At 43.2% G+C, this 71,010-nt stretch overlaps 5 protein-coding genes across 7 annotated transcripts; all 5 read right to left on the bottom strand.

Moving 5' to 3' along the window:
* Positions 1–2,638: 2,638 nt before the first annotated feature.
* LOC146175672 (sulfotransferase ssu-1-like) lies at positions 2,639–8,151 on the bottom strand. The gene is made up of 3 exons (XM_084580839.1): positions 8,088–8,151; positions 7,171–7,377; positions 2,639–3,452 (listed from the first exon to the last, which is right to left on the bottom strand). Exons 2-3 carry the CDS (start codon positions 7,363–7,365, stop codon positions 2,709–2,711), a joined length of 939 nt encoding a protein of 312 aa, XP_084436965.1. The 5' UTR covers positions 7,366–7,377; positions 8,088–8,151; the 3' UTR covers positions 2,639–2,708.
* A 4,626-nt stretch (positions 8,152–12,777) lies between these two features.
* Positions 12,778–21,458, bottom strand: LOC146175673 (sulfotransferase ssu-1-like). Its single transcript, XM_084582060.1, has 3 exons — positions 19,848–21,458; positions 17,512–17,718; positions 12,778–14,152 (listed from the first exon to the last, which is right to left on the bottom strand). Exons 2-3 carry the CDS (start codon positions 17,704–17,706, stop codon positions 13,409–13,411), a joined length of 939 nt encoding a protein of 312 aa, XP_084438186.1. The 5' UTR covers positions 17,707–17,718; positions 19,848–21,458; the 3' UTR covers positions 12,778–13,408.
* Positions 21,459–22,856: 1,398 nt separating this feature from the next.
* LOC146175674 (sulfotransferase ssu-1-like) lies at positions 22,857–40,000 on the bottom strand. 3 transcript variants are annotated; one of them, XM_084582063.1, is made up of 4 exons: positions 39,842–39,972; positions 39,480–39,534; positions 26,787–26,993; positions 22,857–24,394 (listed from the first exon to the last, which is right to left on the bottom strand). In XM_084582063.1, the coding sequence occupies exons 3-4, from the start codon at positions 26,979–26,981 to the stop codon at positions 23,651–23,653; spliced, it is 939 nt and encodes a 312-aa protein (XP_084438189.1). In that variant the 5' UTR covers positions 26,982–26,993; positions 39,480–39,534; positions 39,842–39,972; the 3' UTR covers positions 22,857–23,650. The 3 variants fall into 3 exon arrangements, with proteins under 3 accessions (XP_084438189.1, XP_084438188.1, XP_084438187.1); XM_084582062.1 differs by having other exon boundaries at positions 39,425–39,534; XM_084582061.1 differs by lacking the exon at positions 39,480–39,534 and having other exon boundaries at positions 39,842–40,000.
* Positions 40,001–44,021: 4,021 nt separating this feature from the next.
* LOC146175675 (lysosomal aspartic protease-like) lies at positions 44,022–59,823 on the bottom strand. Its single transcript, XM_084582064.1, has 8 exons — positions 59,118–59,823; positions 58,123–58,216; positions 54,984–55,101; positions 53,510–53,691; positions 51,795–52,051; positions 48,866–49,007; positions 47,900–47,998; positions 44,022–44,230 (listed from the first exon to the last, which is right to left on the bottom strand). The coding sequence occupies exons 1-8, from the start codon at positions 59,174–59,176 to the stop codon at positions 44,060–44,062; spliced, it is 1,122 nt and encodes a 373-aa protein (XP_084438190.1). The 5' UTR covers positions 59,177–59,823; the 3' UTR covers positions 44,022–44,059.
* A 7,757-nt stretch (positions 59,824–67,580) lies between these two features.
* LOC146175676 (sulfotransferase ssu-1-like) lies at positions 67,581–68,593 on the bottom strand. The gene has a single exon (XM_084580840.1). It carries the CDS (start codon positions 68,537–68,539, stop codon positions 67,589–67,591), a length of 951 nt encoding a protein of 316 aa, XP_084436966.1. The 5' UTR covers positions 68,540–68,593; the 3' UTR covers positions 67,581–67,588.
* Between the last annotated feature and the right edge of the window lie 2,417 nt (positions 68,594–71,010).

Below are 71,010 nucleotides of genomic sequence, written 5' to 3' on the forward strand. Positions count from 1 at the left end.
GAGTTAGTTTGGGACGGGTGCATTTGACAAGTACTCGCAAACCATTTCGTAGCGCCTTCTTGGCATCCCCCAAGGGGAAATTACATAACGGTTCCATCTTACTGGTAAGGGGTGTAAGGGGAACAAACATGTAAGGTGATTTTGATGGTCTAATAGTTATTTATGATACATTCAAGGCACATGGTACTTTATAGTACGGAGGGGCAAATGACAAAAGGAAAATGCATAACTAGACTGCAGATATAATTCCCCAAGAAACACAAGATAACTTAAAACAACAAAAAGGCAATACAAAACAGAATGTAAAACGAACACGTTTATTACACACAAAAATTCAATTGTTCTTCTTAAATTGGGAGGACAACGCAGAGAGCTATGGAAAGGAAAACTTTAGGTATAAGAGATAGGAAACGTGCAAAGTGGATGATGGAACAAACTCTAGTTAATCGCATTCAAACCGAAATCAAGAACAAGAAGCGGACATCTTCAGGACATGTAGTGCGAAAAGGTGGTAACCAATTCCTCTCCAGCGTGTCCTCAGACTCAGGCACTGAAGCCTCGTTTCATGAAAAAAAAAGCTAGGTTTTATATGTAGTATGTAATGATTGTAGGCATCACAGGTTCAAACATTCTTCTTTCTAGGATAACGCGGGCTTCAGAACACAATCTTAGTATCCCGACGAGAGTTTGATCACTAAAAGGGGTGCCACAGGTATTTTAAATAAGTGGTTTTTGCTCCGCACATAAATTTGGATTAACAGAACCAGCTTTTTAACCCTGCAATTATTTGGAGCCCTTTTGCGCATCTTTCCGATTGGTTTGTAGAAATGCCTGGCGTAAACATCAATCTAGAAACATCTGGGTTAAATACACTTGCAGGCCAATCAGAGAACATTATACGAGGGGCTAAATTTATTCCTAATGATAATTTTAGAAGAACTGTCGAGTTCGCAGCCTACTGAGATTCTTCTTTGAATGCCATCAGTCTTTTTCAGCATGGAACTTCGCGGAACTCGTATAAACGAAATGTGGTAATACTTTCATCCTGCAGTTTTTTTTTTTTTTTTTTTTTTTTAGACACGAGCGAAAATGAAAAAGCTAGAGAAACTATAAAGCCGTTCAGACTATACACAATGAAATGTAATTTGTATGTGTCTCTTATATACCGGCTTGACCAAAGCATCACTTTAGCCGTTCCACTAGCTACACGCAATCCCATATTGCTTGCTTAATCCGTGTCGGTTGATATGAGCGCTTTCCAGAACACTTTCTTTGACATTATCTGCTCTCTGCCCTGTATGGTGCTCGGTATCATTTATAAACAGAACATTTATAAGCGCCTATAGACCTAAGTGTAAACATTTTATTCGGCTTTTCTCTTCTTCCAGCTTAGTACGCTGCTGGCAAGTCGTCTGCGTTGTGCTGCGGCCGCTTATCTGGCCACCGTCTCCTCACGTAACTGTTCCACGTTAATCTGGACAGTTTGCTATTCTTGGTGACCGATTAACCGATTGCGGCTTTTTTTTTTTTCTTTACACGTCATGTTTTGCAATTTCTCCGCCTCTTTGATGCCTTTTTTGGCGCGATGTAGGTGCACTGGAAAATGAATGTTGAACCTTATTGTACTTTACTTTCGTGGTTTGTCAGACTTGATTGCTGTTAGTTTTATGCGATTTCCAGTGACCGGTCTTGTCACACTTCTGCGTATCAGAGTATTTTTTGCTCTTGTAAATAGAGCACATGTTTTCTCGACTTTTCTTTAAAAAGTATTTCATATCGTTGGAATGAGTTCTTTACATTCAAATTCTGGCCTTTTATCACTCGATTCGGACACTGCGTTGCTGAGAAAATCTGTACATTGTTAATGCTTACCTTGCTTTCACAGTGAAGAAATTCTAAGACATGAGTAATTCCACGCCATTTGTATTGAAACCCATTCTCTTATATATGCTACGAGCGAACATTGGAATCTAATATTAAAAAAAAAACGCTTTGAAAGCCCCCTTTTGATGCAGCAAGAAGGCCAAAACGTTTTGCTTTGTGTAAATCTCTGGTGTTATCTTGTGGAGGAAAACTATTATCAGTTACTTTATATATACGGAGCTTATTTTTTATCAAACGACGGTGCAATGATCCCAGCTTATAGCGCTACTTTGAGCACCAGTGTGTCCGCCCATTGTTCTGTATTCGTCTCTTACGCAGGAAGACAGCCAAGTGTTTCACTCCCTCAGGCTGCATACTATCCAGACTCAGACTTAACCTCGGAAGTTTGCTGTTGCCCTTTTGTCTGAAGCCCTTATGTGTAGAACATTTCGCTTTGTGCAACTTTTCAATACTAGGTATTTTAAAGCATAACACTAGAAATATAACCACTAAATTCTACCTGTAATCGAAGAGCCATTTCTCTCCAGGCATTTACGTTGCGGATATTGAGGTTCACTGCATTCTTTAGGTACTCATGGATTTGCAGTTTAAGTGTTGAAGGCACATTTTAGTGAACAACTTATTTCCTGAAAAAGGAAAAAGGGAACCGAAAGTCGCTAAGTGTTTTAAATGCACTTTTGTCAACGACAAACAGCCAATCGCAAATACGAGCACAAGCATTTTATCAATTTATTTTAAGTATTTTATTTTCCAGTTATATTTCAGTGATGCACGGCCAGAAAGCCCGCATTCTATTCCTTATTTGGAGGTGTTCACACGAATTATTACGGCAGCTCGACATCCTTCCAGAGACTCATTAGTGTGCTGCCCTTGGTTTTCAGCTCTATTCTTTGCTTCATGCGCTTAACCTGTTCCGAATTGAAGTAGTTTTTCCAGTCACCCACGATGCCTTTCCTCACGAAATCTCCTGTCATGGGTTTCTTCAAAACCTCCAGTGTTTCCTTTGGGGTATCGTTGTAATCCTCCGATTTTGAAGCAATCTCCACCGCTTTCTCCGTCCATCTCTTGAATTCCTGATTGAGCCCCTTCATGGTGTTTACACTGATTGTGTCCAAGACCCTGTCTAACACCTCCGTTTGCTCTAGCAGTTTCCTGCCATAATTTTTTCCGATAAAATCGGCGACCTTCAGAACCCCTGCACGAGGGTGCATCTTCAATTCTTCGTAGGATATGATCAGAACATTGTCGTCGTCAATGTGCTCGTACCACGACAGCTGGTGATCGAAGTAATCGCCGCAGTCAACTTTTCCTTCAATGAACATATCAAAGAACTTATCGAAAGGCTCATGTTGAAAGCAGTAGGCTGGAAAGTTCTTTGTGTGGTGATAGAAAGACACGCAGCAATCATACGGGTTTCGAGTGACGTAGATATACTTGGCTTCCGGAGAGTAAGGCTGATGCTTGAATGGAAGATGGGTCTTTATTGCTCCAGGGCGGGGCATGTTCTCCACGGCTTCTGCACCAAGCATTTCTAAGAAGGGAGCCCTTTGCAAGAAGTCCCCTATATCCTGAAAAATTTGAAGGTAATATTATAGCTGAAACGTTTAATTGAATAGTATAGCTGAAAACGCAAACATTTGAAGAGGTATCTGTCCTAATTCAAAGATTTGTTGAAAAAGTAACAGATATCCGCTGATTGACATAGCACCTATATTTCGACCGGTAAAATATCCAAACTTTAATGTGGCTGATGTGGCTCATTGTCATCGGTTCACCGCACGCCTCACATGTAGGTTTTTTCTGCCCGATAAGTACGAAGTTGTGTGTGTGTGTGTGTGTGTGTGTGTGTGTGTGTGTGTGTGTGTGTGTGTGTGTGTGTGTGTGTGTGTGTGTGTGTGTGTGTGTGTGTGTGTGTGTGTGTGTGTGTGTGTGTGTGTGTGTGTGTGTGTGTGTGTGTGTGTGTGTGTGTGTGTGTGTGTGTGTGTGTGTGTGTGTGTGTGTGTGTGTGTGTGTGTGCGTGTGTGTGTGTGTGTGTGTGTGTGTGTGTGTGTGTGTGTGTGTGTGTGTGTGTGTGTGTGTGTGTGTGTGTGTGTGTGTGTGTGTGTGTGTGTGTGTGTGTGTGTGTGTGTGTGTGTGTGTGTGTGTGTGTGTGTGTGCGTGTGCGTGTGTACTTTCATCCTTAAATGATAGGGTGGACCAGGGTAGTTTTTCGTTTGCTTTATCACATAATGAGGCCTGCCATTTAGCTCTAATTTTACTCTATATGAATTTCATACCGTGTTTACCTGGCATGTTGACTTGTTTTCTTGCAGTATTATGAGCGCACGCAGCACAGTCCGCTTTCTGATTCCACTGATTTTGAGATGGCTAGAGACTCAGAATTTTATAGCCTGTCATTTTTATTTGCTTTTATGGTATTGCGACTGACATCCCCAATTAAGGGTTCTGTTGCATTTTGGCGGTGCAGTGCTGCAATTAAGCTTAGAGGGTTAGAGTAAATAATGCTGTTTTAAGTGTGTTCGTTTATTTTTTTTTTACAGCTACTGATACGGCATAACATTCAGCAGTGAAAGTTGAAGAGCATTCAAGTAGTCGCTCTGTTTTCGGCCACTTGCCCTCAGTTATTGCACTTGCAACATATTTTGCTGCTTTCGAAACGTCTGTATAAAATGATGTATATGTCTTGTATGCTTCATCTAATTGCGCAAAAAAGCTTGTAATATGTGCTCACGTGAAGTTTGCTTTTTATGAAAGCGCGCGTTAGCATGATGTCGTACGCATCGGGAAAAGCTGTGCCATGGTTGTAGCGGGTTCTGTGCCTGTTCAACATTGAGAAGAGGCTCCAGTGTGTCTAATTTTCTGCACATTTCTTCAAAGCAAAGGCGTATTGGTCTGACACCTTGAGGACTGTTCAATGGTGTTCTGGAGGGTGGTGGTGTCACGACAGTGTAACGGAGTTGTTTTACGAGGGACCGTATCTTCAGTACATATGAACATCTCAGCATGATTCTTCTGTCTGCGAGGGATGGTTCATGTGTTTAAACATAAATACTACTTATTGGGGATGTTCTGTATGCAATGGCTGACAGTCGAAGGCCTACGTTATATACTAGGTCCAGGTTTTATTTTAATGTAATTACCTAGCGAAACCATATACTTTGAACCCATAATCTATACAGGAGCGCGAGATACAGCGATAAATATGCAAATGGCAAGTCCTATTAGAGCCCCATAGTTTTCATAAGAGTGCTTTTAGGACATTAAGTGCTTGACATGATTTTTTTAGATGGTTTAGGTGTTGCAATAATGTGACCATTTCATCAAAAGTCGCACCTAGAAATTAGTGTTCTTGTTTTACTGCAGTTAGGCCTCATTTAGATAGAAGGTTAGATCAATCTCTGCGCCCGTCTTGAGCGAAATAAGAGATGTAATAATTTGAATCAATTCTTGTCTGTACAAATAAATAACTTATTCAATTTTATTGCATTTGCCGCTCACACGATAATATGCTGGAAGATATGAAAGTTATTTGCAGGTCACCAGCCTAAACTGAATACATAACGAACCTTGTGATTATTTAACTTATGGAATCCATTTTCACGACACAAAGTGTACTACTTTAAGCATATCCCTGTGGTACCTCATACTCATGACTAAATATTTAGATATGATTGTACCTAACGGGCATGATATTGGCGCTTATAGACGAAGTAACTCAAAACTTAGAGCATCTTTCCATGGATTCCCAAGTCGGCAAGGTAATGCCAGATTCTGAGCCTCTAAGTTGTTTCATAGAGCCTTTTTGAGGTGCTGCCTGTGTAATAACGCTTCTTTGACCGTGTGTTCTAGAGGAACAAGATGGCGAGTTGTACATGGCATGTTTTTTTAAAGCTGCATTGATGAATGTCAAGAAGCTTCCGGAATCAAGGATGAACATTTATCAAATATTAAGAACGCTATCAAATCATTTATTTTAACAGTTAGCTAATGTTATTGCCCTATAATGACTGTGCGAAGTTGGAGGCTTTCCAGGTTTCAAGAATTTCCATGCTTGGGATATTGCGCCTAATGCCCCCATTTGGTTGAAAACCTTTAGAAGCGCTTCTATAGATAGTTCAGAGATGTGCGGCAGCAATTCGTAATGTATTTAGTCATAGTCTGATGCGTTCTTTTGCCAGTATACTCTGCTGTATGAATTTGCTGCCTTGTAATTAAACTGTCGAAATGTTCATTGTGCTACCACTAGTTGGAAGTATATTTTTCAGCTGTGTTTTATATATTGAGAATGTTTTTGTGTTATGAGTACAGCTACAAACTCTGCAGAAATATTCAGCGAGTATATCAACCTGCTCCTTCAAACTATTTTGCATTTCTGGTGGTGTTTTCAGAGGAACTGTGAATGGGAGTAAGTACCATCCAATTTGAGAAACTGCTCCAAAACTTCTCTTAATGTGATTGAACTATTGATAGATGAAAACTGTTTTTATAATATGCCTTTTCTGTACTGCGACAGATATATCTTGATTTTCTATTGCTTTAATTAAGTTTGTATGTCTCTGGTGGGTTGCGTATCTTCATTGACACCCCAGACATTATTTTTTTTCTGCATTGAGTTCCTCTGTGTACTACAGTTTGTGATTCAGTTTCATGAAAAAAATTATGTACGCTCGCCTAAAAGAATTCTCTTTACTTCCAGAGAAAGCGAATTCGATATATATATCTAGCATACAGATAGCGTTGGATTTAGTAAAATTGAAGAACATTATTGATTTGTGCCCAAGCATGGCTATATGAGCCAGATATCTGGCTATGTTATTCTAGTACGCAACAACATTGCCGTAAATAAATATTTATAAAAAACCTGAGAGAAGCCTAAATGTCGCCTTAGTAAAACCATAAAACACAATTGTGCTTCGGGTCTCAATTGCATCACACGCATTAAATATATTCAACCTCAACTTTTTTCAAGATGAACCACTGAGCCTTAGTGGTTTGTGGGTAGCGTTACCGGAAGCCAAAGGTCCTGTGTTCAGTTACCACCCCAACAAGAAAACAATTTGTCTCATTTTCAACACAAAGGCTTTCCTGCGGTAACAGGAACGCTTCAAAATGCTTGGCGCCAATTAAGATAGTTTTGGCCTGTTCTTAATTTTTGTTTTTGCATAGCAGCGTTTTTAGCCAGGCCAACTATGCTAACGACGACAATGCATTGTCTTTTCTGACAGAGGACGTTTAAAGCTGTTGCGTGAAAACTGCAGTGTGTTCAAGTAAGCCGGTGAGCCAAACCTTTGGTAAGATTCCGTCGTTGTAAATGGCATACACGATACTCTGCATCCATGTAGTGCCACACTTGGGGTAAGAAACGATGAATACGTCTCCGGGCTTTGGTTTGTACTGAAGCGCCTTCTTTATAACGGGCTCCCGGAATACGGAGCTTAGGTAAAGACCACACACGTCCCGATAAACGTCTTTTGAGCTCATGGTGAAAGCTTCCTGTCGAGAAAAGAATTTTTTTTTTTTAAACACGTGCCTTGTCTAGAGAATAACATTGCGAAAACGTACAAGAAAAATAAACTAATTTACATTTACCAATACGCACTAAGTTAGGCAAATATAAGCTTCCCTCAGCATGCGCTGCAGCTTCACAGTCAGATCTCGGTGAGCATTTAAAGTGCAAAGAGTTTCCATTTAGCTGCTGAAACATTACAGCATGAATAAAGTATGTTCATTGATTACGCGAAGCAAAGTGAGCTGAGGTGCCTGATTTCTTCCTATTCAAGACCAGCAAATTTTATGAGGTGAAATTGTAAATTTTAGGGTATATAGATTACCGCCGAATGAAAATAGTACAATAGCCGGCGACAAACTGACATATTCTCTTGCAGGTACCAGGAAGTGCCTAGGCGTAATCTTAATACTGTAACTTCGTAGTTTCACGGAACTTTCTTGAATATTAATGTTTCTATGAAAGAAATTGTAAACGTGGAATATAACTTTGGAAGACATGAACTATATCTGGGTACGTTCTACAATGTACGCTGTGTTTTGCAAACCAAACAGGGCATTAAGCTGTGGAAAGTAGTGCAAACTCTTGGCGATAAGACATCGCTCAGGGTGAAAACTGGTGGCAGGTATTGAATAATCATGCAATGGCACAACCTCAAGACGCGAATAGGTATGGAACACACGTAGTTTCGGCTCACCTGCTCTTCACTCAGAGGTTCTTCTTTCAAGCGATTGTAGTGATTTTACCAGGAACGCTCTTCTGCTCTTCTGAACATGTAAGCTGCTCTGAAAAGTGCACGGTTGCTGCACGGCAGCTGCACCAGCCTTTTTTCTGCGTGAATGTTTTCCGCCTTAGGTCATCCGCGCAAATTGCGTGGCCCCCCACCGTACATATTCTGCCTATACTCACTAGTATTTACGCGTTTTCCATGGCAGATGCACACGCTGTCAAATGTTTGCTTAGTCTTGTTAGTTGGCAGCTGTGCGCTCCACCACGGCGTCGACAGTACACCGCTTGTTTTACCAGCCGCTTTCCCGTCGCTTAAACTTTACATCTACCTGCACTCTTTTACCAACCACATTTCATTCGTGGCTACGAAATCATACAACACTGAACAATATACACTATTTTGAAAATGTTCGATGAAATTAGAATTATTTTAGAAATACACCACCATTCTTTAATTTACGTACATATTTTTGTGACATAATTGCCTTAATTCTTCTTCGAAATCTTTAAGCCAGATTTTTCTCAGTTTATATCATTTTTTGTCACCTTTGCCCTACAATATGGGCTATCAAATACATTCATCTGCCGCCTATTCTAAATGCTTACTAACTTGCTGTCACTTTTTAGTGATACGTTCTGCGGGTACTTCTACCAACGTAAATTTTTATCATTAATGAATTAGTCACTGCGACTGCGGCCACAACAACAGATAAAACATCATCAGCTTTCCGTGCTTTTTGAGAGTAACGCAGTCAGAGGATTTGCAAGCACTGATGGTATAAAAGCTTAGGAGATTTACTTTTTATCTTCTCGATAAGAGGCCAGATCGAAAAAGTTTCACACAAAGTAGCCGGTCCAGTTGGTACATGTTTCTTAACAAAACAGCATGCAGGGAAACGGGAGACGCACAAGCAGACACAGACACATCTTGTCTGTGTCCCGTTACACTGCGCGTGGTTCTGTTTTATTAATAATCGACAAAGTTGCTGGAAAAGCCCGAACAGGTGCCAGCCGATACAACTCATGACTCTCTGTTATCGACATTAAGGAGTATTGTTTCTCAATTGTAAGAGTCTAAAGTAATTTTGTGAACTGTTAAATGCAAATTTAGATGTGCTGAGCAACACGAAAGAAACGCAGCACAATACCTCGACACCTGCAAACGAAATCGGGATTCCAGAATGAGGAAGGAAAATTAACCCCTGATGCGGAGAGGTGGTGTAAAAAAAGGGTTTTATAAGACAGCAGCGTTCAAGAATCAGACCGAAGGCTATGTCTGGTATCCATAAAATATATTGCCTCGTCTTACTCTATCGAGAACGGTGCAGTGAACTGCTGGTCTTCGCTTCAGCAGCCGCAGTATCCTTTGTCTCGCGCTCCACTCACGCACGTTGAAGTGTGCCCTCATCTTCAGCACGACTACCACAACGCGTAGAAGCGCGTAAAGGTGTTCGTAGATCCCATTAAGTCTGCCATGGCGTTTCGCAGCCCATGTACAGTCTCTGGATGCGATATTGCGCAAACAAACACAAGAACACTATTTTTCACAACTGTAGTGTGTAGTATTCACGCAGTTTATCATTTATGCTCTTTTTATTTCCCGATATCCCGACAGGCAGTAGGCGACAAATGGCAGCTGTCTCCCTGAACACAATGCGTAGGTGAGCACAGCTGTTCTAGAACCGGTGAGGAAATTTAGGCGCAGGTAATTGAGCCCCAGCGTAGTTAGTTGCCAGTGGAGCGGGGCCTGCCACGCGAGGCCACACGTGCGTGCGACTGCGCTTTGAAGAGTGCCGCAACGAATCAGGCAAAAAATACCAGGGTAGCGTGCGTTGCATGCAAGAGTCCATGCCGGTGAGCGTAGAAACAGAGAGGATGTTGCATGAATTATCTAAACTTTGCTCTTTCCAGAGATGGGAAAGTGCAAACTATTTTAAGTTGCAAAGAAGAACCAATATTTATGTCGTGTCGTCGCTCTGGTTTCGACAGGATGATAAATAAATCTCTATCTCGAAGCTTATAGAACTATAGCAGATAATTAAAAAAACAAATGGTTTGCCATTTTGCATGGTTCTGCAAGGAAGCCAGAAATGTATACACATGGTGCTGCTAAAAGCAAAAGTCTCCATGATACGCGAAGAGAGATCTTGCGCGCATAGGTGTCGTGATGTTCAGCAATCACTGATTTACCTGTGGTACTTTATAGCACGCTAATCCTAACTTCGCTCCAATAAGCCTGCTCTGGAGCCACTCGAATAGTTGCGCCATAGGCTTGATATCGAGCTTGCGCTTGTGGAAAATGTCCTCGATAATACATGACAAGGTAACGCAACCAGCATCGGTGTCTTTTTCCTCTACCAAAAAAATCGAGCTGCAGTTTTAAGGGCCACTCAAAATTCTGTCTTAAACAATGTAACAAAAATCACAGAAACGCTTCAATTTATAAAGGCATGTGGTCTCAATCCATATCACGTGAATAACGCAGGGGTAGTGTTCACAGCACCGCACTGTTCAGCTTCAGAATTTGCACTCGAGACCATGATACCCTTTTTAGGAAGTCGACTCGTAAACCACTAACGACACTGACGGCCACAGCGCGAAGACATTTCGAATTTGGGATTTTATTTTTGCAGGCAACTCGAGCCTTCTAGCTATGCTCGAATGCACAGACAATAACAGCATTAAATATGCCTTTCGGGAGAAAATGCGTGTCGACGTCGAAGCGAATAAAAATGGCCGACAAGAGTGAAGTCATTCCCGGAGCTCTACCGATCAGAATAAAAGAAAACTAGCACAGTATAATTAGTAATGTGTCTCAAGCCCATAAAACGCAAAATACTGTGAAGCAGATGGACTGGGATTTAAAGAAATTTATGTAATAAAGAGAAGAAATGGAACCCGCGACCCTTGGATCCTTAGTCAGGCCCGGTGCCAATAAGCCATGGAGCACGTTCGTTCCACTTGGACAAAGGAAAGTCTTGTGAAACAGTTCTTTACGCATGTGGCAAAAATGAAAAAAGAAAAAAGAACCTATAGACGAACGAAAAGTAAAGAAATTTAAAGAGAAAAAGTTAATGTGAGGTTCTTCTGGCAAGTGTAGATTGGTTCTGTCAATGATCCGCCAAGGATCCCCAACCCGGCATGGGCACTCTTCGACGCTATCGCGCTACAGTCGATCTAAGCTTCAGCGTCTCCCAAAGGTATTTTAAAGCTTCACGGGAAAATGCACAAACAGTACAAGCACCAAGGTATGCTGTCTGCAAACGCCGTTAAGTAACACGCTTGATAAATAAAAATGTGCACATCGGCTTGATTTCATATGTCTGTAGGAATTACCTCGTAGTCAGACTTGAAAACATGAGGCTGATGACATTTTACACCATTTTGGTTCGAACTTTCGTATTGCCCGCCAACCAAGTTTTGAAATCTTTCAGGACGCGGGCTCCCTGGCTGTGCCACTCTACACGTCGCGAACACGCTTACCTTTGCGCGTGCTGGCTCTCGCCCTAATGTTCACCTCTGCTCTCCTATTAACCTTGATGGTTGGCGCGACCGTGTCACCACGCAAAGATGGTGATATGCATTTCTGTCCCCTGCACCCCGAAATTCGGCAACACCCCCAAAACCCCCGCCGACAACCGGAAAGTCGGACCAACATCAGCAACCCAATTTTCACCGACATCCTGCATCACGTCTCTTATGAAACAGCGAATACTTATCTCGTCTTGTTCAGAATGCATGTGAGCAACTTATTGCATTCGCGAACACTATACCCGGAAATTTTTCCTTACGATACAAACTCCTGCATAAGGAAACAAAGCGTTATATGTGTAATGAGCAATTTCAAAGTGTCAAAAAAAATTGTAAAGAATCATTTTGCCTTGCAAAGGCTGGCAAAGACTGACAAAAACATAGCCAGGTTAGAAAAAGTCCAAAGGACAACGGCTAGATTCATTTGTCACAAATATAGAAGAACTGACAGCCGGACAGAATTGATCAGGTATCTCGGCCTTCGCACATTTAAAGCCAGACGTAGTGAATGTCGAGTAAAGTAGGTACCTATATCTCATGCACAATAACCAAATCCTAATCAGCAATCATAATTTCATTACCGCTGACAGCTCGCACAAGCAATCGTTTTGGTAATGGTAAATTTGTTCATGAGTATGCCGCTCTGGATAACATGTTTAAAAGTTCAATGTTTCCTAGAACAATAAGCGAGTGGCATAAATTACCGAAACATACTGTCGATAGTTTCCGTGTTGACAAATTTATTGCAAATAAGAAAACGCGTACGATAGTGTCTTTGTACTCCTGTGTACAATTTCATTTGCTTCGGTTCATGGCATGACCTGATGCAGTTGATGCTTATTTCGTGGTGTAACTTTTACTGTATAGTTTGTTTGTGCTCACTCCTGCTTAGAGCATGCCAAAGTTCTGCAGTATTTTTACTAAATGAATAAATTAATAAGCCAGCAACAAACTTATAGCAACCTTTCGCTTTGATGATCTAATGAATGCTTGCTGTTTTTTTTTTTTCTAATCGCGAAGCCTTGTCAAATTACTAAAACAGACGCTTGGGCAAGTTAGTAATCCATTGAGGGTAAACAGCTCAAAAAAGACGAGGACGAACGAAGTACACAAACGAGCGCTGACTTTCAACTCGCTTTATTGCTTGTCCCGCGAAAATATATACATGGGACAAACAACAAAAGAAAACGTGAAGACACTGATAACCAAAGATACGTAATATCTCCAGCTGCGGATGACAACAGCGGCGTCATTGCTTTGCATTCAGAAACCTCATTTCCTTCGCTGTTAGAGCCACCGAAGCACTACTAACACAATCATCCTCTATCTTCGCGATTTCAACGGCTTCCAGAATTTCACGGGTTAGCTGATTGCGGTGTTTCTTTATCCCTCTCGTTTGTTCAAATTGTGGCGTGCAATTATCACAATCCCTGATTTGCAAGAAGGTTTACAACACCGCGTTCGTTGCACAACGTTGCTCAGTTAGACACAAAAAACAATTTGTGCCCTGTCAGGAAAGTGTTGTTTATACTATTCCGCTTTCTTGCGGTAAACAATATATCGGGCAGACGGGACGTTGCCTCAATGAACGCCTCAAAGAACATCATTACAATGTGCACGAAGCAGTGAAAGGGCACCTTGGCATTCACTGCAGGGATTGTGATAATTGCACGCCACAATTTGAACAAACGAGAGTGATAAAGAAACGCATTAACAAAATCTAAGAAAAATATGTGACGTTGCTCTCGAACAGATTTCTTATGGCAGTTCAATGTCCTTCCATAGACTCATAAATGTGGTTCCCTTTGTTTTCGACTCTATTTTTTCCTTCATACGCCTGATCTGTTCAGTTGCGAAGTGGTTGTTCCAGTCGCCCACGATGCCTTTCCTCACGAAGTCTCCCGTCATCGGTTTCCTCAAGGTCTTCGGTATTTCGGCAGCTATCGCTTGGTGCTTCGCATTTTTTGCCGCTAACTCGGCCGCTTTCTGGGTCCATTTCTTGAATTCTTCATTGAAACCTTTCATGGCGCTCACGCTGGTCATATCCAGGATCTTGACCAAAAGTTCAGGTTTCTCCCGTAGTTTCCTGCCATGGCTTTCTCCGAGAAAGTCGGCGATCTTCAGCACGCCCGCACGGGGGTTCTTCTTCAGGTCTTCGTATGTTATGGTGAGCACGTTCGCATCGTTGATATGTTCATACAAAGAAAGCTGGTGGTCAAAGTAGTCGCCAAAATCGACTCTTCCTTCCAAAAACATATCCAAGGACTTGTCGAAAGGCTCATTTTCGAAGCGGTAATGGGGAAAGCTTTTCGTGTGGTGGTAAAAGGATACGCAGCAGTCATAGGGGTTCCGAGGGACGTAGATGTACTTGGCATCTGGAGAGTATGGCTGGTACTTGAATGGAAGATGGCTCTTGATAGCTCCGAGACATGGCATATTCTGCACGCCTTCAGGTCCCGTCATTTCTAGGAAGGGAGATCTTCGCATGAAGTCATCTATATCCTAAAGAACATTGAAATGTAAGTAAATTGGCAATATACACAATAAAAAGGAAACAACACAAAAGCACAGCCAATAAGAATGCAGTGTGTTTAGACAAACAGCTTTCAAAAGACAAAAAGCGCTCATAATTGCTTTCCATCTTGAACACGTATTATAACAAATTAAAATTCAGTGGGCACATTACTACTGCAATTATACATGTTTTAAGTAAACTGCAGTTTTCATATCCCGTCAATGGGCAGAAGCTCTTTGATAGTGAATATGTTTCAAATGTAAATTCAATATTTTGACTCTTGATATCTCAAAAATGCATTCCTTTGTGCCCGTTAAAAATTTTTTATCCAGCTGATTTTCAGGAAGAACTGCTGTGTTTTACACATTCCGTATATAATGAATTGTCAAAAAATCTCGATAACCTATTGTTATTGAGTTAAGACTCATTGGGGAAAACAATAAAGCTTTGAGGCTCAAAACAAAAACAAAACTCTTGTCTCGTGAATATGTATTGATTAGTATCAAATAATAAACCTCTTGGAATAGCGAGAAAAACACCACTTATTGAACAGTATGATACCACTTGCTATAAACATGCGTTATAACAATGAACAGTAGGAATTTTCATATTGAACGCATTGTAACAGGTAGCCTATGATAAAAGTACTACGGTATGAAAAAAAAAATTTTATAACGTAATAATTCACTATTCTGCCCATATTGCTTTTAAATTCCTTATAGAAATTGGTAAGAAAACGAAAATTCTAGAAATACTGAGCTGTACTTATTCAAATAGCGGTAAAGAAATGAGAGCCTTGTTATTAATAAAAAGGAGCCAACCGGTCACATAAACCTATAAAAGGCAATGGCAACAGCAAGCATTTCTGTTTGTCTTTAAGATTTCACGTCAATGAGCAATCTTAAAACATGAATGGGCTTCGTCGAAATTCATGTTTACAGCTTAAGGCTTCTCACATGTCTGCATCGCCCACTCTTAAAGAATTTCATGAATAGTATAATGGATGCTTAGAGCTGAGATGCAGAATATTACAATACCGAGCTGGAACCAGTCGTAATGCATCTTCAACGAGTATGTAGAGTGGAATATAACCTGACGCTTCTATCTGGGGCAGATATCACCTTTGCAGCAAGCAAGAAATTTCCTCTCACCTAGCGTCCTACGCAGCGCAGAAATCAATTTGCTCAGAAAAAAGGGAAATTAATTGATTCATGCACCACTGAAAAACAATTGACATATTGTGCTGCATGCTTCATTAGATTTTAGGTAGCTACACGTGCCGAACGAGCCGTGGTATACTGTCGTGGTGTTCCTGTCTGGGCGTATTCTTGCTGCTCACAATAGACAATTAAGGAGAAGGATGATGGCAGAAAATAAACGAAATATTAAGTTCACGGGGTTGTTTATTCATTATGTTCGTTTGTTCCCGTTCTTACACAGCCTCAGCACTGCCTTTCCCTTGCTAGGTCCATGATATGTCGCTTTCCGCAATAGCAGAACTGTCGTTTCCGGGCGCTTTTTGAAAAGTGAAGCTATTTTTCGCAGAAACAGCGTGAGTAATATACATGGCAGCTATTCAAAAAAAGGCAACCACTGTTAAGCAGCATTAAAATCAATGCAGCTATCAAAAGAGGACACATCATACAGCGAAGCTTCTACGCATCCAACCATAGTCTTGATGCAGACATCAGCTCAGAGTCATCTTAATAAGAATTTAAAATTCTAAGTGGGAATCGAAAATCTACCCAAATATACGTGTAACAAATGGCTAAACCCCGGTTTAAGTTACGCCCTAGTTCCCGCTGTTGTTTCCTCTTTCTTGCTTTCTCATCTCAATATTTGTTCAATAACATAGAAGCCGGTGAAAAAAGTGATACCGGAAGAAGTACTTGTGTCTCAGAAAACGTTATTTGTTTTTTTTTTAATTTTGCTGAACCGATAGCATAAAAGGTAATATTTCGGTGCCAACCGACGCCTGACGAGAGCTTCTCGAACGGTGCAGGGATGGCGAAATTAGGTTCGGATATCATTGTTCGTCTTGTCATAGGAGCCAACAAAGATATCTGAAACCAAGGCTAAAATCTCAGCTCCATTTAAAGAGCTTTTTGCGGCTCTATAAAAGACAACTCCCTCACCTAACCAGGTTGATGCAAAATATTTTATTGTTTTCCTTCCAGTTTTGCCCCCGGGATGATAGCGTATTCCTACAATAGGAATAAACCATAAAGTGTACACCATGCTGATTTACACTGGTTACATATACCGTTCTACTTCTAAAAAAGGGCCAGAGTCGTTATCAGCATGCGTTGGATGATGTGCTGTTGAGAGGGCAGCTTAGGAAGCACGTAACTGATGCTCATGTTCGGCGGCTGGTTCGTGCAAGTGGGATTCGGCGGCGAGAAGAGCACATCCGCCACGGTCACGAAAGGCAGCATAGTGTGGGTAGCAAAGTTCAAAAGCGTGTATTTTTGTCGCTATAGTATGATCTAAAACAAAGCACTCTGGACGAGCAAATCATGCGTGATAAGTATCGTCTCTGTGCTCTTTTGCCTCGGAGTTGTTCTTCCGATAGGCCCTAAAAGCCGCGCGTTATCCGATAGCCATTCTTTAGCTCTTAACGTATATACACGCAGCTACCAATACGTCAGAGCTTTATAGAAGGTCACTGGCCTCTATCCTTGCGCTACGAATGACGTTACCGCAAATGCTTTCCGTACCTGCACCAGCTTTGGCGTAGCCTTTCAAGGTGCGAAGTTGCGTGGCAGATTTCAGTACAAGTGTGTGGTTTTATCCAAACTGTCTCTTCGCCATGTTACCTCCACGGGCATGTGTCACAGATGCCCGGACATGCTCTTCAAAGAGAGCGTTTACTGTGATCGAGATTTTTAAAACTGCGAGGCTGTCTTACGGTTTCTCGTTTATTATAATTGAGTTAAGCCACCACTCTTAATCCTTGTATATTGGGCGCTGTTGAATTGCCCAAATCTACAATTTTGAGTGCACCAGCCTTCTCGTTCATAATACAATTATAAGTCGACTCCATCGTGCGGCGTAGTCATTGTTACAGTTGTCGAAATGTTATTGGGAGACCTAAGTGCTTATTTAAGCGTGTTCCTCTCGGTTTTATTTGGTAAGACTCTAAGGATAAAGCAGTCCTGACGAAAATATTGAGGGTTATAAATTTATTGCATGCAGTTCTCACATATCCGTCACGTTCGGAAGGGTGATTCACAAATCATAGCGCAACTGAGAAAAAAGAATTATATTTCTGTATGACGTTTTATGACACTTCCCATGCCTTGGTCATCAAAGACGCCTTGCCATGTTTTATGAAAGTGAGCCTTACCTTTGGTGGAACCCCGTCGTTGTAAATGGCGTACACAATGTACTGCATCCACGTAGTGCCGCATTTCGGGTACGACACGATTAACACATCTCCAGGCTTTGGCCTATAAGCCTTAGCCTCCTTTATGATTCGCTCTTGGAAAAAACAGCTAACGTAAACCCCGTCCATATTCCGGTAGATGTTGTCAGAGCTCATGATCCAAGGTTCCTGCAGAGAAACCTGATACCAGTTTAATAGTATTGAAACATAAAAAAAAAAAACTGGAAAACAAAATAAGGCGAGGTAAACAATTGAGTTTACCCAAGCCTCTTCAAAACCCGATGCCTTAGTACAACAGCATTAAAAAGAAAGGAGCGAGTGCAGGTTGGCGTCAAGGTTTTGGCCAAACCACTTAGAAGTGTCTGCCCCATATGCACCGCGTTGCTGAAAATCCTGCGTTGTAGGCATAGTGGGGAAAAAAATTACCATCCTTCCTTTGATAGCAGGTAGTTGGCAGGTGAGATAGCGAATAACCATTTAAATACCATAAATTTTGTGTGTATATTTTATAGGCACATGAGAAAATGATTGTGGCTCCCGGTTTCGATAAGGGGGAAATAACAGCTGATAAGAAAAAACGGTTCAAGTGATAATGAACATTGCTAAGTATGGCTATTTGTGAGTACTCACGCTTGCCATACAACACTGCATTATAAGCAAGCCTGTGTACACATCTATTATTGTGACCGGCGAATTAGCCAGTGTTCCAGACCCGACTCCTGCGCAATTTCTAATCCAAGCCTGCTAATAAGAGGGATGGAGGCACTAAATTTTCTCAGGCTTCGCAGGGCCATTAAAATGCCTTTTTAATGCCCGAGGAAGTGGCACAAAAACTTTTTACAATGAGATGAGAGGCACAGAGGAGAGAAAAAACGCCAGCTAGATTAGGCCCACATCGCAATTCTGAACAGAATATTTTTTTAACAGACAAAGGTCGCATTTGAAAAAGAAGCAATAAACACCAGATGTGAACAATAGGGAAGCGAAGAACAGCGCTCTGGCTGCAGTCACCTGTTAGGTTGCGTTTATTGCAGCGGGTCAAAGGAGGGATATATATGGCGTCGATTTTGGTGCCGAGCTGGTCCAGCAGTAGTCTTAATTTAGAGCAAAGATACAAGAGTGCTCCGCAAGAACCTCTCCCTCCTCCAAATTATAAAGCAAGGTGATTTGCTTTTGCTTACTCAAGGGCCGATCGAACCGTGGAACGCACTCAGAAATGGGAGAATGTATAAGGTGGAAATGCGGTAGTTTTCAAGGAACAAACTACCACATTCACTGCGTTTTAGGCACCCCTATTTTTTTACTCTGATTCCAATCATGGGCCTGCAAACAGCTGACTCCAAGCCAACTAACGTGGTCCTACAATGCCGGCGAAACCTAGATTTCTCCGCCGAATTGCTTCATTTCAGATCCACGTGACAACGCGTTGATAGAGTTATCATGGCTCGCTTTCGGTTGGTGTTTGCCGTTCTGCACCGCCAGCTGTCGTGCAGTCTTATAGCGCTGCAACACAAGAAGCTGCAGATCCGGCTCCACCGACGCGACGTCAACGGCTCCGGCTCAATCTCTGAGTGAGCAAGAGCCCTGAAAGCCTTGTCCCTGAAAGTCATAATCTGCGAGTGCTTGCCAAATGCGCTTCATCCCAATCTTATTCTCCTTGTTATTTCTGTTTCATGGTCCGGATCTGCGGTTCCTACCTCTCCTAAGTAGACATATTCGGACGTTAAACCCCACAAACCAACCAAACCAACCAACCTACTACTTCCAGTGCTTCTCTACCTAACGTAAACTCTTGTTCCTTCCCTGGGATACGCAGTGTTATTTTTTTCTCCAAAATTTTTCTCGCCTGATTTGCGAGTAGAACTGTTGTGATGCGCTGCCACGTTTCACCCTTTTTTGCTTGCCCATAGTTTCAGCAATTTTTTTATTCCCAAACAGACGAAAATTGTTACAGGCAATGTTTCAGCCGTTTCTGCGACAATGAAGACATTTAAAATCTTGAGTTATAGGTGCAGAATTACCTATAACAACAACAGCATTTCCAATTTTAAGAACACGTACTAAGGCGCACAAGGGGCAGACAAAAACTGCATGCTACACGAAGTAACGTCTGCTGCATACTCCCTGCAGCGGTGTAATTGTGTGGCGACAAATTCTCTAGAAATGTCCCTCTTGCTTAGTGGCGCAATAATTATTGGCGGCCAAATTCTCCCTCCAGCCAGAAGGTAACCAGAACCAAAGGATGCATCCAAAAACTAATCGCTTGGAACAGTGAACCAAGATAAATCACTACATACCTGGCTCTTGACTGGAGTTGTGAAAATTACAGCAGATGCGTAGTCGTTCACCAAAAGAATGCTCGCAGCTCATCTCGCCCCTTCGTCTTGTTCGCCAGTTCAGTCTCCACACTTTTACGAGGGCGACAGATGCTTCGTACTCCCAGCGTTTAGGTGCTCGCTATAGTTGCGTTCAAAGGCCTCAAAACCAGTTCCACGACGCGCTATCGGCAAGCCAGAAAGATTATCCAATGAAGTGTGGCCCTGCTGCAGCTATACTTTGCTGCAGCGCCATTATCTTTGCGCATGTTATCACAAGATTCATAAGATATGTTGCAAACAAGAGTACTTCGCATTCGGATCTAGGCTTTCAAAGGGAACGTTCTGCGTGGCTTGTGGAGTGCGCAACTACTTTTCACAGGGTAGAAGTAGCCGGCGGCAGTAATTTCTTTTATGAGTTGCGCAGCACTGCGTTCGGAGCGGTCGAGAATTGTAGGCGGTCAGTGACACTACTGAGAGCAAAGGCGATGCGTAGCTGACAATCCCGTCTAATCGTGGATATGATGCTTAAGAGAAGGAAAACCACGTCTTCGGATAGTGGCAGATTTGTTTTGCTTGCGTGTACAGTACTTTGCTTTTCGTGGCGCATTTAGCCGAAGGCAGCGTCTTGCTGAAGAAAACCAGCACAACGCATATATAGCCATCACACACTTTCTGATCACATTCACTGCTTTATTCGGCTCTTTCATGCCCAAACACATCAATTTCCGGTATTATGATGCCGGGCACTGACCTCACATCCGACGTCGGCGCACCTACGTCAGTATTCCGATGTCTTCATCCGTCACGTGGCCGCAAGTGATGTACCACGTGACCACTTTGGACGTCGACATTACACCGCTTGGCGATTTGGACGCCTAATTGACTTAATTGGCTTCAATTAAAGACCTAATAATTCCACATGCACCAAATTTCTTACCTGGTGACATGTTTTCTATCCTTTATCCAATATAGGATTCCCCTTTTCCTATTTCTGCTCAACCCCGCCGGGGCAGCGCAGTTATTACAGCGCCCGACACTGTTCCCAAGAATGCGAGTCGAATCCCGGCCTCGGCGGCCGTTTTTTTATGGAGGCAACAAGCAAGGCACCCGTGTGCTGTGCGATGTCAGTGCACGTAAAGAACCCCAGGTGGTCGAAATTTCCGGAGTTCTTCACTACGGCGTCTCTCATAGCCCGAGTTGTTTTGTGACGTTAAACCGCACAAACCAAACCAACCAAACCTATCTGTGCTCACTTCGCGTAATCTCGCCGACAAGTTCTGCAGGTGAAACTTCTAAAACACAGCCACTTAAGGCTGGCGCTTTAATAATAATAATTGATTTACGGGAAAGGAAAGTATCTGCCACACTTATACTGTGAAAAGCTCATTCGCGCCGTTAGAAAAGAGAGGAGAAACCTGGTTTTTCGCACAGTACGTTGGCACAGTGCCAACAAGACATAAAAGGGCCTGGACGTCTCCGATATCCAAAGGACTGACGCAGTAGAGACGGTCAGCGTTTCCATTACAGTTGCTACAGCTCGAATAAAAACCAAACTTGCAGGCAATAGCTTCTACGCATCGTTACCATATGTAAATTATTATCAAATGCTTTTTCAAGCCATCCGCCACAGAAAAACACTGCTGGCATTTCCCGTCATGGAAGTAATAATGCACCTGCCTTAAGATAGGGCTGCTTTACTGCATAGTCAGTTGGAAAAGTGGGAAGTACACAAATGAAGTCAGCCCATACCTGAGGCCTGGATGTACCTTGGAGTCCAAAGAATTCAGCCACATATATATTACGAGATCACATTGAACAAACTGAGTGTTAAACTTTGGGAAGCGGAAGCAGTCATGCAGGTCATTTTTGTCTTCCGTAGAAATGTCAATACATATTAATTGAATCAAGGAAAGGAAGAGCGCAGTATCTGTCAAGCCTGCTCTGTGGACACCTATACCGCGTCGTTATGAAAGGAAGGAGGGTGGGAGTCAAGTAAGAAAGAGAGAAAGAGGTGTCGTAGTGGAGGGCACAACCTGTGGATGGCATCGTACAGCACGCTGACGCCTCTCCGTTTTGCCTCCATCGAAACGCAGCCGTCAACGATCGTGTTCGAACGGTTCGAACCCGGGTGTCCGGGACAGTAGCCGGGCATCTTATCACTGCATAACCACACCGGGCCCATAGAAATACCTTGGTTTGGTTTTGGGTTTAACGTCCCAAAGTAATTCAGGCTCTGAGAGACACCGTATATAGTGGAGAGCCTCGGACATTTCGAGCACGTTAACCCCGCCGGGGTGGCGCAGTGGTTAAGGCGCTCGACTACTGCTCCCAAGGACGCGGGATCGAATCCCGGCCTCGGCGGCCGCTTTTCGATGGAGGCGAAAAGCAAGGTGTCCGTGTGCTGTGCGATGTCAGTGCACGTTAAAGAACCCCAGGTGGTCGAAATTTCCGGAGTCCTCCCCTACGGCGTCTCTCATAGCCTGAGTTGCTTTGGAACGTTAAACTACAAAAACCAAACCAAACCATTTCGAGCACGTTAGGTTCTTTAAGGTGCGGTGGCATAGCACGGAACGCGGACGCCTTGCTTTTTGCCTATATCGAAAAGCAGGTGGCGCTGCAGAGATTTGATCACGCGTCCTCTGGGTGTCGAACGCCGTATTTACTGAGCCGCCGCGACAGGACTCTAATAAAATGCTATATGCTACTCTTTCTCAACCAACTCTTAGCAGATAATTAAACTGTGTTTATAAAAATGTCGCCCACTTAGGAAAAAAACAAATGCCCTAACGAAACACAGAGTATCCTCACAAATGATGTATTTACCGTCGAACGAAGACTTCCATATGACGATACTATTAGCTAATTTTCATGGAGCGATGCTGAAGCAGTGCTTTCGGATATGCCAAAGCCTATTCTACCTCTTGCGAAACGTTTGGCTGGAGGAGGTTGTAATTTCTGTGTTTACCTTGAAAAGAATGGCAATAAAAATAAATTTGTATTTATTATTTATTTATTGAAATACCTGACGGGCTCTGATTGGAGTATTACGTGAGGGAGTTACATAACTGGGGTGCGGAAGAGAAGCAAGTAGAAGATGCTTATTTTTGACATTGTTATTTTCAAAACGTTATACAATGGTTAACACAAGAAAAGAGAACAAAATTTGAAAAGCACACTATAGAACACACTTCAGTAACAGCACACCTCAGAACAAAATGCTATGTTTTCTTTGAAAATAACGTATTTTGAATTGTGAACAATGTTGTAAGGAAGACTATTCCAATAACTGATTGCACGGGGCAGGGCTGGTGAGTTGAATGCAGTGGTTCTTCCCGAAAAGCGTTTAAAACTGAGGTGATGATGCAATCGGTGAGATGTGCGGCCGATTTTGTGAGAGGCAGTGTAAAGGAATGATTGCTATAAACAATTTTATGGAAGATGCAGATAAGTGCTATTGTTCTACGAGATTCTAAGAATGAAAGGGATAACGACGCCTTAATGTTAGTTATGCTGGAATGTCGGCAATAGTGGCAAGAAATGAAACGAGCGGCACGATTTTGTACGCGCTCTAGGGAATGAATTAAGTAATGTTGGTGGGGTGACCAAATAGACGATGCGTATTTATGTTAGATGCGTATTCAAACTTATATACAGAAGCACTGCCACCAATAATTTTACTTGCAGCATGTTTCCACGAAATGTATACAAAATTTATTCAATTGATTCTCAAGCAAACGCTGATATTTTATATGCTTTTGATAAAATTGCTCAAATGTGATTCATTAGGGCAGCTCGACGTTCTTCCAAAGACTCATCAGCGTACTTCCCTTCGTCTTTGACTCAATCCTTTCCTTCATTCGCTTGACCTGCTCTGGAGTGAAGTGGTTTTTCCAGTCGCCCACTACGCCTTTCCTAACGAAGTCTCCGGTCATGGGTTTCTTCAAGTCATCAGGTATGTCCGCTGACGCTGCCGGGCACTTGGAGGCTTTCATCGCAAACTCTGCCGCTTTCGCCGTCCACTTCTTGAATTCCTCGTTGAAACCTTTCATTGTGTTCAAGCTTGTTGTGGCCAAGATTCTCTCCAGTACTTCCGGTTGCTCTCGTAGTTTCTTCCCATAGCTTTCTCCGAGAAAGTCGGCGATCTTCAGTATGCCGTCACGAGGGTCCATCTTGAGATCTTCGTAGGTTACGATCAGCACGTTGTCATCATTGATATGCTCATACCAGGAAAGCTGATGGTCGAAGTAGTCGCCGAAGTCAACTTTTCCTTCGATAAACATATCAAAGAACTTGTCAAAGGGCTCCTTTTCGAAGCGATATGCCGGGAAGCTTTTCGTGTGGTGGTAGAATGATACGCAGCAGTCGTACGGGTTCCGAGTGACGTAGATATACTTGGCCTCTGGAGAGTAAGGCTGGTGCTTGAATGGGAGGTGGGTCTTTATTGCGCCTGGGCGCGGCATGGTCGCCACGGCTTCGGATCCCAACATCTCTAGGAACGGAGCCCTTCCCATGAAGTCATCCATATCCTGAAAGATATAAATGTAGGTAACATCAAAAGTAACAGAGAAAAGAATCCAAGAGTTACCAGACCTGAGCAGCTGCTAAATTTCCGAACAACCATTCTACGTAAGTGCCTTTATTTTTTTATCATGTGCGCATCAGCCTAGTTATCATGCCCCCAAAGTGTAAAAGTTTTATTGTAAGCCTTATTTGAGACCTCGGTCACACTGTCCTAATTTTCTCCTTTGTATTGGTATTCTGCTGTCGGCTACCTCCGAAACAGCAGAAACCTTTCACTAGCCGTAAGAATCTAAAAGAAGCAAGACATACATAGCTGCCTAACCCCCTTCTCAATGCAATAATTGGAACCTGTTGGAAAAAGTATAGTCAAGAGCATTTCGAACTTACAATCTAATTTTTTCCGGAGAGATTAGCAGATAAAGATTTCATGTTGACCATTATTACTACATGTTTGTTTTAATTTGGTAATTATTTTACATATAAGAGCACGAGCACAAATAGGTAGAATCGCCAGGGTAGTGAGACGTAGTTTCAACAGTATATGAAAAAGAATTAGCTTTAGCTTCGGCACAGTTTATACATTTTATGAGGCGTATTAAGTAGAGAAAAAAAGCAAGTTAGAACTGTTTAAACACCTTCCTCTTTTTACTCTTCTCTTCATCTCTCAGTAATCGAAGAGTCTTATCTCCATTGGAAAGATAGGTGTTGTAAATTTTAGGCTGCTGCGAGATAAATTGACTGTGTCAGCAAAACTTTACTGGACAGTAACTGCTGTCTGCTCGCAATGTACATTGAAAGCAGACTCTTTCATGCTCTCAGCCTCAATTGTGTGTTTTATTTTACCATTTTCCAAGTTAAAAGACGTGCTGAGAAAATACTATGCATTTGAAAGCACATATTAAAGCAAGTATTGCTTGGGTGGATGTCACTGAGTAATTACTCCCTTATTAGAAATCGACGCCACCTTTGGAGATTTCCCTAAATATTTGACCAACAGTATTTCATGTACGAAAAAAAAAATTCCAGGGGTGCACTTAAATCAGCTAAGGTCCAGTAATGAGAAACCAGTTTTAGTAAATCGGATAATTTGGCTAGTTTGTATGCCATGGATTAGTATGCCATCAGAGCTTGTCTCTCGTCTTATAAATGTTTCCCGGTGTGCTCATTATCAAGATAAATCAGTGCGAGTTCTGTCACGCCGCTTGGTGAATTCGCCTGACATTACGCTAGCGATCCTCGGCCGCACTCGGCGAGATGATTTATATGTATTTCGTTTTTATCCAGGTTAAATGAAGAAGCTGAGCGAATGCAACTTAATGAAGACGAAGATTTTCAAGCTGCGCAGCGCGACAGGGTTTTGTAATGGCAACCTGTGGAGGCAACGGTGCTTATACTCCTGGACCGCTTTTTCTGGCTATGCAGCAAAAGGCTACAGGAGCGGAACTTTCATCACGTTATTACTATATCATGAAGTTCCGGCAGATCTGGCCTTATTTAAGGTTTCGATTTAAGTTCAGCCTTTACTTTAAATAGTTTTCGAGCCGCCACTGACACAGATATGTATTTATGTAGACTATTTAAGGCCTAAGTGACCGTAAACTTGTGGTACGTTGCCGAAACAAGCGCATAGCGAAAGTGAAAAGGAAGCGGCAAGTAGACACAGCAGAAGCCGTCAACGTGCGCTTCGGGAGACAACCTACAGATGGCGTACCCATCCCGTATTCGCGGCATAGAGTACAGATTTGAAAAGGCACTGCACTAACGTTTTACTGGTTTGTGTTGTAGTTTCACTGTAGTGTAACAATAATGCGAACATTTTTGTAATCTTTTAATATTCCAGAATTTGGTTCACAAAATTTATGAAGGGGCTATATTCTGCTGCGCAGTGAGCTGATGCTTTTCGGCTATGTAGCTTTGGCTGCATAGCCCAAAAAAGTTGTCCGGGAGTTCAGTGAGCAATAGCATAGCGGCTGCAGTTTTAAACCAGGCGTGATTGACTGCGGTAATTGTAGAGGGAGACACCTACGTAACATTCGCGGCCATTTTGCGGTAGATGTAATATGGTGAAATGCTGATGGCATACCATTTTTCTTTTTCTCCTGCTTCTGATTGCACTGCTGCAACGGCGCTTTGCATCATAAATTTCAACCCAAGACCACATTTGAATACCGCTATAGCATTAGCATGATCTGTTCGTTCTGGCTCGAATTTGAAACCCAGTGGCAACCATGTTTTTGATGTATTGACAGTTCTCGCGGAAATTCACAAGACAAGAAACGTTATCGCAATACAATTTCGACGTTCATTGCATGGGCAATATGTAGGTGGCTGTAATTCTGCTATGAATATGCCGCCAAATACAACGCGTATAAGTGTCCTAACAAATGCATGTTGCACCTTTGGTGGGATGCCATCGTTGTAGATGGCGTACACAATGTGTTGCATCCAGGTGGTGCCACATTTTGGGTAAGAAACGATGAAGACGTCTCCGGCCTTTGGCTTGTAAGCAATGGCATCCTTCACGTTTCGCTCTTGAAAAATACAGCTCACGTAAAGCCCATCCACGTCCCGGTAGACACTGTCGGAGCTCATGGCCCAAGCTTCCTGCAGAAAAAAAAAATAATAACAGGTGATGGATTGACTGCAAGCTGCAAATAGTAACAAATAATGTCCTGGATATATGACAAGAGTGGCATGCAATAATTAACAAACATGTAGAGAAATAGTTATACTAGAGAGACTTTTTATACTGTGATCCGCGATCCGCCACCGTGGCCCACGTGTGGTGCGCACGCGCTGATTGGTCCCGACTCGGCAGGTCTAGGTACCGAATTCCAACATGTGGCGTCATCTATCGGCGTCAAGAGGATCTGGGCATGGGCAGTGGAACGCGCGGTGGCGGATCACGGTAGCGGATCGCGGTAAAATAAGCTCTTTATTGCGACGAGCCACCGCCTACCCTTTGCAGCTGTATACAAAACCTCCACTATCGCGTGAAAGAACACAAACATTCTTCAGGCACTTGATACCCATTAAGATCGATAAGGCGAAACCATTTGGGGTTGGTTCTACTGCAGCGTTTATTTGACGGAATCCCGCTTATCACACAATGCAGGAGAGTGACTTCTCGGTGCTGGATTTAGGGTGAGCACCTCTACTCGGCGGCGATGGCACGCGCTCGTTGCGCCGCTCGGTCTCCATAGCTGGCGGCAGGTAGCATGCGCTACGCTTCCACCTAGAGACCAGGGTGAAGGCATAGCCGTCGCACCCATACATTGCCATCCAGACTTCAGGAACGCTAGAAAAGGACAACTGAGATATGTTTCTGATGTGCCCTCCGTGGCGTTGTCGGTTATCGCTCTCGGCTGGTGATCGGAAGGGTAGACGTTTGATTCCCGGCGGAAGATGACTTTTTTCTTAAAGATTAGACAGAACACCGCCGAATACAGTGGACAGCTTTCGCCCATGCAAGATTTTCATCATGAACCAGGAAAAGCTTTCGCCTCAAAAAAGATCATTGCGCATTAGGCTTACTTTGTAAAGTTCTTGACTATATCGCCAGCTGATAAACCGGACTCTGTCGCAGCAGCTGCGAGCCCCTGGGCTATGCGCTTCAACCACCGCCGGCCAAACCCTCGCGTAAAAATAATTATTACTCCCTCTCTCTTGACTACGCAATTTTAAATTTGCTGCTGACTGCCTGAGATAGCTTTTTTTTTTTTAATTTCTGCAAGCATTATGATTTTTCATGAGTGCGATAATATAATAACGGGTAAGTGTTAAGTGGCTATTTTCGAAGGTGCTTGTCCCCAAAGTTTGTCATAGCCAAACAATTCAATCAGACTTCGTAAATAGCCGAGCGAGCTAATGTCGACGTCCAGACGGACATGACATCACGCAACCCGAAGATGTGTGTTTCGACCACCGTGGTTTCGACGTCAGAGAGAATACATGCTAATAAATGGTCAAGACCGATCAAAAAGTAATTAATGTGTCTCAATGCAATAAAGTAAAATATAAATAGGGCAAAATACTGCGAGGAGCAGCATAGATGGAGACGAGTATGTGCAGACCTCATCTCAGCGGCGCTGCCAAAAAAACCGCCGCCCAACCACTCACCACCACGGCGCGCCCCTAGAAACAGCGACGACATGGAGAGCCGCTGGGGCAGCATGTCTGGTCGCGTGGGTTGAGGAGGCGCGCCGGTTCAATATATGTCCCGGTGGCCTAGTATAGTGCAACGTTACGCCACGTGGAGATTATTGAGCCGCGTGCTAGACAATGTCATCAACGATGCAGCAGCTATCAACTTCCGCAGTGTGAAATTTCTGCCAGGGCACGCGATATAACCGTAGGCCGCAGCAACGCTCAGGCGCGTGCATTTCTCTAGTGCAGATTTTGCAGTGCTCTCGAAAAGTTTTTATCATTATCTCAAATGCCACACGAGAGTTTCATTACACAAGTAATGGGCTGTTTGATTATTTCAAGACAATTAGACTGCAGCGGTGAGGTAGCGGTCAGAGCGAGCAAAAGCTTTGTTTTTTAGCTAAGTGACAAAAGAACAGCGCAAAAATACGGAGACGGAGGAGGAGTACACGCAAAAATGGGAAGAGTCATGCGTGTATTCCTTTCTCCTCGTTTTTTTTTTTTTTTCATACTTGTCTTTCGTCACTTAGTTGTGAATCACTAGCCCAAGCAAAAGTTTTTACTCAGCAACTTTTTGTTTGAGCGTGGAGTTTGGATTTAATTTCACTAAGAACTCAGTCTAAACTTTCGTTTCTTTAAACACTATAAGCTTTTCGAAAGGGGCAAAAACTGGAACGAAGCACTGAGTGTGAAGGAAACTTAATGAGCATCACTCCAGTTGCAACTCTTTTTATCTCGCTTCGAACTTTGTCGGAGGGAATGCTGCTTTTCAAGTTGTACTACGGAGGGAGCGAAAAGGATAATGAAGAAAGGTCAACGCAATTTAGACAGAAAAGTGACACAAAAACTGAAGAAGCCAAAACAGATGCTTGGACAAGTTTGTAATCTATTGAGGGCAAACAGCGCGAAAAAGACAAGGACATAAAATAGACATATCATCATCATCAACCTGACTATACCCACTGCAGGGTGAAGGCCTCTTTCATATTTCTGCAATTAACCCGGTCCTGTGCTAGCTGCATCCAATTGACCCCTGCGAACTTCTTAACCTCATCCGCCCACCTAACTTTCTGCCGCCCCCTACTGCGCTTTCCTTCCCTAGACATAAGAAATACACAAAAGAGCACTCTTTTGTGCACATCTTATGTCATCGTCCCTTTTGCGCTGTTTACCCTTACTGAAGAGGCCAGCCAGGCTGGGAGAAGAGAGTGGAAAAGACCTTCGACCCGTACCAGTAGATTCATCTGGTTAGTTGACCACCTTGCCCTTCAAGGCATGTACGCGGAGATACGACGCTGACAAATTGTGTGGTTTTGGGCAGGGCTGGCGTGGTATGCAAGTGCTCGCTGGTCATGTGTAACGCGCTGTTCTGATTAGTAGCGCTAAGTGTCGTTGCCAGGTGACCAAAATGCGCTTTCCTGTGATCTTTTTGTTGTTGCTTTTTCTTTAAGTGGTTTACGTTCATTTACATGCTCCGATTTTAATCTACCTTTGCGTACTTGTTTCTATACAGCCCGAGAATGTTTTGCGAATGAAATAATTGGCAGTAAAAGATGCACCGGAGTAACCTCTTGGAGAGAGCTTTCTTGTGCGCTGCTTTATATGCGCGTGTCTTCTATATCATTAGTACTGTTCCGTTTCCCAGGGAGATGTCGCAGCGCCGTTTCTGTGCTTCCTCTATGGTGGCCTCCAGACACGCACTCACAGCGTCCCTGAGCGCTAGAGAACGCCAAATACCTCCAGCGTGAGAGAAAAGAGTGAACAAGAGGACGATTTCACGCACGCTTGCATCGCTGCCGGAAGACCGCCATTGTGCGCACTCTAGCGACACACTACACAATGGATGCATGACAGCACCCTGTATAGCATTGCACAACAATCGCGTTGTCAAGAATACAGGTCGCGTACATTGCCTGGGCCAAGGATTGCAAGAACGCATGTTGATCGCATTGACTGTCGCGATGAGACGGAAGCGTTGCTGAAGGTTCGTTGGAGCGTGTCGTTCGGCATTGCCGAAAGCGAAAACGTAGAAGTATAGGAAAAAGCGACACTGCAGAAACTGCAGGCAAACCAAAATAAATGACGTCCGACCATTTTAGAATAAAATGTGGGTCATATATGCGTGATCAAGGGGTGTAAGAGTCGCGTGCAACTGCATATGGGAGAGAGGTTGGCTGCAAATTTCAAATCTCAGACAGTACAGTGGATGACCATAAGACAGAAACAACAGACTTAAGACCAAGTGTAGAGGACAAAACACAAAAACCTTTGCGTGCTGTTAAGATGCCAGTCTTGTCGTGGTCTTTAACGGCGCAAACGTTTTAAGCAATAGAATTATTATCTAAAAAAAGATTCCCGAACCAAAACGGTCTCACCTGCTGAGCGCAGTGACGGAACAGTGTGCTAAGGTGTGCAGACAATTATCTTGAGAGTTGAGATACGCAAGCTATTTCAGGGTAGCTGAAGGAATGCAAAACAATTGCGCGAATATTTCACAGCACAGAGCCGTTGGCAGTTCTTTTTTTTAATTCTTACCAGTTATAGCCTACAATTTACGAAGCTCCTAAACGAGCCCAGGAGGAAGAGATCCTAAGAAGCAATAAAATACAACTCTTTCAATTTAATTATTTTATTACACCTTATACCTTCATTTAAATTGAAGCAGGGGATGCAGAAACGCGAACGTTTCCATCCGCTTTGGTGGCAAAGTGGTTGGGGTGCTTAGGGGAAAAGAGGAGGTGGGGAGAGGGGTCGACTATTTAATCCCGATCGCGGGATGCGAGTAGCAGGGCGACCATTTACAGTGCGATGCCAGCATATGTTAGTGAACCTCGGCTGGTCGAAAATTACAGTCATCCTCTATGGCGTCTTTCATACCTGGAAACAAAAGCGGCAAATTTCGCCGAAAGGAGACACAAATAAAATTGTAGAACACACTAAATACGCGGCAAATTTCGCCGAAAGGAGACGCAAATAAAATTGTAGAACACACTAAATACATAATATAAAGTATATCATAAAGTCCCTTGCCAAAGTCAACAGACTATGTTACTTTCAAAGGTAGGGTACTGGAGTTGGATATGTTACTCTAAAAAAAAAAAAAGGATACGATATCTTTAGCAAGCGAGAAATATGGCGCAAAGCTATATGATCACGGCGACTAGGAGTTCTGCACGTTTCAAAAACTCTCCATTGCAAACGGGGGGAATAGCTTTATATTATGAATGCTCCAGTAGGCGGATAAAAGCTAATTTGTCGATCTTACGCCTTGCAGGAGGTGGTCGTATACTGTCTGCTGTCATTTATATTGAAAGATAATCGTTTTTGTACTTATTGAATATAGAGCGCTCGGCGCGTTGCTGATTTTATCTCGCATTGGTATCGTAATTACGCGACTCTAAGCGAACAGTTTGTTAAGTACAAAGGTACAAACCTCTTCCATTTCTATTGGTGAATTCGTTTATATAATCAATAATAAAGGCCAAGTACTTGTTACACGTAGTAGTGCCCCCCTAAACCTGCCTCAGAAAACATTACAGTGGGCTATATCTCTTAGACGTAAAGAGACGCATACTGGCGTACTTGAGAGGGCAGCCTTGACTTTGAGTTTATTTCGGTGAATCCTTTTTTTTTTCTTTTTAAGGCTGCAAGTACCCTGGATATGAAGGGAATTTGTTATTCCGCGAGGGGCAGGCGCGAGGCTTTTCCAAACGTTTTGCCCCCTTTGTTTACAGTGTTATTTTTCGGGCAGCTTACAACCGAGGGCTTCGTTATTTTTTTCCTGTTGTCAGACTTCAGGAGTGCGGCTTAGAATAGAGGATGGTCTAGATTAGAATTAATGTGGGGTACCCTTTTTATGTGGGAGTCCCAAATGGCGGTTTCCCATTCGAGTTTTCGTTTTAATAAAGCGTTGTAGGCGACTAATTTGCATGTGCTGTAGGTTGGCCCGCATGCTGAGTGCGATGGAAGCCATGCTTTAGCAGAGCTGATAATCTAATGTAGTGTGCGGGGACGAATTCATTTCAGTCGCGACTTTAACACAGCATCGAGATATTTGTTCTTTGGTACATATTTGGTTAAAACGTAATAAAAGAAAAGGCTGATAAGTCGAAATGATTTTTCTTCCCCTCTATATATACATTGCGACGCTCCGCCTACGTCCTTAAAGGAAGCCTCACAGACTGCTCCCACATTGAAGGTCGACCAAATTCACTCTTGCAAGGAGTGGCCATCCCCTTGGGCACTTTGCAGAATCCAGCGTGGTACAACTAGAATGCAGCACGCGACCGGCATATCATTATTCTTTGGTGTTTTTTTGTCATATATAATGAACTAAAACAAACTAGCAATCACTGAGATGTCAATATTTTGTGCATAAAATTATTTCTCCGACAATGTGTCTGCGTGCCTCAGCAAGCTGCAGCCTTGCACACGCAACGGTAATGGAGCATTGTTTTTCATGGTAATAAACTCCTTGGAAAACAAACGCGCAGACCTGGTGCCCGGTTGTACTGAGGCAACCATACTACGGTAGAATATGCTTACTATTTATAGGCTTACTATAGCACCCAAACGAGCCTGTAGTAACTGAGTGGGTGGTCTGCGAAATAAGGAATTTCATTATTTATTATGACAGACAGGGGTGATTTTGGACTGTAGGCTATGAATCAAAGGACCAAAAATATATAGACTGGACCGTGCTGTCACTCCATGAGGTTTTTTCATAGAGCGAGCAGAAAATCTTAACGAAAAAAGTCGCCTTTGCCGGTTCTGGTATCCATAAGAACAGTAATGGCGGAAAAAACTGTTGGAGAGAACCAGTCAGGAAACGCGGACAAAATTTCCTGGGCAACCTCGACAACTACCTTAGTGCTAGCGTAATCGGCAGGAATGTCGCTTCATTAAAGTTCATTATATACTTCTTTACAGGGAAGAAATAAGGTGCGTAACCGATGCCATGAGCGCAAGTTTTTCCAGAACACTCCTATTACTCAAGTTCACGCTATCGGTTGGCAACACCTGAGAAATACAGAAAGCGCTACTAACGTATCTTTGTGCCGAATAATCATTACGATGCTCATTATTACTTCTATGAGATCAAATTTTAAAAAGCGATAATCGTTTTCTAAAATGATAGCTATTACAAAACATACAAAGGGACATCTGAAGATAATTTGCAAGAAAATCTGTATTCAACACAAACTCCAGCTGTGACACAAGCAGCTAAAAGTGTAGTTTAAGTGGGCGTCAGCAGTATAAAATTAGACTCGTGTGGAAATATTTTTCAGGACTGCGAATTGGGTGAGTGCTTCTGGGAAGTCATTTAAAGTAAGTGTAAGGCCAAGAGAAAGTATCTGGATGTCGTAACAAGGTATTTATAAAACTTCAGCTCCGAAGCCCGCAGCCTGTGGCTTGTGCTGGTGATGGGGGCGGAAAATGTTTTTTTCTAGCGCCCAGAAGCAGAACGTTGCCGTTTCTGATATATCTGCGGCAATGTGTTACCTTGAGCATGTGAAAGCTATAGTATTGAGCAAGTCTGACAGTCTATAGATATACTTCCTCTCTAAACTGAAGCTGATTTGAGACTCCGATTAAAAAAAAAATAACAGGAGTATGTTACATTTTGCCTGCATTCGTCAAGGCTTAAAGCATTTTACTTCGTGTGCACAAAGATATGCTCAATTAGGAGACAATTTTCTTACTAAAATAAAAATTTAGTGTAACAATTTTCGGCGAATGAAGTTTCAACTGCTAAACTTGTGGTTACGTTAAGCATCATGCTTACAAATTTGCTCACGTTACTGAAGTATTAAAAGCCTTCTTGAAAGACAGCTAATAAAAAAGCATCAGCACCGACTATGTGGTGAAAGCAATCCACCTCATGAGCACAAATGCGAACCTAGGCTCAAAACACGAAGCTGAGGCTTGAATATCATCGCCTATCAACTATTGCCACTTGGTGTAGAGAAATATAACAAAAATGTGCAGAAATAAGCTTCTAAGATTGAACAAGACTGCATTGAGAGCCATAATGAATGCATGTCGTACATCACACGTTAGCTTCCACTTTTCAACATTTCATAAAACAATACGTTCCTACAAGATATCGCTAGCTTGCATGAAAATTCCGCCAATTACCCAACACAATGCCGTGAACACTGGTATATTCCTCTACCACGCACATGTTATGAATTTCCAACACTTATTTGCGCTTTGCCAAATGCATAAAGAAATTTCAAGTTAAGCAACCAAATTAAAAGCATATAATAACTTTTTTTTTTTCTGATGCACTTGTAGTGTTACTTGTCTGAGTGCCATTTTATAGTGTACTGACAGTCTATTCCTTGACTTGCTGTTTTTTATTCACATTATTATTCCTATACTATACTGATTTTAATGACTTTTCCTGTCCTACTTTAAATATCGGTTAACTAATTTCATTTCATTTCAATTTATTACCTTAAAGACCCCTCGTGGGGTATACATAAGGGGTGGGATAAGCAGAAAAGGTAGAAGACAATGCAATATATGTGATCATATACAAAAAAATGTTGTTTAGATTGCTAGCAAACGATAAAGGGCAGGTGATGTCGACGATATGCTGGGGAAGGCCGTTCCAATCTTTAGCTGCACGTGGAAAGGAGGAGGCTGAAAAAGTAACAGTTCGGGCACGTGGGCGAAACACTTGAAGCGTGTGGCTAGTGCGGTGGGAAATGTAAGATGCTGGCGTGATGTAGGGGGCACGGTTAAGTGATGAGTGAAAGAATTTGTGGAACAGTGATAGCGTGGCTATGCGACGACAAACGGAAAGAGGCGATAGTGCTGATTTAGATTTTAGGGCTGAAACACTGACGTCGTACGAGTAAGAAGAATGAATGAACCTTGTAGCGCGGTTTTGAACGGCTTCTAGATCGTTTATGAGGTTAATATGATGCGGGTCCCATATGGCGGATGCATATTCAAGTTTAGGTCTAATGAGTGACTTGTAGGCGAGCAATTTCACGTGATGCGAGGTGAGGCGAAGGTGACGTTTAAGAAATCCCACAGTTTTGTTGGCAGATGATATCACGTTAGCAACATGTGCATTCCATGTTAGGTCATTAGATAATGTGACGCCTAAGTACTTGAAAGATGATACAGATTCTATGGACTCGTTAGCGATTTTGTAATGGAAGGCATGACTGTTTTTGCGACGGGTAATGGAAAGAAGCTTGCATTTGCTAGGGTTCAGGGTCATAAGCCAATTTTTGCACCACTGTTCAATTTGGTTAAGGTCCTGCTGGAGGGCTTTTTGATCAGTTGTGTTTCTTATTTGGCGGCAAATTACGCAGTCGTCAGCGAACATTCGAATTTGGCAGGATACATGCTGTGGGAGATCGTTAATATATATTAAAAACAGTAGGGGCCCAAGAACGGAGCCTTGTGGGACGCCGGATGTTACAGGGAGAGGGTTGGAAGAGTGGTTGTTCACAATGACTGACTGAAAACGATTTGTTAAGAAGGCCTTGATCCAGTTTAGCACATTAGGATGTAAGTTTAGAACAAAGTTTTTGTATTAATCGCTGATGTGGAACTTTATCAAATGTTTTAGCGTAATCCAGAAAGATGGCGTCAACTTGAAGGTTAGCGTCCAGGTCAGCATGTAAGTCGTTGAGGAACATGGCTAGTTGTGTTTCGCGTGAATACCCCTTGCGGAAACCGTTAGTGTATAGTGTGTCTTTTGTCTTCCAATGTCAAGTATATAGGGGATATAAGCACGTTGCCGAGCTGCTCTTGAGCAGTTGTTATTGCCTTACACCTCAAACATGTATGGAAGCATGCTGATTTGAAAATAAATTAGTTCATTGAATTAAAAAAAACACCACATTTACTGCGCAGATATGGAACTACGTAAGCTCGTGTTAGACCAAGCCGCCAGTAGAAACAACTTGAAAATATGTGAAAGCAGCTGAAAGATAAATGCTTGTTCAACTTTGCTTGCATTTCGTTACGCAACCACGCTTTACCTTTTTCTACCATTACTATTATTTTCACTACAATGATAGCCAAAACGGGACGTGGTAATTTTTTCCTTTCTTTAACAGTAATTTTTGATGCCAATCAGACAAATTAGTTGAATTGCAATATCAGCCCCTGATCATTTCAAAGGCCCCCTCATCTGCTGAAGAGAATTAGAAACAACCGATCACTCAGATGAGTAGCGTGAGTCCTTTGCGGTTTGTAGCAAATTACTAGTATACAAAGCATTAGGGATATGAGACTGCAGCTAGTGCGTTGCGACGCTTTGGGGTGACGTATAATATCGAGCTGTTATATTCGGCACATTAGCACGTTTTTTTCTCCTCTAACCGCAGGTTGGAGAAATGAGACATACTGAACAATGCACAGCACAAGCTAGTTTTTACCAGGAAGCTTTAATTTGCACTACGTGCTTAGGCTATCATCCCAGAAGCGTGACATATCAACAGCGGTCTTTTAATCAAATGTATATAGAAAAGATGCAGTGGTAGTGGCCAAAGCAGGGATAAACACATGGTTTTAGAGGCACAGTATAGACAGATCTTTTCTCCACCACTCTTCCTCCTTACATTGCCTGGCTAAAGTAAACTATTTTCGAGTGTAGCAAACTCATGTACTATTCTCGCCTTCCATGCTCTTCATGGAAGGCGAGCATTTCTTTTCTTAATTTCATGCCTGCACGAGTTCATAAGAAGACAATAATAAATGACTAAGCTAATCAAGCATTTGAGGTTTAAACTTGGAGAGGTGACTCTTGGTGACACCTGATAACGGAAAGCAGCTTTCTTCCAGCGCATGGTTCTTTATTTCAGCCATAAGCTTTTATGACGTAGGTCATTTATGCTTTAGGTAAACGCCAGACATCTAACCGGTTAAATATATGTCCACAGCAACATAGTTAGGGGCGTTTAGTGCGTACAGCATTTCAGCTACCAATGCCTTAGTGGCGCATTACTAAATTACCGTCCATAGCTACATGATACGAGAGCAGCTCCAGGAGTGTACAGTTGTCCGTTAGCAGGAGTGAAATGAGCGTTTCGTCCCTTCAGAGGTCAAAGAACAAGAGAAAGCGTCTAATCCTCTGAGTAATAGGAGGAGAAATATTTACGCACCATAAAGCATCAACGTGTAGTGCTGAGATGAATTAGTGCGACCCAACGGACAATCGTAGAAGAATACCTTAGCGACGGGTTCTTGTTGCCCTTAATCGCTGCAGAAGCAGCATACTCTCATATGATAGACGAGTTCGCGGAAGCGCTGCTTAGTACTTGGTAATTCCGCTAAAAAGTAAGTGCGTCGTCAGCTGGTCGCTTAGAATTACCGCACTAAACGCAGGCTAAATATAATTTATAGCTCTTTTTTTTTAGACTCAGGCGGGTATATTAAAACATAGTTACCCGCCCCTTGTTTATTATGCTTGCCCGTGCCTATGAAAAATAAAAGGGCAAGTAGTACCAACCACACGTTACCCTTTCCCGAACTGGAAGCATTCACAGCAGGGGGTAGCACGTTCATGAGCGGAGAAGCAGTAAAATATTAACGTACTAGGCCCCTATTGTTATCGCCTGAATTAATTACGCGTGCAAAGCGTGCACGCGAGTTGTGGCCATCACATTCATAAAATCATTGCAATTGCAACGCGGAGACTACAGCCTGCTGCCGCCCAGACGATATCTTTCGGTGCTTTGCCGGTCACATCTTGCAGGCCAGGCTCGATGCAGGCCAGGCTCGTATTGACAGTTATTCTTTCGGCGCGCGGTGCTTCCGCAATACCAGTGATGCAAGTGAAACTAAGTTATTTGACTGTTGTAACGAATACTAATAGAAGGTTCTGCTTTACGAAGAGGATCATCAATTTTACACGATATTTTATCAACTCCACACAAAATAACAATACCATTACAAATGGAGAAATATTTTAGTAGTTTGCTAACCTCGCCTTTATAGGCGTAACATACATTTTCTTTCTAAATGAGCTTTCTAAGAAAATATTCAGGCAGAACCGCTTGTAACTTCAAGCAACACTTCTATTTGCATGTTTTCTTTAAATTTGCTTTATATCCTTATTTTTTCTCGGCGATTTTCTTTAGATTGTCACAGTTTCGTATGGTTTTTCTGTGAACTGCAGTATTATCTATCAGGGTTTGTTCTTCAAGCGAGAGAGGTAATTTGTTTACCTCCTTAATACGACTTATTTACGTTTAAAATATGAATGGGCGGAAGTATTCAGCCGCTGCAATGGCTTTTAGAGCAGCGCATTTTATCTTACATATCTTTGGTGGCCGCACACACAGGACTAGTGGGAACAAAATTCTTCATTTGGAGTATACATGAAGTGCATCATAACTATTTACAGGAAGTAGTTGCGTCCTTTAGAAAGGAAGGTAATGAATTTCTATACTTAGGTCATGATTATCCATTTTGCTTTCGCCACACAATACAGGGGCGTAGAATTTGGCGTGTAAGGCGGAACACTGATAGTTTTTTGCCACGAATCAGCATAATGCTCGACAAAGTTTGAACGTCTTGAAGCTCCGAAAAGTTATCTTTACGAAAGCGTAAATACGGCCATGTATAATGCTCCTTAGATGCATCTATTATAAACAAAGCCTTCGTGGCAGGGAGGCCGCATTGATTCGCTTGGCCAAAGTGAAGTTTAACCCCGCCACTGCAGAAAGCAGGAAAAAGATGCGATTACAACGATGAAATTTCACTTTATAAGTTTCTTTAGTAGGCACTCCGTTAACAGCAACAACAACAACAAGAACATTGTGGCGGGAAAAATGGTCCCACACGCACTTATACACACATTAGTTCTTCAAAATATTCCGATGTATATATATATATATATATATATATATATTACTTACGCATCTGCTGCCACCTTACCACAATGAAATATCAAATGCGAAAAGTTTCAACAACCTCTCTGATTGTAATGTAGTGTGGTTCCTCAAGCGGTATGCTGAGCTTGATATTGCTAAAAGATAAAGAAAAGTGGTTTTGTACATACGAGAGCAGAAAGTTGAGTTGGGCAAGTTGGTAAAATGCACACTGGAAAAGTGTGCGCATGGACGCAAGGACAAGGTTTTGTACATGCTTGACACTCTCTCTGTCCCAGCGCACCTTTCAACTAAAAACTTTTCTTGACACGCCCCCCTCCTGTCCTCACGGCGTAAAAGTGAAGGCTAGCAAGCTGTCATTCCAGCGCACGAACAACGAGATTAAAACCCCGATTATGATACAAAGTACCAGGATTAGCGCATGGAAAACAAATATTCACTTACCGAACGGTTGGTTTAAGTAGTGTAAACTAGTATAGCCGAGAAATCTTTTCGGTGAGCGTTCTATACCACGCCGCGAGAAACGAGCAGCCTGCTTGACTTTCACTCAACGAAAGCTCGAACGTTGTCGCGCCCTCTCGCGCTTTTTCCCTGTATTGCTCTTCACCAGTTTGCGAGAAAGAGGGCGACACCGCTCTCCCAGTGTATAAGTGAAATATATTTGCGTGCAGTGTGCGCTGAAATGCAGCGAAAGAACGCGCTATCGGCGGGAGAAAAATAGATCAACTGATGTGTCGCGCCGATGCCATCATCCCCAGGCGTTGTCGACACGGCCAGATTGGTACCTCTGTGCACGTGACCCACTTTTGGTGAATTCACAATTCCGATTTCATTGCACCAGGACCTAGGCAACCCAGAAGAACATTCGGCGCCGCTTAATTGGCGTCACGCAACTATTTTCCACTACCCCGCGTGGCCTTGAACTCTTTTCTGTCTGCTGCACACTACTGTGCCCGACGGGGGCGAGGGTGGGGCGGAGGGGGGGGGGGGGGGGGAGAAGGTGAGGGGTGTAATCAGTCGACGTCCTTGACTCAGTCTCCGATGCGTGGGGAGGATGTAGAAATGTGGGCAAGGGAATGATTCTCACCACCACGTTACAGCCACGTCTTGCTATCTTGAGGGCTTTGTTTTTGCTTCGCTGGTGACGTGCTGCCCGCCGCGCCTTCAGCAATAGCACGTACTCTACCCATTCTAAGTAGCCGCCGCGCATGCATCCATCGCTTACCGCTATAGGGGAGAAAACCTGGGCCAGGGGGCGCTGCGCCGCTCTGTGCGTCAGCGCCCTCCATGGAGACCCCGTCAAAATCTACGCGCAGCCCGGCCGCGTCGTCTGCTAGCCGCCGCATAGAAAAGCATGTTGTCGTCTGCTCCGCGCTGCTTTCTAGCACGTGTTTGCGCGCGCGCGCTCGGTTGTTTCTCTCCTCCTCCGGCCGCATTGTGGCCACTGTCGCGCTCTAACAATGAGGGGGGAAGAAGAAAGAAAGAAAAGAACTAGAAGGAAAATAATGACGGCGCACTTTTTTCGCGAAGCTTTTGTGGAAACGGTAACGGGATGGTTGTGGGCCTTTCTACGAGATGGTTGTGGGCCTTTCTTTTTCTCTTTTTTTTTTGGGGGGGGGGGAGGGGGGGATATCTCGTACCGTTCGTGTGTCGTACTTCTATAACTGGCGGTGCTGAAGCAGCCATCGTGGAACCGGGTCGGCCTCAAGAAACAGATATTCGTCATTAATGCGATCACTTTACGACAATCATCCTATCCTCATACGCGATCCTGCTTCGGGAGCTCAAAACTGCGCGTTCGCTATAGGAGATAACTGAACTAGTAATTGCGCAGCGTAACAGTGGAATTAAGAAGACAAAGATTTCCGTGGAGAGATGTCCCCGTCTGCATGGAAAGTCGTCAGACATTTCCTCGCTGTTCGTCTCGTGGAGAGGAAACTGCCGCAAAAATGGCATGCCTCGGCTTCTGGGGAATGACCCAGGTCGTTAAGAAACCCCTCATCGTTAACGGTAGCTAGGTCATTGATTTCGGATGGCAGCGCCGCAGCAGTGAACTTCCCCTGGCCGGTGTCGGCAGGAACCAAAGGGTAAGGCGGCATGCTTTGTGCCTTTGTAGGGAACGCATCCTAAACGCGCCGAAAACAGGCCCCACGGCGCCGGCAGCACTGCCTAAAACGTTTGTCCCCAAAGAGCTGAATAGGCCCCTTTCAAGTGACCAGTCACAAAGGGAAAGGAAGGAGCACTCGAAGGCTGGACCCTTCATTCTGTGAACATGGACAGAGGCATCAAGAGGTGCCGTGCCGCCTCAAGTCCTTCAAGATACCTGTCGTTTGCCTCCCACCTTCAAGCAGCGAATTCGCGTTCATTTTTTTTTATGTATGTCTGAGCCTGCCAACAAGCGCTTTTTGAAAACAATGTCCGGCGACCAATTAATCATAATTTCTTACTTTCAAAAGCACCGATAAAAAACATGCCTCCAGCCAGCCTCTATGTCAGCCGGGGCACAGAAAAAAGCAAAATTAAGAAATCCCACTGGCAAAGAGCGCCGGCTTTGCGCGCGAGAACGCGCCACCAACCCCCCTCGTGCTCACTCTCCTTCTCCCGCTCCGCGTGCACGCGCGGCTGAACGTAGCACGCGCTCCCGAGCGAGCGGGCTGCGCAGACTCCGCAGACAGCCACGCGCAGCGCGGGCGCGGATGCGCGTAGGTTTTGTAGTTCCTCTCCGCTCCGCTGGAAACCGAGCGCTGGTGTCGCGGAGCAAACTCCAGCTTTGGTTCCCTATACGCAAAGACAACTTGCGCTGCGTCTGCGTCTGCGGATGCAAATGCTGGTCAGGCAGCATAATCGCTAGGCGCTCGTACCGAGGAGGCTGTATGAAACAGGGTGAACAGCAGCTGTAGGTAAATGAACTTAGTTTGAAGGTAGTTCATGTACAAGTGCGGGGATAAGTAAACAAGCATCACTTTTCCGTTCCGAGTGTGATGACGCCTTCCATGTCAGAAATGAACATTGTTTGCCCTTGAAGAAGAGCACTAGGGTCTGCATTTGTGTTTACATATCATTCGAGAAAAATTCGATGAAGCAATGCGTTATGCATATTACAGAATAATAGCGCGTTGCCTCTCTTTTCCCGGACCTATACGCTATTCGGGTGGGGACAACAACTTTTCTTAAGAACGTATTTCCGACTATACTGTCGATAAAACTTGAAACTAAAATACGCTTTTAACTATAGTTTAGTAGACTTTCTCTCTTTTTTTCTTTTTACTCTGATGCACTCACCGATAAGTTTCATAGTACACTTTTCATTTACGACAAAGATGTTAGTATGTTAGTTGCATGCAAATATTTTTTGAGGTCAGTTAACCAATATCTGAAAGCGACACTGATGATGTGTGAAAGCGACAGTGCGGAGAAGGGTGCGGATGTTCGCTCGCACGCACAGAACCAGTAAAGCGTGCAAACACAGCGCTGCGTTTACAAATAGCGGCGAAGAAAAACGGTACATTTTACAAAGTAGTAAAGCACCATAACGTAACTTCACATCGCAATCGGCAGCCTGTCAAAAACGTGATAAACAAAACCCGGTTCCCCCAGATGCGCAAGCTTCGCTTCATTGCGGCACGGCCTGTCGCCCCCACTGCACCAAAGGTAATACCCTATTATAAGCGCTGGCGCCGTGGATTACCGTGATGCGCTGCTTTCGAATTCATGTAAACAATGGTTTGGGTCGAGTGTATAGGTCTTAATACTTGAAATCTCTTATTCACATACTTAGTGCATTCGAGTAAGAACCATTACCCGGACTGTCTTCGTGAAGAGCTTGTGTCAGCCACCAGCTGCTGGAATCATCGGTGGCGTATCCTTGCTTAAAGCCGTGAAGATTATCTTACCTATAATAATTATTATACCATTACAAAAATAACCGTGTTGTGTAATGACGCTCCACGATTCACAGAAGAAAAACTACAATTAAATTTAATCTATATGCCCCCTTTTGGACAGTTGGGTGATTCTTGCTTCGTTTTCTCACAAGGCAAGCAATTGTCACAGGTGTAACCACCACCATTATGAGCGGGTGCGCACAAAATTCGCTTTTTTCACTTAGCCAAGCTCGCTGTGTTTCAATACAAATACTATTATAGCTCTGAGAAAGCTAGTTGGTAGTTTTAATCATGTTGAAAAACCTATATCGCAGCCTACGAAACGATTTTCAGTGCATACGCGTGCGACTTAACAGATTCAACATTTCGGATTTACAGCCGACAGCTTCTGGGTCTCCCTTAACTCTAGATTTTAGCTTTTGGCTTCCTTGAATATTTAACGTTAATCGAACACTTTCTCGCTGTTTTCGATGAGCCGAAGAACTATTTGTGTTGAGAAGAAAATTATTTGCATATTAAAGTTCACCACAAATTGGCGGTTGGTTGATCGCTAAAACGCTATCACTGCTTGTATGACAAGCGAGGCAACCTACAGGATGGACACGTTGCTCCCTGCAGATAACATTTTTTACTCGTAGTGCAACCATCGACCACGATTTCCATTCAATTCTTTTATTCTGACAATTCCAACGCCTCGCGGCGTTCACGCATCAAAGGGCTGCCGCCAAAAAAAAAAAACACAATGTTCTTAGGGCGAGCACCCTTAAGCGCTGAGTCGCTAGTTTATATGGGTGTAAGCGAACCCAAGACGCTTGTCCCAGGGGAAGATACCACTCTGGAAAATGGTGTAGACGCGACGAAGGAAGTTCTGTCCCAGGAGCCAGGTGCTAATACCAGGGATCTGGTGCTCCGTGTCCACGATGAAACCGGTGTAGCACGTGGTGTTTACCTGTAGCGGGAAGTATAGTCGGCATTAGGAGCAGGCTGTGGCTAAGATACTAAGTAAAAGGTTGTGTAATCTTGAGGCCGCTGTAAGGCGCGATGTTCGCCCAGGGGATTTCGTAAGGATGTGATATTTTCGGGCTCTGCCGGAGTGGTGCAGTGGTAAGACGCTCGACTACTGTGCCGGAGTACCCAGGCTCGAACTCGACCGCGGCGGCTGCGTTTCGATGGAGGCGAAACGAAGAGGCGTCCGTGTGCTGTGCGAGGTCAGCGCACGTTAAAGATTCCCAGGTGGTCGAAATTACACCGCAGTCCTCCACTACGGCTCCTATTTCTCTCTTTCTACTTTCACACCCACATTCCTCCCTTCCCTTACGGCGCGGTTGAGGTGTCCACAAACCAGGCGTGACAGATACAGCGCTTTTCCTTTCCTTTGAGCCAATTATTATTATTCTATTATATTTTCGACTCTCACGATGAAGGCACAGCTTTCGAGGTTGAAAAACTATCTATTCAGTCGTTATCAGCAACCGAAATTGAATACACAGATATATATACTATAGATCGGAAGCAGGCATTATGTTGGTTGGTTGGTTTGTGGGGTTTAGCGTCCCAAAGCGACTCAGGCTATGAGAGACGCCGTAGTGGAGGACTCCGGAAATTTCGACCACCTGGGGTTCTTTAACGTGTACTGACATCGCACAGCACACGGGCGCCTTGCTTTCCGCCTCTATCGAAAAGCGGCCGCCGAGGCCGGGATTCGATCCCGCGTCCTCGGGAGCAGTAGTCGAGCGCCGTAACCACTGCGCCACCCCGGCGGGTGCAGGCATTATGTGTTCGACATCAATAAGAACTTCAGCATGACTTGCCTGGAATGTGGTAAAGCGTTTAAGGAGATTCCACAGTATTTATAACAGGCTGCTTTATCAGCTCGGAAGTACGAGTTGCAGAAAAAGTGCAACGTAACAAGGGATGCCGAAGAATGCAGTGGCTATTGCAGCGGAGGTTAATCAGATTTCTTAAAGGCGGGATTTCTGAGAAAGTGTGGTAGTTTCATCGGCAAGGTAATACTGGTTCTGGCTTACGTCTGACAACAAGCGTATCTGGCTAATTAGTATCCTGGGTAACTAAATTCTAATATTTTACACTTACTTAAAAACTGAGGTGCTTGAATGTCACTTAATATTTGGACTGGAATCACCTTCCCGCAGAAATTGTCGGCATTACTAACTATGAGCAGTTCCGCGTAGCTCTAGCTAACATTGTATACTCAGGTGCTATTTGACATTCATGTACATACTGCACTCTCTTCATTTTTGTATATTTACCAATCCCCCTCTGTAATGCCTCTGGCCCTGAGGGGTAATGTAAATAAATAAATAAATAAAAATATTTGCAGCCGGCCGCAAGCTATTTCCACATTGTTTTTAAAATTATCAAATTGCTGCTTCACTCGCCACTGTGGTGCAGCAATGTCGTCCAGCACGAAAACCTTTTGAAAAGCGCTGCACTACAAAACGACTTCTGACGCTACCACGTCACTCGTGGCCCACCTCACCTGACCTGGCGTACATACATCGCGTGCTTGACAGTGTTCGTCGCTGCTCGCTGCTACAGCACGCACTGGAGAAAGACCACGTTGGACGAGCTTCATGCAGTAGCGTGCAGATTAGCGTCGCTTAACGGCACGTCAAAAAGGCGTCCATAACGTATAGGGCGCTGTGGACGACACTCGCTGAATCACAGCGCAGAGGACAGTCTTGTTTACTAAATTTTGAAAGCGCGATACGGGTATTAATCATCATTATCGTCGTCAGCCTGACTATGCCCACTGCAAGGCGAAGGCCTCTCCCATATTTCTCCAAATAGCCCTGTTCTGTGCTAGCTGCATCCACTTGACCCCTGCGAACTTCTTAACCTCACCCGCCTACCTAATTTTCTGCCTCCCCCTGCTACGCTTTCCTTCCCTTGGAATCCAGTTTGTTACCCTAAGCGACCATCGGCTATCCTCTCTTTGCACTACATGTCCTGCCCATGCCCATTTCTTCTTCTTAATTTACACTATAATGTCAGTAACTTGAGTTATTTCTCTGACCCACTCTGCACGCTTCCTATCTCTTAATGTTACCCTTACCATTTTTCGTTCTATAGCCCTCTGGGTTGTCCTCAACATAAGTAAACCCCTTTTATTAGCCTCCACTTTTCAGCCCCATAGGTGAGTACAGGTAAGATGCAACTGTTGTATACTTTCCTCTTGAGCGATACCGGTAAGCTGCTCGTCATAATCTGCGAGTGCTTGCCAAACGCGCTCCATCCCAATCTTATTCTTCTTGTTATTTCCTTTTCATGGTTCGGATCTGCGGTTACTACCTGTCCTAAGTAGACATATTCATATTCGCCTACTACTTCCAGTGCCTCGCTACCTAACATAAACTGCTGTTCCTTCCCGAGGCTGTTGAACATTACCTTAGTCTTCTGCATATTGATTTTTAAGCCTACCTTTCTACTTTCCCTATCTAGGTCATCAATCATTATTTGCAGTTCATCCCCCGAGTTACTTAGCAAGGCAATGTCATCAGCGAATCGCAGATTACTGAGGTATCCTCCATCTACCCTTATCCCTAACTGCTCCCATTCAAAGTCTCTGAATACTTCCTCTAAGCAAGCTGTGAATAGTACTGGGGAGATCGTGTCTCCTTGCCTAATACCTTTCTTTATGGGAATTTTGTTACTTTCTTTCTTTATTACTCATAGCCGGCTACAATTTCCAATTTCATTCTAGCATTTCAATTGATAGTAAATGATTAAACTGGTAGATTCTAGTTAACCAGCACAAATACCTTCCCTGTTCTCTAACCTCAGTTAACACTGATATTCCAACGACGACTAAGGCTTCTCGATATCTAGAAAAAAATTGGGTTAAAATTCCTAGTTTTCCGCCGTTGAAACCCTCAGTATATACGACAAGAAGAGGTCAAGAGCTTTAGAGATGTTGGTAAGCTGCATTCAGTGCATCGATAAACTAATCTGCTGCCCCGTTACGTTTCCGCGAAAACCTATTCAGTTTAGTGCGTTTTTTATGTTTTGCTAACTCTCTGAAGCATCATGGTTGCTGCGCATCTGTCTTTTAGGCTTAAGGCAGCGATTAGTGCAAAATGAGAGGTGCCTAAAGCTGCAGAAGAGAACAAGAAGGAAGGCTAAGAACGAGCGCAGACAGTACGCAATGCGCTGTTGTGTCGCTCAAGTTCGCCGTGAGAATTACTCCGCAGCAGGGCTGCGTTGCTTTTAAATTATCATTTCGAGTTGTCTCAGTTGCTCATGTTGAAATGTGTACGCTCACTAAACCCTCTAACACTATTAAATGCGTAACGGTAGCTACGTCTCTTTCGAGCGATATATTTTGGCTCTTATTGATACCGGCCCCTGCCTTACAAGTTGGTCGGCTCTTCGACGCCAGCACTTTGATACAGTATCCAGAAAATAAATTGAGTTTTTTGCTTCGCTCTTTTTCGTGCCTGTTACGACTCATCCATTAAAATGTTCTTATCCTCCTATCAATGTCGTGCAGGAAACGATTGCGCTGCTAACCAAAAATAGTTACAGGTAATTGACCAAATCCTATTTGTCAAGTTTTGGTGCACAATCTGGCTTATAAAGTTCTTCGATAGCTACTTACCTTCACGATGTAGTCTTCCGGACGGAGGTCGAAGACCTTGCCACCAATCTTGATGCTAATATTCGGCAGAGTCGGGATGGTCTCGCATTCAATGGTGTACTGCAAATCACAGGAAAAACATGCAGCAATCAAGTTTCGAATCTCTCTCTCTCTCTCTCTCTATATATATATATATATATATATATATATATATATAAACACTGTATTAGCTTTGTATTGCCCAAATTAGAATATTTTCTGACCAGTAAAATTAGTTGACTCGACAATTGTCCCTCGATCGCATTGTACACACTGTCTCTGCCGAAGCCGTGTAGCCCCATTTTTAAGCTTTCAATAAAAAAAATGGACAGTGTGTTAAGATTAATTTTAGGACTTGATAATTACAGTCCGGTCTGAGTTCCAAAAGAAGGGCGAGCTTTTTAGCTTCCGACATGGGTTTGTTTTTCCATTGTTATGAAATTTTGTCTAAAATGAATATATCAGATATGCTTCTTGCCATCGTGAAAGGCTCCCAGTTTATCTTTCCTTTATGGTTGCCACGTTGTAACACATAGGTGGGGGCAGCGGAAGAGGCTGCAGCAAGTTAGCGCTTTGAGCCACCCCTAGATGCCAGAACGAAGCTTATTAAGCACGCATGAAAGAATCCACAAGCGCTTAGAGTCTGTATATCCGTAGCCATCTTAATATCTTCATATCTTTTTTGCCACGCAGAAGTTTGCTTTCTTCCAGACGCTGTCACTCCAGTCTTACGAGAATTTAGTATAGCCACATATCGTGCTTCCTGCTTATCACGGTAAAAACCATACCATAATACCATAATAATTCCGTAGTAATGTTAGATGTAGTATTTTATAATTCAACTTTCAGCTCCTTGTTTTTTCAGGGTTCACTGACACGAACAAAGCACCAGATAGTCGTGTTATTCTCTGCACTTTTTTCATCTTCAAAGTGTAAGCGCATACTCACTTCTCCGTGGGAAGTGCTGGAAGCATTGATGGTCTTGTGGATGATGTCAATCATCTTCTGAGGTCCGTAGATGAACGGCATGGAAGAAACGGGCTTACCGGTGATGTTCTCGGTCTCGATCCAGCGAGCGCCAATCTTGATGCTGCGTAGAATGCATGACATTCAGAGGAAGAATTCAGTCTCACATATGTGTCCCGGATGAATGTTGTATTGACCTTAAAGATGTATCTTTGAGCATCACATATGTAGGCCGGATGAATGCTTTATCTTTGATCACCATATATGCACGCTGTTTTTGCTTAGAATGTGCATCAATGGCAAAAAGACGCGACCATCACGGAAATGAAGTCATTCTTGTAGTGTAACCGGTTATAATGGTAAGAAAAAAATTTTCCACGCTTTTCATTCTAATTCTTATTTACTGAAAGATAGATGCAAATATGTACACCATAATTGTACATAACCAAATCGAATCTTTTTTCCACCTGTAGTTCAATACAAACATAAAAGGGCTACGATACAAAGCTGCCTGTAGAAGATATCAGTGGCTCGTTAGCGCAGTCATTCGGAGAGGAGCAATAAATAGATTAGTGAGCGAAAAAAAGAGCATTTTTTAACTGTTATAACTCTTACTGATGTAATTATATTGCGGCGACACCTTCAAAAGTGTATTTGTTTTTTTTTTTTTTCAACAACCGCCGGCATACAGGCTTATCACTCTGATTCTGGATCGCGTATCAGTTCCGTAATCTTTGTTTGTTAATGCTCGATGTCGCGGGTCACATCTTTATCAGTTTCGTTGTGCGCAAGATGCACCGAGATCTATCTCGAAGATTCCGGCCACTCGTGTGTCTTTCCACAATGTTCCAGCCCGTGCTGGTAGCTCTTTGCGACGTTATCTAGATTGTTCTGTGCAGCCTTTAAATTGAGCGTTGCCGAGTGTGACGAGCATTCTTCGTTCGACGATCGACCAACATGTTTGCTGCTATCGCCGCCGCTGAGTTGATTAGTTGTTTTGCGGGCGCAAGTCAGCCCAATAAAGAGTTAATTTCCGTACCATCAAGTCTGTGTCTTCATTTGTGTCATCGACCCTGGTCACCACCACGTGACAATATTTATAACTTATTTGGATGTTCTCAGGCCATATTGAAAGAGAAAACGAAACCACTACGTTTAGAACAGTCCATTGTTTGTATATACGATTTCAACATATTTCAATGCAGGAATAGATTCAATGGCTGCATATGTCAACTTCCAATGTCCATCACGGTTCCGTACGTCAAGTGAGGCTCAAAGGAGTAACAAATGTCCTTTTTGTTCTTGTAAATATTATGTGAGGTATCGGCAAGTGAACCAGGTACTAACTGAGAACATATGTTTTCGATTACTACAAGCAATAACGGCATTACGAAGACACGAAATTTTTCAATCACTAGGGCACATTTATCAGTGCTCGTTTTCCAACGGACCATATACTTGCCTTATACTTGATTTGTTTGTTTTTGATCTGTCTTTAAAGAAATTGTTTCAGAGCTTGCCGCATGTTCAATCTATGAAAAATTGTCGATACCGGAGGGCATCGGTGAGCGGCCTAAGCACACGAAAGTAGGATGAAGCGAGCACTAGACTTTGGGCAGGGATTCAAGCACCTTAAAAGTACGTGAGAAATTTAGTCCCTCTTTCCCCTCTGATCAAAGAAGTCGTATCACTGCTTGTTATTTCTCCTTGGTGCGGACTGCTACACTCTTAATCTTGTTCCATTTGCGTTCCGGTTATAATTGGAACTTTGAAAAATGTTCCCCTCATAAGCGGGACTTTTTTAAAAGTTCCACTTATAACTGGAACATATGTGGAACCAGATTAGGAGTGTAACGGAGTGGCAATGTTTGCGTGGCGAGAGCTTTAGCCGGAATTGCGGGAATGAGATGCAGCAGCCCACGCCCGGCTGCAGGTGTGCCACGTGGACGCATCCGAGTGAAGGTGATAATATGACGCCATCTTCGTCCCCATATTTCGCAAGTGTTGTTTTAGTGACAGGAAAACTACGCAAAATTGAATTTTTCAATCGAAAATCACTTTTTTTTAAGAATATGCAAACTTGAAGGCTCTTGCAACATGCGAATTTAGATGGCAGGAGGCTATACATAGAAAAAATTTTACTTTCAAATATATTTTGCTAGTGCCTTTGTCTCATAAATTATTTAACAATAAGTGTAATTAAATTTTGTGTTACCTCATAGATTTCAGACATCTAGCAAGAATCTTGATATTAGGGCTCAGTCGGATAGATTCCGAATATTTCAATCCATTTGTATAATAATTACGCCTAGAGAGCCTAATGTCCATACAAGTCGAGTGCGCAGAGAATCTACATTTATGGTGGAACTACTATATGCTCTAGGGATGGATAATTAATATTTGCACTCTACTGCCATCCAGGGTGCGTTTTATTATAGGTTTACTCAGAAAAATATTGTCAATAAACTTAGACTTAAAGGAGCGTAACCGTGCGATGGGCTGATCTGCACTAAAATATATTCGAATATAGACATCCTGCCTTAACTGTCAGCAGCAGAGTATCATACGTTCATCTCTTCTGAGTAGCGATCAATTTGTAGCCATAGTTTTAATGAATGGGGCCGCAAGCAACCACTTAGCGCAACGACTGCCTTTATCTCGTCCATAAATGACACTTTGTCCATAAGGCATACAGACAGGCTAGGCCGAACTGAATGCATTCTGCTTTGCTAGGGGAGTAATGCACAAATTTCTTACCGGGACACTTCGCATGATAGATGCGTTCAGTCACATGCACCTAGTCCTAAGCCCTCGTTGCGATTTTTGCCCATAGAGTGAGCGACGTTTCTCAGATTCTCTCTGCCTATCTCGGTTTAACCCGAAGATCGACAGGGAAAGAGCCTGTTCTCACCCCTGGATCTTGAAAATCCACTCGTCAGTAGCGCTTATCGCGTAAGTCAGCTCTCCGTCATAGTGAGATTTCTCTTCGCCACCGATGACGATCTCTCCGTCGGAGCCATTGATGGTCGGGTGGAGGTAGAAGGCGAACTTATTCTCCGGCACGAGGTGCTGCCAGAAGATGTTATCGATGATAGACCAGTGGTCACTGTGGAAGCGTGACTCGATGCTCAATCCGATGTGTCCATCAAAGGGGACACCATTGTAGATCTGAAAATGATTGCGCCACTTGAAGACGCCCATGGTTCTGCATGTTTCCAGTTAAAGTTCCTTTTAACTATAAATATTCTTTCAGCAACGATAGCAGCCTTCTCTAAAAACTGTTGCCTGCCGTTAGAACATGAGGGATCCATACGAAGGGAAGGTATAGTCATGAAATTATGGAATATAAAATAAATAGGCACACATAAGATGATGGAGGCATACTCAGAACAGGCCAATAGTAGGATTAATGAGCCAACGTCATAGCTGTGATAGGAACAGTGAAGCCTACGACGTTGGAATTCGCTGCAGGGCACATTTACCATGAACTACAAAGATCGCATCAAGAAAAAGGAGACGCTGCAAACAGAAACGAATTACAAATTCGAAAACGCTGTAACCTAATGCCTTCTCGATTATTTAATTTGACGCACACATGCCTATCACAGAATACAGTAAATAAGAAGCAGAGGAACCAGCTCATAACTTTGCTGCTCCAAAACCTCTAGCGAAGACGAGACAACAAATCACAATCCAGGGGCTCAAACAAGCACGCCAATTGCGCCTGACAAGCTGAAGCAATTTCCAAACAATGAAGCTCATCGCAATTGGCAAAAAAGCCAATTAATTTGCGAAAGTAACGACATTCTGTGAAATTTATTCTCAGAATACTGACCCTCGCATTTGCTCCTCACCTGCCTTTCTAATCAGCGCATTCCTGGTCGATGATTGGCTCCTCAGGCCGTCTTAGTAGATAAAGAAGCCAGGGACAAGATTTTGCTGCTTTTTGTTTTTTGCACAAAGCGTTTTTCCAGCCAGCTTGCTCTTCGACACGGCTGCCATCTTTCTGCCTGACGTATGGCTGAACAGCGTGCCATGTGCAAGACGCAGAAAAACACTAAGGTGGCAATGAGAACACAGTGCCGCATATTGGGCCGCAACAGTGTTGTCTCGGATCAAAACCATCTGTGTACGGGCTAGATAACAAGTTAGTATGATGGCACCTAGATGGCGCACCTAGAGTTGCGTGGCCGCACGGTCCAGACTAATCTTCTACATGCATGAATAAAAAACATCAGTTGATACTGAACCCTGTTGAAGCGTTAGTGAGGTTCAATTTGAGGTCCTTGTTAATATTTTCTTATGATAAAGATTCATACATATCCTGCTATAATAGAGAAAATAATTGCTTACTGTTGAGTGCAAGCTTTGGGAGGTTGAAATAAATATTAGCATTTAAGATCAGGCCGCCCCATGCGAATAAGGCAGCCTGCAGATGCCGTTTTTAGACCAATTGAGAACAAAAATAATACTGGTCTTCTTCAATTTCAGTATCTTTTCAGACTTTCACGGGAGTCACTCAGGGCGACGATATGACGATTGTCCATTACTCCGTGAACTGTTTGCTGAGAGAATTCAAAGCAGATCTTTACCCGCTTCCTTCATGAACAACAAAGGCGAACGTACCTCCGGACTGATAACGGTGGCCTCGACAAAGAGCTGCTCAGTAATGTTGATGCCGGCGATGCTGATGGTCTCGCGAGCAGCAGTGCCCAGGATGCTGCCCCCTCCAATGTAGTCCTCGCTCACCCAGATTCCGTACGGAATGTAGGACGATGAATGGCGGTTGTCGTATAGGGTGCGGTTGCCTGTGTTGCACGAAAAATGATTAGCGTGAATTTTAATTGGCGAGCGTTGTCGTAAAACGACTGGAGGGTGAAATAAAGCGTTCCTCTTCAAAGTTGGGATTGCTGTAAAGTGTATTGGGGTTCCCAGCTTGAAAAGGACTTCAATTCGTCAGCGTTCCATTTCGTGCCTTGAAATAAAGGCAAGAACCCACTACTAGGGAGAAAGCTCGCATTTAACAGAGTCTAAATTTCATAACGAGTAAATTCAGTGTGAGGAGCATATGGCAGAGTTCACTAGAAAATAAAAAGGCTTCTGTTGCACAAGGTGTGAATTTTAAAAAAAGAATAAAATTTGTTTCCTCTTTAAAAATTATTCCTTTATACCGAACTTCCTCTTAATGTGCATGGAGTCTTTTATTCCCTCCAGCAGAGAATCTGCCGCTGGTGGCTGATATATACCGACGGAGTCTGATTATTGGAGGTGCTCCGATTTAAGAAAGACTAATAGAATTGAAAAGTTAATAAAGTGGCAATTTCGGTGAGTGTATAAAGGAATAATTCGCTGAGTGTATCAAGGAGCATTGGCTCACTAAGATGCACTTGCTTTTTTAAATGTTATGCCCTTCTTTTGCACTCTGTCGCACTTATTAGCTAGCAATCAGCTTCTGGACATCATTCGCAGGGGTAACTTTCCAGTGATCTGCACAACTTTATTGTTTTCAGAAATTGTCAGTATCTTTCCATTTGCATTCGTAACGCGCCTTAAAGGATCCCTTAGAGTGACGTAAAGCCCTTCAAGCTTTCTATTGGAGCGTAAAAGAGACTGGCTGCCCGGCTCTTCCAGACGTATCACAATGGTATTGTGCTTGTGTGAAGTTGACGAGGTAGTTAAGATAGCGCGGGGCTTTGTTAGCATGCTAAAAATAAATGTCGTACACATAGCTATTTGAGGTATTTCAGTCTCGGAAGTTATGTAGATACTTTTTCAGTGCTCTTTTAAAACTGCACTGAGAGTGCGAGACAACTTTCCGGTTTCATGTTTTGTGGTCGGTAAACATATACAAATTTATTAGTGTATACCTCACTAGACGCAACTTTTATTGCTAGCTGCAAACTGAACTGGAACCATCGCTCAGCCCGTAACCTCAAGGGGACTCCATGCCAAGTTTCTTCTCAACGCAACTTTGTGGGGCGAACCATGCTGAGAGAGATCTCAATAAACGCAAAAGCGATTTGCGATCGAATCACTCATGAACGTGGCGTGGCAGGATTACTGATATTCATTTGTAGGCCTGCGAGCAATCTAGACTCACCGCACTGGTCTTCACTGCAGCCAATGGAAGGCACCCAGGTCAGGTTGGAAGCGGTGTCGAAAATGACCTTGAAGATCTGCGGCGGCGTGCCAATGGTGATGATTCCGTAGTACTGCAGCTGCGGAGCCGACAAATAAGGATGAATTGTTATTTGGCTAACCTTCAGGCGTACATTCAACCATTCATACTTTCGTTAACCATTTTTGTCGCTGAATTGTAAATTAAAAAGCTACGGCGAGGTTTGTCTGAACACACTTATTTGGGGTTAGAAAGCTTCGTGCGCAGACTAGTATAAAAGCAAAGATACTTTATAGAGACTGCTCCAAGGGACCTTGTTCGTGATGAAATCTGTTTTTCTATATGCACTTGAGATTTATTGCCCATAGACAATTGTGAAGGCCTTGTAATGAAAGGCTATTTTGTATTATCAAAATAAATACGTAAATTTTCTCATGGCATCTATACCGTGCAATCATTACACCAAAGGTTAGTGTATTTGTTGAGCTGATAATTGATTTAAAAAAATATCGGATATGAAACGCTTCCATAAGTTACTCAGAAGGCAATTTAAATCTAGCTATGTAAAATAAGGGGCCCTTATTATTATTGTCCACAGTGGTCGCTCAGTCGTTAGAGTGCTCTACTGCTGGTTCCGAAGGACGCAAGTTCGATGGAGGGGAAAACCATGGCGCTCTTCTACTGGGCGACATCAGTTTTGGATAAGGAAACCCAGGTTGAAAATTTCTGCAGCCCCATTACTGCATCGGTAGAATCCTCAGTCTCCTTATGGAGATACACCCTAAAAACCAATCCAGCCGCACCGCCTTATTGACACGAATGGCAATAAAATATACAATATGGCTAAGACAGTTCAGGTAACCGATGAGGTGCGCATAGCTTTTTCCAAGACCGAAAAGAAAGAGTACTAGATTAAAAAAAACGTAACAGGGCAAAGGACTTCAATAATAAGAAAGCAACGGAACTGTGAAGAAACCCTTAAGTAATAGATAGGAGGAAAGTAGCTCGTTGAAACAAAGTTCCAGATTATTTTGAAGGAAGAGGGGAAGATCTCGCTAGGAAACGCCTCCAACCTATACTATACGCATAAGTCTCATGTCCTCAAGGTTCCTGAAATTTTGGAAGCATGCATACATTATATTAGTTTATGATAAAGACCAAAATAAATATTGGAAAGATTATAAATTAATGGGTTAACTACAAGAAATAACTCCCTAAGGAAATCAATAAGACATTCAGGATAGCTATTGAGTTTAGTCAGAGGATGAGAATAGCTTTCAATAAAAAAAAAAAAAAAAAAAAACAGAAATGTTCGAAGAAAATGCCAAAAATATAACCAGCTCCTATAAATATAAAATATGACGAGAAAGGATTTAATTCTGTCGAAACTTCATTAGTCATAAGCGCAATAGATTAAGATTTCGTAGATGGAGCAGTTGCAAATTATAGAAAATTGATTCACCGGTGGCTCAGGACAACATTGCTTTCTAAGATAAAGCAATAAAATCTTGATAGAGGCAGGCGCTAATGAAGGAGACAAGATATCTGGAGTAGAATTCAAAGCGTGTTTGCAAGCTGTATTGAACTATCATCGCTGGGAAGAATTGAGGAGAGGGGGTGGCTGCTCTCACCGGAGTGGATCATTTGGTAAGTTATCTGAGAAGCCTATGTCTTGCAGTGGTCCGGCTTAGGAGCAGATAAAGAAGGCAACAGTATCCTAAACGAAAATTCCAAGCGGTTGTTTGCTTGCAAATTTAGGTGATAATGGTCACGAAGTAATATGTTTACAAGGACTACTAGAAAACTTCTGACAACTATTAAAAATGTTGAAGTTGCCGTCATATTTATGACAAAAAGTTAAATGTTCATGTCTTTTTAACATACATATTTCAAATGGCTCACGTTGTAACCACGCAAGCCTTGATAAGTCATGCCGCGGGTAGTGGGCTTCTTGAGTAAAAAAGGAGGAGTTAATTAACCGAAGGACAGATTCGATTTTATTTGTTTGTGGTTCCTGAAGACATGCTGGAACTGGTTTCCGAAGCATTACTTTTGTATAATAGTAATTCGCTGTTACCTGGAATTCAATCACTGTCATAAGAGTTTAGCAGGAAATTTCGCTTAAGGCGATGAAAAATAGAGAAAATGCAAACGCCATCAAAAACCTGATAAGCAAGCCCATTCTGAAGGTGAAGAGAAACCACACGAAGCCTTCTAACAGACCAAATTTACATTAAATACGATGACCGATACACTGCGCATCTGCCCCATGGTTTGCATCTATATATGTTACAGTGATCTATACCTGCTTGAATGCACTGCCAGGACTGAGTCATTTTTACTGGTTCATTCAATGCTAAGTATTTCAGGCCGGCTGGCTGAGCTCTGTGATGTTGTGAGAAACGTTAAATATCACAGTGTTCTGACCCTTTGCCGAAAGGAACTGAGATAATATAGTGACAATTTGGGCTGGTTGGTGCAAATATAACATATTGAACCAGTGAAAGACGCAAGAACACAAGAAAAGATGTACATACATGGGACAGCGCTGTCCCGTATACTTCTTGTCTTATGTTTCTGTGTCTTCCGCTTGTTCAATATGTTAGAACTGGCATACCTCAGGTAAATTCTCAGTGAAGCACTGATTTGTCTAATCTGTTTGACCAACCGAAGTGACAAGCATAGTGAACTAAGGCTGAGTTAGGTTGCTTGCCACTTACGTCGAGGGGTATGCTGTCACGTGACGCCTACATAAATATTTTCCTGTAATGCAAAAGAGAGCATATGTATCTTCTTCCTGTTCAATACTTTTTTAGCAACCAGCAAAAATCGTCAACTACTTCAGCCGCATTCCAATTATCGTGTACGCTAATGTTGCTACAATTTTCAGAGGTTTTGAAAGCATCAAGTATGATGGCTGGTAACGTCGGCTTGAATATTTTAGAGATCTCGATGACTCAAGCAACGATTATGACACTTCAAAAGCTAAAGTATTAAAAAAATTAGCGTACAGCAGATAAATAAATCCCGCAGCCTATGAAGTCACTCGAAACGAGAGTAGACCTTTTCGCTGCAAATGTGGCGATGAGCGGACAACCACATAATTCAAGATTAAATTTACCTGCGTGTAGTTGAGGGGTCCGGTGTAAATCTCTTCCTCGCTGCTGTGGTACATCCTAATCATCTTCTCAATCTTCTCCTTCCTCAACGGAATGCTGTTGTCCAAAGAGTATAATTTATAGGCGTTATTGGAGTCATTTCTGCAGGCGGAATATTCTCCTGCACTCTAGACGTAACCATTAGCGTTTAATCTGACAGGAAGGCTAAGTCATAGATCCAATAATATCGTTTTCTTGAAAAGCTGCACAGAATGGGGAATTTGTACAGAACTTCCTACAACGAGATTCATATAAAAAGAGGCAACCATTCTAGAATCAGTATTTGATCGAATTAGCTCATCAACCTGTTAACACACAAGCCCCTCAAAACAATTGCTAGTTCTTTTTGCTTTCTCAAGCAACCAGTTGTATAAGAGCTCGGCTAGAGTTCATGTGTTTTAAAAATGAAGATGATACTTATCAATATTCTTTGCTTCCGCAGGGTAGCAACGCCTTTCTTTTTTTTTATCATAATCCTCGGGTCGCAGACCTTCCATCGTGCCTCCGGATGCAATTTATGGTCGTGCCACAAAGACATAGGATGTGTCTTTACTGCGTTATAGAACTTAGAGATGATCATTTCTTTAACGTATCGGAGCTTCTAAAGTGTGGACATAAATTTACGCGCCCTTGTGGACATCACAAGAGGAAAATAACTGTTTTAGTTTGGAAACGCTGGATTTTACACCAAAACAACATCTAAAATTAAACCGTTGCGTTTATCCTTTTAGAAACTTAGCTTGTAACAAGTTGCTGAAATGCATATCAGCAAATCCGCCATTATTTGACCTTGCTAACCTCTCTTAAAGAGAACCATAGCATAGAGCTTCCCTGGGGATATGTCTCCATATTATTTGACTTGAAATGCATGCAAACGCGTTGAGTTATGGAGGCTTCATTAAACTGAATTTTTAGCCTTGACACCTGATAATCTAGTTCTGTTTCACCGTCTCCTCACCTGATCTTGGCTGCGGCAACGCCGAACAGCGCAATCAGCGCAATACACACGATCTTCATGGTGCTGCAGAGCTCTCCGTCGAAACCTGGGCGATGCTGTTCACTCCACAGACAGAATAGAGACCTTCCAACTAGAAGAGTCGCTCACCGCAGGGTTTTTAAAGGGCAACTCTGTGCCAGCGCCGAGGACTATCTTGTCGGTGCTGAGCAGGCTTCTGGAGTCGGCTCAGCCTGCCCCGCGCCATGCCGCAAGAAAAGCGAAAGCGCAACAAAAAACAGGCCAAGACAGCAACAACGCTGCCTGACACGTATTTGCGTCGAGCTAGCCGTGTGGCGCTGACTTGGCGAAGAAGAGTTGGTCTGCCCTTCAAGTGCCGCATGTTTATTCCCTTTTGCCACTTGAAGGAGACAAGAAATCTTCGGACACGTTAGTGGGTGGCAAGAACATGGAAAGATGATTGTGTTTTGCAAGAAATTATTGCGTGTGATTCACTAAAACCTGGTTCCTCAGAAGAGGGGCAAAGAACTGTAGCTAAAACTGCGACTTTATTGCTTGCAGGTAATTAGGAAAGGGTGATTTATACTGGTCACAGTCATTTAGGCCGGATGCAATTCGGTGGACTCTGGATTGGACAGAAGCGCAATTGTTTCAATGCAACATTGTGCAACGCAAGAGACATCAAAATCTTCCGTTTAGTTTAATGAAAAATTAAATTTATGCTGCGCGTTTACCCTAGCACCGAGCACAAGGTGTATAAGCAGACACGTAATGCGTTATCTAATTATAGAACGGTGGCTGGATGATAGTGAAGTATTGACGGAAGAGCTGGGGTTTTGGTAGCTGTTTGAATGACTCTGTGTGTCTGTGTGTCAGTCCTTTTTGTTTGGCTCCTTTAATCAAATATAAGTGAGTACGATTTTGCAAACCTCAGAGGCGATGGATTTTTACTGGCGGTATAGAAGAAGCAGGCCGGACACCAGGACGCCTGTCACTAAGTTTAATACCCCACTGTTTTCACGGCTGTCAACGTGGCAACATGGCGCTTAGTCTCTTCCGCACGCTCCCAGTACAAACCCTCTTATTCCTCGTCGTTTCACTTGCAGATTCTTGCCCGATCTGCAACAGGTGGCACTCGTCTTTAGGTCGTTTCATGCTTGAAGGGCTCGGACAATAAAGGACTCAAGCACCTACAGAAGTGTTCCTACCGCAGACTAAACAAATTAAATCCTCCTGTACGGAAATTATCCACATTTACAACCAGTCGGTATATTAGGGAGGGGAGTGATAATTAAAATATTTAGTTTCTGAAACATTCAGTCAAAAGCTCAAATGTCTTCCTTTTAGCAAACCGAGGGAGAATAAAGATAGGTTCATTGTTCGTGAGGTAACGCAGGCAAAGTTTCTCATAGGATTCGCATTGATTGAGGTCAAGTAAAGGGTGATGTTAAAATCAGTTTATTGAGAAGTGAAACACTCTCTCATGCAAAAGTTTCACAATAGATGAGAACAACATACAGAACCTCTAATAAATTATTCAGTTCGGTCTTTGATCAGCAGAAAAATATCGCCTTTGAAATTGCTCCTTAGGCAATGGGGGGCATCGAGAAGCATAACTACGTGCTCACGCAGCTTGCGTGTGCTGGATTCGGGACACGTCCTTTCCCTATTCCTCATTATTCTTCATTAAGCACCCAATTTAGCAGTACCTTATGACTTCGAAACTACTCTGAGGTTATCGCCTACTACGCCGCTCGCTTATCTTCCCTCTTCGTCTCAGTGTAGTTTTTCACATTATATAGCCAGCAACTTGCTCGTGTATAAAATTTGTACGCACTGGCATAGATGAATGAATGAATGAATGAATGAATGAACTTCATTTTTCACTTAAGTGGGATGGACCGCAGACGAAATGCTACTGCTCTGGGACCCGGTCACATAAAACAATAAATTAGATCCATGTAAGTGCTTTCACTACGTGAAGTAGGAGGATTGGGGGTAGAGGAAGTGGGCGATAATCGCACGAACGGGTGAAGTGAACCTATATGCATGCAATCCTCTCGAGATCTGCTTGCGCAGTAGCAATGAAGTCCGTCTGCCATTTTCACTCTCCGTTCCTGTTGTCCGTACTCCCCTCTTCTATCTGCATGATGGGTGATCGTCGTTAGTATTTATCGGTGATTTGGTTTTTAGGATTTACCGTCCCAAAGCACATCAGGCTATGAGAGACGCCATAGTGAAGGACACCGGAAATTTCGACCACCTGGGATTCTTCAACGTTCACTGATATCACACAGCCCACTGACGCCGCTCCGTTTCGCCTCAATGCAAACGCAGCCGTCAACGGTCGGGTTCGAACCCGGGTACCCCGGTACAGTGGTCGGGCGTCTTACCACTGTACCACCTCGGTGGGGCTCATCCGTCATCATCCTTTCTTGCTTCTTGTTTTGCGGAACAGCCGATAAGATCGCGGGCAGAACGTTACTAGAGAGAGTGCATAACCGTGGTTTCTCCTGTACAGCTACGAAATTTTTCAATTATTTTTACCTATAATGGTGCCTAATAGTTATCTCATGTGAAGATGGTATGCAACACACCGTGCTTTCGAAAATTCTAAAATCCATGTCACGGCGTCATCCCAATATCATTCCTCCTCCACCTAATTATCAATATGGCAGGCTGCACAAGGTCTAAAATAGAATACACATAGGGAACTTTACCCGAATATTATAGACTATTTGGAATTACAAAAGTAGGATGATATTACACAGCGAACGCGTGTATTTTCATTTCTTTTGCATTGAAATTCTCTCGCTGCTACTAGTATTTGATGCCATCATCTCGGACTCGGCAGATATAAGGCCTTATACAAGCGAGCGCACTAAATACTTTGCTTCAACTATTTGAAGATTTTACGCCTCTGTGATGAAACAGGCAAGTGCGTGCGCCATTGGCACACAAGGCGCCGTCGCGTACCGTGTTCGAACCAACATCCAAAACCAACCGCTGTCTTCGCAATGCAAGCGCGGCGCTAGACAAGCACTTAACACCCTCGCCTCTTATCTGGGCCCCACCGACGCCCGCTCCTCGGCCCTGATTAGATAAAGTCACTAAGATTCCAGTGAATGCGAGCTCCACCTGCGCCCTCCAGTGGCGGCATTTAGATCTTTCTTGAGCTGCACAAGCGAAACAGCGTCACGTCAGCGATGCAAGGCTTTTCCGGTGAAGGCTGTCGATAAAGACGGTAATTAATTTCTTTAAAAAGTTGTACGGCTTGCTGATTTTAAAATTCCCATTAGAGGCATAGTGAATTTTTCACTGTTGTCGTTCTTTTCCTTATTGGTAAATAAATTGGTTCACAGGAAGGGAAAGGCGCAGTAACTGTCACACTTGCTCTGTGGACACCCGAACCGCGCCTTAAGGGAAGGGAGGAAGGCGGGAATGAAAGTGGAAAGAGAGAAAGAGGAGCCGTAGTGGAGGGCTACGGAGTAATTTCGACCACCTGGGGATCTTTAACGTGCGCTGACATCGCACAGCACACGACGCCTCTTCGTTTCGCCTCCATCGAAACGCAGCCGCCGCGGTCGGGTTTTCCTTATTGGTAATTTTATAAATTTTGTAAAAGGGGCATTAATGAACGTTAGGAGGAGAAGCTCGGGTCACCAATGCTTTTGTTAAATAAAACTTCAAACAATCGAAAGCGATTACAACGCGCAATCAAAAACAGAAATTTGTCTTGAAGGCAGTACGTTCAAGAAAACCAAGCATATAATACAAAGAAGGACGGTATATAGCGCACCCCTTGTCGAACACAACCAGCGTTTTCTTGAACGCATCAAAGTTCACCGGCGTTCTATAATTGGCTTTCAGGAGGAAATGCGCAGTATCTGTTACTCGCAGAATCTCGCTGACGCATCTCGCGGACAATCTCGCCGATGCAAGATTTTCAGCATGAGTTTAGCGAACTACAATTTAGGCATGAGCTTAAAAAGGCTTTCGCTTTATTAATTGATTCATACGGAAGGAAAGGCGCAGTACCTGCCCCACTCGTTTCTGTCGACACCTGCCGTCGTTTTGTGGTACTATCGAATCCACATGCCGGCGACCGGATTTTCACGTAATGGGGCTTGTGAAACTTTCGCTTTAATACATAGTATTTAGGGCATAGGCTGATTGCCCTTGCACGGGAAGGGCTCGACGTGTGAGACTATCGAAGACAGAGGGTCAGCGGGTGCTTGGCTAACAAGCCCCCTTCCCATGTGATCCTGCATAGTTCTGGCTATAACCACAAAAAAAAAAGAGAACGGCAGGCCACTCTGCCAAAGATTATGTGACACAGAAGCACACGTGTACCAATGGTTCAGGGGCAAGCAATTGCAAATTGAAATTGTGTCATGCGATACAGCTTTGAATTATTACCCTGGTAAAGCTAAAACTAGATATGCAGATGATACCAATTTAAAGGCAGAAAGTGAAGTGGAGCTCAAGAGACTTCTGATGCGCGTACAAGAAGAGAGTGAGAAGTTTGGGCTTAAACTGAACATTAAAAAGACAAAGATCATGGCGTCTTGCCCTATCAAGTCCTGGAGCATCAAGGGACAAAAAGTGGAAGCTGTGCCAAAGTTTCTCTTCTTGGGCTCCAAGATTACCCCGGAAGGAGACTGGAGCCATGAAATTAGGAGACGCCTGCTTCTGGGAAAGAGAGCCATGGCTAGCCTTTACTGTCTAGTACAGAGCAGAGGCATTACACTGCCAACCAAGATCCGTATAACTCGTGCTATGATCTTTCCAGTTGTGATGTATGGATGCGAGAGTTGGACTGTAAAGAAGGCTGACCGCCAAAGAATTGACGCGTTTGAATTGCGGTGCTTGCGGAGACTCTGGAGAGTTCCTTGGACTGACAGAAGATCAAATCAGTCGATATTGTCGACCATAAGCCCTGACTGCTCATTGGAGCGTCAAATTCTAAAGTTAAAGCTCAGCTACTTTGGTCATCTGATGAGAAGAGAGGAGTCGCTGGAGAAAGATTTGATGTTGGGAAAGGTTGAGGGTCGCCGGAGAAGGGGTAGGCAGCGGACGCGATGGTTTGATGGCATCCTCGAGGCGCTGCATTATGAAGTTATGTGATGTTAGGAAGATAGTGAGAGACCGGAAAGCGTGACGTTACATGGTCAATAGGGTCACGAAGAGTCGGACACGACTGAACGACTGGACTGAACTGAACTGAAAACTAAATTGTCCGCAAGAGTAAATAGTCCAAGTACCAGTAGGAAAACAAAATGAAATATTCTTCACAATACGGAAAAAAAAAATAGCTTTGAGTGAAATTTTCTCACCCTCCGCACCTAAACAAGCACCCTGTCTCCATGCCTCATCATATCTAAGGCTCCTTACTGCAAAGATTATCATTCCCAGAACTTTTCATGCTTCAATCAAAAGGCACCTCGTGTTCAAGTAGGTTACGTCCGGAGAAATCGTCAATTTATAAACAAGGCTAGACATCTGGCATCATCTCAGCTCTTATGGTCCTATGCAAATTCTTTCTCTGGACATGTGACCGGCTCCTTTCCTTGGCGCTCTTTCTTTCCTCTTTCTCCCGTTGTTCCCCTCCCCACGTATAGGGTAGCCTACTCTGCATCGCCTAGTTACCTTCCTTGTCTTTCTATTCTATTTCTCTCTCTCTCTCTCCAATACAGAGCGTGCAGTGTGTAAAGTGCCTGCTGTGATGTTCTCAGAATATATGGTACAGGGCATCTCACGCATTGCGACTAAATAGGTCTTGCGCATCGATGTAAACACAGTTATGATCACAGCTGTCACATGATTTTATTCGTCCCAACGTTCCGACTGCAAATGCGACTGCGAACGAAAGTTCCTTATGTTTGACAGCTTGGAAGAGGCACGAGACCAGAAAATGAGAAAAAATATCGCGCTCAAGAACTGCCGCGGATGCAGATTACTGTTGGCTGCACTTTGATCTCGTTTAGCAGAGTTTAGAAATTTGTCAAAAACTCCCCGGTGATCTGTCAAGTACGAAGGAAAAATGAAAAAAAAAATTGCGACTCAGGGTCGATATTTTTTGTAAATTTTCGGATTGAGTTGCGAATTTTTTCTTACTTCTAATTTCGCCGACGCATGAGCGTCAGGCGAGCGCCTCGCAGGCGCTGGTTATAGGCTAACAGGAGCCTGGTAGGATGCGTCGGTGGCTCGGTCCAGAATAGCGGTTTCTCGCCTTGGCTTTCATGTGTCTCGCAGATTAACTCGTTCACTAACACTGAATAGCTCGCGCACTTGTTCTACCTCGGTGGCCGCCCTGGCCAATTTCACACTTACTTGCCGCTCTCTCTTTGTTACGTGTCTGACTGACCCAGTATATAGTTTGCGGGATGCATTAGCAAGCTAGCGTAGATGGTATTTTCCTCCGGAAAGAGGCTTGAACTGCAGCTCGTGGTCCTGGCATGGCCTCGTTGTACTTTATCGTTCGCAAGCTGCTGCACTGCTACAAACATTGGAAAATACAGTTAAATAATGTAGGCCAAACGCCTTTTGATGAGGAAACTGTACTGGAACGATGAATGCAGCTTTAAAGCAGCATCTAGGAAAAAGGAATTAGGGAGGGGAATCCTTGCAATGGTAGGGAATGCTTGGAAATTGCAACGAAATAAAATCCCACCAATGGGCGAAAAGAAGCCAACAAAATCAAGAATGCGCATAATTCAATGTTGCGGTAATCAGGCCACTGATAAGGTAATCACTATAGTCTCACCGGTTGATGCCTTAGTTTCCTTTTTACTGTAGGTCCTGCGATCTCCCGATATCAGGGTATTCATGATTTTTTTCTTAATCAATAGTAGGCAACCTGATTGCATTCAGTTGGAGTTGTTGCGCCCAATTTATCATCGTCTTATCTACGAGCCGTTTTCAGGCTTCAATTTTTGTTCCCGCTAAAAATCTGAAACGGTTGTTATAGCGACGCAGAAGAGCAACGAAAATTCGAGTTTCTAAATGCACACAAGTTATGATCTGAGCTATTGGCACTAAAAGGGGAAAATCGACGACAAAATCCAAGGACGGAAATTTTTGCAGAAAAAGCGGTAAGACGCTACACGTTTGGTATAGAACATTCTTAAGCAGAAAGCGTTCCTAACAGCTACCATTTTTGTTTGTTATAAAAACTGAAAAGGATCTAGAAGGCATTGTCTTTCAAACGGCGCTGTTATACAAAATTTAAACGCAACAAAAAAAAAAAACAAGCCAACAATACGCCCATTTCATCTATCAATATGACGAAACTCTAAGCCGGCATTGCTAGCTCAGTTTATTCTGATATTTAAAGAGATAAAGCTTTATTAGAACGAGTTCTTGGTGATTAACTTCTGAAAACATCAAAGAAAACTTCAAATTTTAAGAGTATCTATTTTGGGCGCACTCAAAGTGTTTCTTGGTACTGCAGCGCGGTTGATCCGCACAGTAGGTGTTGCCCTGCAGAAAAGCTGGAAGCTTTTGTTTGCTTCAAAATTACAATAGGAAGGCAGATATGCCTCAGTTCTGTGTAGGGTTGCGGCAGAAGAGCAAGCCTTCAACAAACCAGTATGTCTTGCCAGGTATATCGCATTACATGCTGGTTTACAATGTGTACTTTGCACTGATGACACGGAAGTATTTTCAGGCCCCTGCTGCAATCAATGCCGCATGGATAATAATGTATGTGCTTCGCGGGGCTTGCTGCACTAAGCGTACTTAGTTTGAGACCTCGGGACAGAATTTCAAAATTTCAGGTATTATATTAAGAATAATTTGTTCCACCAATAGTCTTTGCTTTTTTGTCGCGTTTTATTGCTGGGTATACACTTAGCCAAAATTGAAATATTTGTATTTCGTTTCAGGCAGAATCTTTTAATGCTACCTTGCTCTGGTACAAGTTAAGAAATTGAATAAAAAACTTGCAAATATTTGCTTGCGTAGAACCTAAACCATTATTTCATTTCTGTTCACGCAAAAAACAAAAAACAAAAAAGGCTTTCAGCTTGGCTAAGAATGGCCGAGGTTATTTATGTTATCTTAATTACGCATTCATGAATTCTGACTAAACATTAAAACAATTGTTTTTGCAAGAAGCAGTATAGAAAAGGCAATGTGATTAAGGAGGGGAGGTGCATTTTCTGCGGATTGATATGAACGACAACGTACTAATTGTTATAGATCACTTTATCAACGCTGCAGCCCAATAATTCATCTATTTTGGAGCTAAGACTAATGCCTTTAAGGAAGACCGCATTTTTTTTTTGTTCTCTCTCTGAGGTCACTCGCAGATCTGTGCACAATATTTCACGTTGATATAAATCTCTATCCATCGTTACGCACGTACTCTAAATCGCAGCGTAGTTACTGGCATAATAACAATTCAGTGCCCCAAACTGCCCTCAGAAGCAAAGCATGACCCCAAGAAAGAAGGCAAGGACTGCGCAGGTGCTTTATTTCGGAATGTCTGCGTCTTTCCATATGTTCATGATGTCAATTCCGCGCGTCCTCTCTTCAATTTTGTGCTTCAGGCGTTGTACCTGCTCAGCTGAGAAATGATTGCGCCAGTCGCCGACGATACCTTTGCGAATAAATTCACCCTTCATCGGCTTCTCAAAGGTCTCTTTTCCTACCGTCTCCATCACGAGCTCACACCACTTGGGCATCTTTTTACCAGGCAGAAATTCTAATCCATCAGAAACGTTCTTCATACTATCGTTTATCCCTTCCTTCATGCTTGCCAAACTGACATTTCTCAATACGTTCTCTAAACAGGACTCATCATTCCGGAGTTTCTGTCCAAACTCGTCGCCAAGAAAGTCAGCGACCTTGAGCACACAGCTTCTGATATTCTCCTTGAGCTGTTCGTAGGTCACGAATAGAACGTTCGGATCATTTCTATGTTCGTACCACGAAAGCACGTGGTCGAAGTAGTCTCCAAAGTCTACCTTACCTTCTAAGAACATATCAAAGAACTGATCGAAGGTGCCTTCTTCGAAGTGGTAGTCTGGCATGTCTCTCGTGTGGTAAAAGAAGGAGACGCAGCAGTCGTAAGGGTTCCTCGTGACGTAGATGTACTTGGCGTCGCTAGAATATGGCTGTAATGGGAAGGCCAAGTGTGTCTTGATGGGTCCCGGCCGTCTCATGTCTTCAACGGCTTCTGCCCCTTGAAGTTCTAGGAAAGGCATCTCTGTTATGCAGGCGAGCTGGTTTCGAGGAGGAGGTCGATTGTTGATGATGTTGTACACTATGTGCTGCATCCACGTGGTGCCGCATTTAGGGTAGCTGACAATAAAAAGGTCTCCCGGTTGGGCTTGATAACGAAGCCCTGAACGAACTGACTCCACCGGAAAGCTCTTGCTGATGTACAAGCCGTCGACTTCATGGTACTGAGAATCTGCCATTCTCCCTGGGCGGAACTATAATCTTCAGCTGCACGGAATGACAAAAAAAAAAAAAAAAAAAAATTGTCGGCAACAGCTTGACATTTTAAGCTTTCTAACACAGGGCTAAAAAAATAACAAGCGGAGTAGAACGAAAAAACAAATATCAAAAAGTCGCTACATTGAGCACCGAATCCAAATCTGAGTAGTAATTTTCATATTTCATCATCATCAGCAGCAGCCTGATTACCCACTGCAGGGCGAAGGCCTCTCCCATATTTCTCCACTTAACCCGGTTCTGGGCTAGATGCATCCACTTCACCCCTGCGAACTTAACCTCATCCGCCCACCTAACTTTCTGCCCCCCCTGCTACGCTTTCCTTCCCTTGGAATCCAGTTTGTTAGCCTAAGTGACCATCGGTTATCCTCTCTTCGCCCTACATGTCATTCATATTTCATTATGTCATTCATTAATTTTCATATTTACTTGAGATATATTCTAACAAAATTTCTGTCAGAAATATTGCAGTTTTTAGTTAACACCGAATTCAAGTTTATTCGTCTTGGCTTACTTTAAGGTTACCACCCTAGTTGCATTATAACCACCGCGTTTCAAATTATTGGGCAAACCATAAAACCAAACGGAGAGTCTTGGTACGATATACATGTAAAGAAAGCCAACAGATGTGAAACCAATGAGGGCATAGGAATTTTTCGTTTGATTTATGGTTTTCACCAATAAAAAAAAAAGTAATAATGTTTTTTCGGCACAAAGATAATTTATGAAGAACTTGAAGAAGAAAGACTCGTGTGCCCTCTGTCGAGATAAGAACCCGGGACATGAGTATGCCGACAATAACGTCCTGAACGCGATATAAATACTACCCACGAAAGTTGAAGATGAGTATAGCTCTAGCGTAACTAAATTGCAATAAACTCGGACGCTACATATGAAGATGGTGGGTTCGACTAGCAGTTGTCGCATGGGGTGAATTTTTCTTCCAATTTTTAATCAATGATATCTCGGTCAAAAAACAATAGTACGAAAAATTTTAAGATATTTAGGCTCGGCCTTAAAAACTCATGACACGGCAGCCCAGTGACTTGTGCAGTGGCGTCTGCCTACGGCTCCTCTTACGGATCGTGCGTCAGGTACATGCACATTTCTAATCTCCTATTGCGTAGTCTCTTAAGTTGCACCACTGCTGCCTGACACGCTCGTATCGGGGTATAGTTGATATACGGATATAGCGATAGCTGGGTTCCCGGCGTCACTCAAGTGGGCGTAGTCATTTGCCACCTCATTATTTGGCAAATCGCCTGTCAGAGATACAGCGCCCACCTTCGACCAACTAAACGAACGTCCCTGTATTCAGTGGGAGTAACACACTAGACTCGGAATTCAGGGCCTACAAAGGGCTCAATTACGCTGTGATCTTTCGATCTCAGAGAAGCAACCTAATGTGTCAGCTGCTGGAAGCTTGGCTATGTCACGTGACCGCAACACCAATTGGCGCCCAGCTATGTCGCCTGGGAGCTACCGCTGCTAGACGCTTTCTGATCATTTTGCCTTCGTAAAGCCGGAGTGCGGTTTTCTAGAGAGATGGATTGCCAACTTCACTAAGTTAAACTATCGCAGACTAGGCCGCATGACTGTTATCAACCTTCAGCCGGTTTAACTCGGATAGGACGCTTTGCTTTTTTTTTTTTTTTTTTTTTTTAATGGATCTTTACCTCTTGCTGGGCCCATTGAGAGAGAAAGAGGGAGAGAAGGCTCTTTAATAAAAACCGAGATTTAGGCCGGCGTTAATGCTGGCTGACATGCTACTCTGCATGGGACAGGGGGATTAGGGAAAAAGATTAGGGACCATTGCTATTCCCGCAAAACAGACCTAGATACAGCAGCCGAGAAAAAGGCGATATGAATAAGAGGCACGTACACGGTTTATCGAAAGCTTGAAGCCCAAGGTGCTTGTAAGACATAGTAAGTGCTGCATGTCTTCAGTTCTGAAGATATTTGCTACTGTAACCCCCAAATGCTTGCACATCTGCGAATTCGAAATCTTTATCGTGATGACGATGACTTTCGCATGGGACTGAATACGTCGACTTGTGCTATTCTCGTCACTATGTTCAACCAGCTCACTGAAAAAAGATCTCCGCAGACTCTGCTTGAAAGGGCGCGCTCAAATTGACACACAATCAATATGATATTCCGTGAGCAACTAATTATATATGCCTTTGCAACAAACTGAACGGATACTGAAGTACGAGGAATTAAGCCTGAATACATTTCTCGCTTGCATCCCTGTTCAGATTGAAAAGCAATATGAATATAAATAGAAAGATGAAATCAAGCCCTATCCACATTTTGTGCACAAAGTCATGCCTTGTTGCATAGGTAGGGCGCCCTAAAAAAAGCATTCATCCTTGCTTTGGAATCATACACCTAAAATATATTATTATTATTATTATTATTATTATTATTATTA

The sequence above is a fragment of the Amblyomma maculatum genome, chromosome 10 (assembly GCF_055883805.1).
Source record: "Amblyomma maculatum isolate TAMU_Amacu chromosome 10, ASM5588380v1, whole genome shotgun sequence".
Taxonomy (NCBI): Eukaryota; Metazoa; Arthropoda; class Arachnida; order Ixodida; family Ixodidae; genus Amblyomma; species Amblyomma maculatum.

Bases quoted from the DNA above. Each gene is read 5' to 3' on its own strand.
- LOC146175672 (XM_084580839.1), bottom strand. From the start codon at position 7,365: ATGAGCTCAAAAGACGTTTATCGGGACGTGTGTGGTCTTTACCTAAGC. The intron at 3,453-7,170 runs GTTTGGCTCACC...CAAATTTTTCAG, and splicing joins ACGACGGAATCTTACCAAAG to GATATAGGGGACTTCTTGCA.
- LOC146175673 (XM_084582060.1), bottom strand. From the start codon at position 17,706: ATGAGCTCTGACAACATCTACCGGAATATGGACGGGGTTTACGTTAGC. The intron at 14,153-17,511 runs GTAAGGCTCACT...AATGTTCTTTAG, and splicing joins ACGACGGGGTTCCACCAAAG to GATATAGATGACTTCATGCG.
- LOC146175674 (XM_084582061.1), bottom strand. From the start codon at position 26,981: ATGAGCTCCGACAGTGTCTACCGGGACGTGGATGGGCTTTACGTGAGC. The intron at 24,395-26,786 runs GTGCAACATGCA...TATATCTTTCAG, and splicing joins ACGATGGCATCCCACCAAAG to GATATGGATGACTTCATGGG.
- LOC146175675 (XM_084582064.1), bottom strand. From the start codon at position 59,176: ATGAAGATCGTGTGTATTGCGCTGATTGCGCTGTTCGGCGTTGCCGCA. The intron at 52,052-53,509 runs GTACGTTCGCCT...AATCATTTTCAG, and splicing joins CCACCGTTATCAGTCCGGAG to ATCTACAATGGTGTCCCCTT. The intron at 44,231-47,899 runs GTAAGTAGCTAT...TTCCCGCTACAG, and splicing joins CGGAAGACTACATCGTGAAG to GTAAACACCACGTGCTACAC.
- LOC146175676 (XM_084580840.1), bottom strand. From the start codon at position 68,539: ATGGCAGATTCTCAGTACCATGAAGTCGACGGCTTGTACATCAGCAAG.